This window comes from Hemiscyllium ocellatum, chromosome 47, assembly GCF_020745735.1.
Source record: "Hemiscyllium ocellatum isolate sHemOce1 chromosome 47, sHemOce1.pat.X.cur, whole genome shotgun sequence".
NCBI classification, from domain to species: domain Eukaryota; kingdom Metazoa; phylum Chordata; class Chondrichthyes; order Orectolobiformes; family Hemiscylliidae; genus Hemiscyllium; species Hemiscyllium ocellatum.
The window spans coordinates 2,280,393-2,341,923 of NC_083447.1; the positions used below are offsets into that span (position 1 = coordinate 2,280,393).

General features: G+C 45.9%; 1 protein-coding gene and 1 pseudogene across 1 annotated transcript; one reads left to right on the plus strand and one right to left on the minus strand.

Moving 5' to 3' along the window:
* The first annotated feature begins 9,639 nt into the window (after nucleotides 1–9,639).
* Nucleotides 9,640–10,075, plus strand: LOC132836691 (small ribosomal subunit protein eS26-like; annotated as a pseudogene).
* Nucleotides 10,076–39,632: 29,557 nt separating this feature from the next.
* Nucleotides 39,633–59,272, minus strand: LOC132836595 (glia maturation factor gamma-like). The gene is made up of 7 exons (XM_060855979.1): nucleotides 58,898–59,272; nucleotides 53,970–54,066; nucleotides 52,628–52,677; nucleotides 50,583–50,634; nucleotides 48,517–48,597; nucleotides 46,135–46,208; nucleotides 39,633–39,782 (listed from the first exon to the last, which is right to left on the minus strand). Exons 1-7 carry the CDS (start codon nucleotides 58,898–58,900, stop codon nucleotides 39,711–39,713), a joined length of 429 nt encoding a protein of 142 aa, XP_060711962.1. The 5' UTR covers nucleotides 58,901–59,272; the 3' UTR covers nucleotides 39,633–39,710.
* Between the last annotated feature and the right edge of the window lie 2,259 nt (nucleotides 59,273–61,531).

Here is a 61,531-nt window from a genome sequence, read left to right on the forward strand (position 1 = left end):
GGACAGGGTAGGTGCTGGGGGAGTGAGGAGGCTGCAGAAGGAGTTGGGAGAGTGGGCATGTGGAATACATTGTGAAAAAGTGTGAGGTTATACATTTTGGTCAGAAGAATTTGTGGGCGGCACAGTGGCACAGTGGTTAGCACTGCTGCCTCACAGCCCCAGAGACCCAGGTTCAATTCCCGCCTCAGGCGACTGACTGTGTGGAGTTTGCACATTCTCCCCGTGTCTGCGTGGGTTTCCTCCGGGTGCTCCGGTTTCCTCCCACAGTCCAAAAATGTGAAGGTTAGGTGAATTGGCCACGCTAAATTGCCCATAGTGTTAGGTGAAGGGTAAAGGTAGGGGTACGGGTGGGTTGCGCTTCGGCAGGTCGGTGTGGACTTGTTGGGCCGAAGGGCCTGTTTCCACACTGTAAGTAATCTAATTTAATCTAATAGAGGCATAGACTATTTTCTAAATATGGAAAAGCTACAGAAATCTGAAGTACAAAGGGACCTAGGAGTCCTAGTTTAGGAATCTCTTCAGGTTAACGTGCAGGTTCAGTTGGAAGTTAGCATTCATTTCGGGAGGGCTCGTATACAGGAGCAGAGATGTACTGCTGAGGCTGGGTAAGGCTCTGGGTCAGACCACATCTGGAATATTGTGAGCAATTTTGGGCCCTGTATTTATGGAAGGATGTGCTGGCATTGGAGGGGGTCGGGGGGGACGTTTACAAGAATGATCCCAGGGATGAAGGGCTTCTCTTATGAGGAGTGATTGAGGATTCTGAGTCTGTACTCGATCGAGTTCAGAAGGATGGGGATGGGGGTCCTGACTGAAACTTACAGAATACCAAGAGGCCTGGATCGAGTGGAGAAGATATTTCCACTGGTAGGAGAGACTCGGACCCGAGGGTACAGACTCAGAGTGAAGGGACGGCCTTTTAGAACAAAGATGAGGAGGAATTTCTCCAGCCAGAGGGTGGGGACTCTGTGGAACTCATTACCACAGAGGGCTGCAGAGACCAAGTTACTGAGTGTATTTAAGACAGAGATAGCTTGGTTTTTGAACAATAAGGGGATCAAGGGTTACAGGGAGAAGGCAGGAGAATGGGGTTGAGGAACATATCCGCCATAATTGAATGATGGAACAGATAGGATGGGCTGAATGGCCTCAATGTGCTCCTATGTCTTATTGGGCATACTAGATATCGAGAGGATGATTCCACATGAAGGGGACATCCAGGGAAAACAGTCACTAATACCCCATTGGGAATTCAGGGAGAACCCTCTTTGCTCAGAGAGTGGACCGAGGGGTGGAGGGGAGAATGCAGGACTCACTCCCAAGGGATTCGGTTCGGCGGGGGGGGGAATGTGGGACTTGATCCCACAGGGAGTGGGGAGGAGGGGGAGGAATTTGTAACTCCCTCCCCAAGGAGTGGGGGGGGCGGTGGGCAGTGAGTGGTGAAAGTGGGACTCCCTCCCACAGGGAGTGCTCAATGTGAACAGCATTGATACTTCAAAGGGGAAGCCAGATAAGGTCAAAAGGAGGAGAATTAAATTCTGATGGGCAAAGATTTTATATGGAACAGAAACACCAACACAGACCAGATGGAGAGAATGGTCTTTTTCTGTTGTGTTAAAATCCTGGAACTAGCAGCACTGTGGGTATACTTGTAGTGTAATGTGAGTGTATCTATACTGCGCTGTGAGTGTACCTATACTGTACTGTGGGTGTACCTGTCCTGTACTGTGGGGGTATCTGTACTATACTGTGTGTGTATCTATACTGTGCTGTGGGTGTATCTACGAGTAAAAAGTGAGGTCTGCAGATGCTGGAGATCAGAGCTGAAAATGTGTTGCTGGTTAAAGCACAGCAGGCCAGGCAGCTCTGGCCCGAAACGTCGAATTTCCTGTTCCTAGGATGCTGCCTGGCCTGCTGTGCTTTAACCAGCAACACATTTTCAGCTGTGGGTGTATCTACACTGTTCTGTGAGTGTATCTATACTGCGCTGTGAGTGTATCTATACTGTACTGTGGGTGTATCTATACTGTACTGTGGGTATACTGAAACTGTACTGTGAGTGAATCTTTACTGTGCTGTGGATGTACCTAAACTGTACTGTGGGTGTACCTGTACTATGCTGTGAGTGTATCTGTACTGTGCTGTGGGTGTACTGAAACTATACTGTGTGTATACCTATACTGCACTGTGGGTATACTGAAACTGTCCTGTGAGTGTATCTAAACTATGCTATGGGTGTACTGAAACTGTATTGTGAGTATATCTATACTGCACTGTGGGTGTACTGAAACTTTTCTGTGAGTGTATACCTATACTGCACTATGGGTGCACTGAAACTATACTGTGAGTGTATCTGCACTGTGCTGTGGGTGTACTGAAACTGTACTGTGAGTGTACCTATACTGTGCTGTGAGTGTACCTATGCTGTGCTGTGAGTGTAAAAAGTGAGGTCTGCAGATGCTGGAGATCAGAGCTGAAAATGTGTTGCTAGTTAAAGCGCAGCAGGTCAGGCAGCATCCAAGGAGCAGGAGATTCGACGTTTTGGGCTAAAGCCCTTCATCCTGATGAAGGGCTTTAGCCCGAAACGTCGAATCTCCTGCTCCTTGGATGCTGCCTGACCTGCTGCGCTTTAACTAGCAACACATTTTCAGCTCTGTGCTGTGAGTGTACCTATACTGTACTGTGTGTACCTATACTGTGCTGTGAGTGTACCTACACTGTACTGTGGGTGTTCCTATGCTGTGCTGTGAGTGTACCATATTGCATGGACATTCACAGTTTGAGAAGGCAGCTCACCACCACCTTCCCCAAGGGCGACTCGGGACGGGCAGCAAATGCCTACCTTGCCAGCAATGCCCACATCCCATGAATGAAAGCCCAGAAACAGCTTTTTTGGGGTTAGAAATCCAAATGAATGAAGGATGTGAACATCGACTCGGGTGCACTGATGGTGGAAAAGGAATCTGCTGAAAGGATCAAAGGAAGGAAAGTGGAAAAATGCCAAATGAATCAAACTTTGACAGGGTATCATCCCGCCCTGAAGTGAAAACCATGGCAGGCCCTTATTGTGAGCCTTTGTGCTTTATGTTTGTTGATAAGACCCATCAGGGAGGAGTGGGTGGTGTAGGAAGATGAGAGAGTTACACTGAAGAACCTGACATCAAAGAAAATTACTGTCATTATCCCAGAGGGGTCCCAGCATTAGCTGAAGCAGTAATCCACGTCTGGCTTCACCAATTCTCCAACCAAGGATGGTTCAATGAGGAAAATGCAACTCGTGTGTCTCAAGTTCCCGGGAATTCTTCCAAAACGCTATACTTTATCGTCAGTCCATCTCTGATGGTACAAGGTTCCTGAACACTGTGATTTTATTCTCAATCTTTACCTGCCATTTTAATGGCAGCTCTTGCATTCTCTTCAGAGAGTTCCTGCTGAGTTACTTACATTGTTGTGAAATATAGAAACATAGAAAATAGGAGCCGGAGTAGGCCATTCAGCCCTTCGATTCTGTCCACTAATCACTATGATCATGGCTGGCCATTCAACTCAGTCCCCTGATCCTACGTTCTCCTGATGCCCTTTGATCTCTTTAGCCCTCAGAACTATATCTAATTCCTTCTTGGAGACATTTCATGCTTTGGCTTTTCTGTGGTAGTCAATTGCACAGGCTCCCCACTTTCTGGGTGAAGACATTTGGATGGCTCAGTGGTTAGCACTGCTGCCTCCCAGCACCAGGGACTGGGTTCGATTCCGGCCTCGGGCGACTGTCTGTGTGGAGTTTGCACATTCTCCCCGTGTCTGTGTGGGTTTCCTCCGGGTGCTCCGGTTTCCTCCCGCAAATACAAAAATGTGCAGGTCAGGGGAATTGGCCACACTGCAATAGATCATAGAATTCATAAAGGGTGGAATCAGGCCATTTGACCCACTGAGTCCATACTAACCCTCCAAAGAGTATCCCACCCAGATCCTGCCCTATCCCTGTAACCCTACATTTCCCATCGCTAACCCACATTCCCTGGACACTTTGGGCTATTTTCCATGGCCAATCCACCCTAACCTCCCCATCTTTGGACTGTGGGAGGAAACCAGAGTACCCTGAGGAAACCCACACAGACACAGGGGAGAATGTACCAAAGACAGTCACCTGAGGGTGGGATCGAACCCAGGTCCCTGGTGCTGTGACGTAGCAGTGCTACCCACTGAGATACCGTGCTAACCTAAATCTCATCTCTTAGAATTTTCCATTCTTTCTTACTGGAATGTATATTTTCCGACCTTTATAAGATATAACCTTAATGTCCGACATTATATTTCTACTGACCTAACTCTTAACCTATTTTCTTGTTCACTTTAGGCAACTCAGTTCTAAAATGGTTTCTTAGGAGCTTCTTACCAGCTCACACTAAGCTTCCAAATTATTTTTAAACAGTATTTACAAATATTCTGTATGTGGTGATAAAACTATAGAGCAACATATACTGTACAGGTTCCAAGCTCCTGGCAGAGATTAGCACATAAATTCATTTACATATTCATTGAACCCTATTTCTACATTGCCTCTTAGACACTTTCTTGGTTTCCAACATCATTCACTAAAAGTAGAAGGACCTCACTGGTGAAGCCTGGTGAAGCTTGGTGAAGCCTGGTGAAGCCTGGTGAAGCCTGATGAGGCCTGGTGAGGCCTGGTGAAGCTTGGTGAGGCCTGGTGAAACCTGGTGAGGCCTGGTGAAGCCTGGTGAGGCCTGGTGAGGCCTGGTGAGGCCTGGTGAAACCTGGTGAGGCCTGATGAAGCCTGGTGAAGCATGGCGAAACCTGGTGTGGCCTGGTGAAGCCTGGTGAAGCATGGTGAAACCTGGTGAGGCCTGATGAAGCCTGGTGAAGCATGGTGAAACCTGGTGAGGCCTGGTGAAGCTTGGTGAGGCCTGATGAGGCCTAGTGAAACCTGGTGAAGCTTGGTGAAACCTGGTGAGGCCTGGTGAAGCCTGGTGAAGCTTGGTGAGGCCTGGTGAAGCTTGGTGAGGCCTGATGAAGCCTGGTGAGGCCTGGTGAAGCCTGGTGAGGCTTGGTGAGGCCTGGTGAAGCCTGGTGAAACCTGGTGAGGCCTGATGAAGCCTGGTGAAGCATGGTGAAACCTGGTGTGGCCTGGTGAAGCCTGGTGAAGCATGGTGAAACCTGGTGAGGCCTGATGAAGCCTGGTGAAGCATGGTGAAACCTGGTGAGGCCTGGTGAAGCTTGGTGAGGCCTGGTGAGGCCTAGTGAAACCTGGTGAAGCTTGGTGAAGCCTGGTGAAACCTGGTGAGGCCTGGTGAAGCCTGGTGAAGCTTGGTGAGGCCTGATGAAGCCTGGTGAAGCATGGTGAAGCCTGGTGAGGCCTGGTGAAGCTGAGAGTGAAGGAGTACCACAGTGGTGGCAGTGAAAGGAAATCTGGAGGGTCCTCTGTCATATTCTCAAGTCCTGGACATGAATGTAGGGGCTACATTCTCAATGGAACAAACTTGTTTCTTTACCAGTGTGCAGAGCCCTCAGGTCACTCTGAAACTGAATGCCCATGTGCTAACATGCTGACTGATATGAGCAAAAATTCAGAGGAATCTCGGAGCAGTTGAGTGTGTGTAAGGGAGAGTTCTGAAGGGGATTAGAGATTTATTTATTAGTGTTAAACGCTGACACTTTGTAACAGTGTACCTGTAGCTAGAGTTTCATTAAATAGTGATTCTTCTTTAGTTCAGAAACCCAGTTCATGTTTTCTATCAATCTGGGTCTAAATGTCATGTACATTGAGGAACTTGGTGTACTTTTTAAAACCATTCGCTTTGTGTCTACTCTGGAAATGGAGGGGTTGAGTTTCCAGGGCACTATTCAAATGAGTCACAATAGATATGCCCAGAGGCCCCTCCCCACAATCTCCAACTCCATACGCCTCTGTTTACGTTTAAAAACACTAGTCTTAGATTGAATAATTACTGTCAAAAGGAACTAAATGTTTACCCAAAGGAGAGCATTATCGGGCTTTGTGTAAGGATTAGGGAGATGAGTAAGACTGATTGAGTGGCTCTTTCAAATCCCAGCACAGACATGATGGGCTGAATGGACTCTTTCTGTGCTGTATCGCCCTTGCAGTCTCCAATCTGGCCAGAATGCACCGTGCGCTATCACCAGAAGCATGTTCCATGGAGATCTAAAGGACTAGGGGAGTTTGAGTCAAGGTGAAAGCTGACCCCTGACCCCAGGGAGAGGTGATAATGATGGCTCCGACCTCACTGAAATGGAATCTCGGTGTTCCGGGGCTGAGGGAGGAGGGGCAGCGAGAGGGTTAATCAGATCAAGGGGTTGGATTTACATCAAAATGCCAATGTGGAGAAGGCAGCAGAGGGAAATATCGAAATGCTGAAGGAAGCAGAGATTGGGGCGTGTTCACACCTGGCTGGTCATTCATTCTGAAATCAGACAGAAGGGAAACTCTCATTAATTCATTATCCATCACCCAACTGTACCCTGATCACAAGCTGCTTGTTTGTGGTGGGATTTCCTCAGTGCTTTCACAGACCTTCTTCCTCGGGTGTATTGTTTTACCAAACTAATCTGTTGGTTGACAATTTTTAATTATTCTGTTGAAATACGCTATCGTGCTCACCTCGGGCTGAACAGAGGTCATTATCTCAAACTAACATTTACAAATTACAGAGCACGGAGCACAGAAAAATTATCAACATTATTAAGATGTGATGGAAGTTGTGTGTCAGTTGAGATGCTACGTATAGTTTGATTAACCTTCACAAGGTATCACTGCACACATTCTCTCAGAAATGTAACTGGCAATCTGCTCTGTGGCTCTTTACAAATGTACACTGCACCCTCTCACTTCTCCCTGTCTCCGCATTTTCCATTCACCTCATCTCCCTGCCTCCCCCTCTCCCTGCCTCGCTCTGTACCTGCCTCGCTCTGTACCTGCCTCGCTCTGTACCTGCCTCGCTCTGTACCTGCCTCGCTCTGTACCTGCCTCTCCTTGTCCCTTCTCCCTTCTCTCTGCCACTCCTCCTTATCTCGCAAATTCCCTTCTCCTAGTCTCCCTGTCTCCCCCATCTCCCACCCCTAGGTCTCCCTTCTCCTCAACTCCCTCTCTCCCTTCTCCCCATCTCCCCATCTCCCCATCTCCCCATCTCCCCATCTCCCCTTCTCCCTGTCTCTCCTTCTCTCCTTCTCCCCATCTCCCCTTCTCCCTGTCTCCCCATCTCCCTGTCTCCCCATCTCCCTGTCTCCCCATCTCCCTGTCTCCCCTTCTCCCCATCTCTCCTTCTCCCCATCTCCCCTTCTCCCCATCTCCCCATCTCCCCTTCTCCCCATCTCCCCTTCTCCCCATCTCCCCTTCTCCCCATCTCCCCATCTCCCCTTCTCCCCATCTCCCCATCTCCCCATCTCCCCTTCTCCCCATCTCCCCATCTCCCCTTCTCCCCATCTCCCCATCTCCCCTTCTCCCCATCTCCCCATCTCCCCTTCTCCCCATCTCCCCTTCTCCCCATCTCCCCATCTCCCCATCTCTCCTTCTCCCCATCTCCCCTTCTCCCCATCTCTCCATCTCTCCATCTCTCCATCTCCCCTTCTCCCCATCTCCCCTTCTCCCCATCTCCCCTTCTCCCCATCTCCCCATCTCCCCTTCTCCCCATCTCCCCTTCTCCCCATCTCCCCTTCTCCCCATCTCCCCTTCTCCCCTTCTCCCCATCTCCCCATCTCCCCTTCTCCCCATCTCCCCTTCTCCCCTTCTCCCCATCTCCCCATCTCTCCATCTCTCCATCTCTCCATCTCCCCATCTTCCTGTCTCCCCATCTCCCTGTCTCCCCATCTCCCCATCTCCCTGTCTCCCCATCTCCCTGTCTCCCCATCTCCCTGTCTCCCCATCTCCCCATCTCTCCATCTCCCCATCTTCCTGTCTCCCCATCTCCCTGTCTCCCCATCTCCCTGTCTCCCCATCTCCCTGTCTCCCCATCTCCCCATCTCTCCATCTCCCCATCTTCCTGTCTCCCCATCTCCCTGTCTCCCCATCTTCCTGTCTCCCCATCTCCCCTTCTCCCTGATCCCCTGTCTCCCCATCTTCCTGTCTCCCCATCTCCCTGTCTCCCCATCTCCCCATCTCCCTGTCTCCCCATCTCCCTGTCTCCCCATCTCCCTGTCTCCCCATCTCCCCTTCTCCCTGATCCCCTGTCTGCCCGTCTTCCTGGTTCTCTTTGACCTTTGGTACACAATGCTCCCTGACTCTCGCCCTTTCTGTCTCTCTGTGCCTTACCTTACTTCCAGCTTCATCGTCTCACTCTCTCTCTCCTTCTGTCTCAATCCCACCCACCCCCACCCCCATCTCTCTCTTCCTCCATCTTTCTCTTTCTCTCTGTGCCTCCCATCAGTGTTAGGCATCGAGTACTCAAAGGGTGAGTACTGGGAGTAAGGAATAAAGGAAAATCCTGAGCTTTCTGTCCATTTTGGACCTTTCCTACTGGCTGTGGTTTGGAGGTTCCACCCCCCTCTGCCTCACACCAACACTGTGAGCTGTGTCTCTGCCTGGGAGCAGAGCTTTGATGGTATACATTATTTTATCAGCAGCAGGAGAGCAGAATCTTACTTTGAGATGCTGTGTTCATACCAGTCTTGCTGAGATAAGATTATCTGACCTCAGTCTATGTGAAGTATAACTCTGGGAGATGTTCACATCACAGAATATAGTAAACACTAATGCAAACACCATCCTCTATTCGCAGCATCCCAAAATCAGCTCAGTTCATACATTCGATAAATACTTTCCACCTGAAGTCAATTGGGCTTTTAGTGGATGAGAATTTGCCTGTAATGAATCAGCCAATTGTCTCACTATTATCTTATCAAGAGAATATTTAGTGAATACTGTAGGCTTGCCATTGTATCATTGTACTGAACATGCTTAGCACCTTTTTCCCAATGTTTGCTGAACATCAGCAATGAAACACAATCGCTGCTGCACACTCATCGTGAATCAGGGGTTGCATAGCAACCAGAGTGGAGCAACAGGCCTGTTCTGGGCCTGCAGCACTGAGGCTGATGGAGGAAAACCATTCCCAGCTGTTAGCATATTCTCATTGTCATTGGGAGCATGCATGGCCTGATCTTGGGAACATTACTCCATTCTGCACTTGGTGTGGAGGCAGCTGTCACAGCTACCTGGTGAAAAAGCAGCGCTCCGAAAGCTAGTGCTTCAAAATAAACCTGATGGACTATAACCAGGTGTTGTGTGATTTTCAACTTTATTCTGCACGTGGCATCTTTGTTCCATTTCTGTCGTGTAGTGGTTATCGCTTCCATTTTACACATGGACAGGCCCTGGTTCAAAACCAGGCAGAAACATTTATAAGAATTTCTTGTGGTGCACTGGTAGTGTCCCCACCTCTGTGACAGGAGGCCTGGGTTCAAGTCGCACTGCTGCAGAATTGTTTCTCTGAAAAGGTTGATTAAAAACTAAAGCCCTTATCAGTGTGATCTATTTGAATGGTCCTAATTTGTAGTGATTGTAATGAGATCAGCCCCAGGTGGACCTCATGGAATCTGAGTTCCCTGGTTGGGGCTGTTAAACTGGTCCAATCAGGGAGCCCCGGCTAACAGATACAAACAGGAGTGTCGCTCTCTTTGTGACTCGTGCTGAAGATGACTAAAAAGCGAAGGAATAACGGGCGTGCAAAGAAGGGCCGGGGCCACGTCCAGCCCATCAGATGCACGAACTGTGCCCATTGCGTCCCAAAAGACAAAGCCATAAAGAAGTTCGTCATCCGTAACATTGTGGAGGCTGCTGCAGTTCGAGACATTTCGGAGGTCAGTGTCTTTGATGCATATGTGCTGCCCAAGCTGTATGTAAAATTGCACTACTGTGTCAGCTGTGCTATCCACAGCAAAGTGCTGAGCAATCGCTCATGAGAGGCCAGGAAGGACCACACTCCACCTCCACGTTTCAGGCCAGGTGCCAACATCCCACGTGGTCCTCCTCAAAAGCCGATGTGAGCATTGCTGGATCCTATAAATTGATTTGAAAGAATAAAGATGCTGAATAACTGAAATAAAAATAAATAAACAGGAGTGTCGAGGTGGCGTCAGGTGGGGCCTGGTGGAGACAGGTGGCGACAGATTATTTGGATAGCAGAAGATTGGAATTCAGGAAAGAGAAAATTATTAATGAACAGAATTAATCTTCTGTAATAATGCCCTCAATGGCAGTGTACCTACCCAGCATTCCCCATGGTGGTGAATACCCTCTATACTCACTACAGGCAAGGACGGTGCAGCCGCAGTGCCGGGTTTGACTCTGTGGGAAATGGGAAGAGACGCGCTTTTCCAGACGATCCTCATTCAGAATTCCTGGAGCTCTGTAACTGGCCTGGAACAATGTGTGGAAAGTCCTATTGCAGTCCACACGAGGTCCCTTTCCCACTGCCCTGCTCCCACGGCCTGCAATGCTGCAGACTGAGCAGCCAACCCGAAGCACAATGATGAGCTCCTTCTGGCCCACGGCCCTCCTTCTCACTGAATGAAGACAATCACCAGAAGCAGAATCCAGCTCTTGTTTGAGCCTTGAATCCCTGACTCTGTCTCACTGAGTGAAGATTGGACTCAGAAACAGAAATGAAATAAACTTCCTATCTGAAAAAAACAGGAGTGTCAGGTGTTCTGCTCACTCTGAGAGGTGGCTCTGAGGGAGCTGAGTCAGGGTCAAGGACTCTCCGCGTGTAAGTAAAGGGGGACTTGGTGATTGGATACTGGCCTGTATGGGGTCGTTTCACTGGTCCAACATGGTCATCTTTCATTTTAGTAAAATATAGAAGGAGCAAAGACGTTGCTCAACTACTCAGTACTCACCCTGCTACCATTTGACTGGTCGGTGAACTCTGGTGACACCAGCTTAGTAAGGAGAAAAGACAACCTTGCATTTCTGTAGTGCCTATCACAGCCTCAGGAGTTCCACAGCTCTTTGCAGCCAATGAAGTCAATTCTTTGAAGGGTAACTATTCCAGTAGGCAAGTTGCAATCTGCAACCTCCCAAAAACAGCACTGAAACACTGCACGGGGCCTCCCAGTCCAGAGTACATCTCAGATCTTCTCTCTTGAGCCATGCCCCACCCATGCAACCTAACACTCTCTATCCATCCCTTAGGCCCCGATACACCAATGCTAATAGGCATGCTCACCCTCTTCATCCATCCACACAAACTCTGCGAATATTGACAAATACCCATGTACATAGGAAATCTTTATAAAAACTAGGAGCAGGAGGAGGCCATTCAGCCCTTTGAGCCTGCTCCACCATTCACTAGAATCGTGATCGATCATCCAGCTCAGTCTCCCATTCTCCTTTCTCCCCACACACTTCCCTTCAGCCGAAGAACGAGATCTATGTCCGTCTTGGAAACATTCAATGTCTTGGCCTCAACCCCTTTCTGTGGTGAAGAATTCCCCAGGCTCCCCGCTCTCTGGGGACAGACATTTCTCTTTGTTTCGCATAATTCTGCTCGGTTTGTTTCTATGTTAACAATGACACTGTATCAAGGAAAACACCCTCATTCACAAACATCCATTCCAATGTGTGTGACAGGTTTTCACTAGTTGGACAGCGTTTTGTTCTTCATTTACGGATGAGGGTGTCTCTGTCTAGACCAGCATTTACTGTCCATCCCTAATTACCCAGAGGGCAGTTAAGAGTCAACCCCATTGCTGTGGGTCTGGAGTCACATGTAGGCCAGACCAGGTAAGGATGGCAGTTTCCTTCCCTGAAGGACATTAGTGACCCAGATGAGATCTTCCAGACAATTGACAATGGATTTGTGGTCTCAGTTTCAAATTGAATTCAATTTCTGCCACGGTGGGATTTGAACCTGGGTCCCTAGAACATTAGGAGAAAGTGAGGACTGCAGATGCTGGAGATCAGAGCTGAAAATGTGTTGCTGGAAAAGCGGAGCAGGTCAGGCAGCATCCAAGAAACAGGAGAATCGACGTTTCGGGCATGAGCCCTTCTTCAGGCTCATGCCCGAAACGTCGATTCTCCTTGTCCTTGGATGTTGCCTGACCTGCTGCGCTTTTCCAGCAACACACTTTCAGCTCTCTAGAACATTACCTGGGTCTCTGAATTAACAGTCTAGTGATAATACCTCTCGGCCATTGTCTCTGCCAGATTCCAAGTGTTTGTGCACCTTTTTTCCACACAATCTCCTCCACAATTACCAGTGGAAGGCAATGGTCCTCTTGGTATTACCCTGAATTGTTAATCCAGGTAATGACCAGGCACCCAGGTTCAAATTTCAATCCAATAAAGATATGGAATTAAGAATCTAATGATGACCATGAATCTGTCATTGATTGAAACCTATTGGGTCACGAAATTCCTTTTGATTAAGAAACTGCCAACCTTTTCTACACTATGGTATGAAGGAGAAAGGAAGAGACAGAGAGAGATGGTGATGGAGACTCATGTGGGGCAGAGCCACCAACATGGAGCAGATGGGCAGAATGATCTCTTGATTCTACATAGCGCGCAACATCCATGGATCCCAGTGATGAGATTGATCAGAACTGCGTTTGAGTGTTAGGAGAGGTGAACATGAGAGAAAAAGGTAGAGGGAAAAAGCACATGAGATTTGGGAGTAAACTTTGCGCTTCCCAGGACGAGAATTCTGCTAAATCTGCATTTCGTCTCCCACACAGAGAACGATCCGGAGAGAGGGTCTGGAGAATTCCAGTCAAGGCCACCCTGGGATAGACCACCATTTTCAAATAAGCAAGCACGGATGAAGAAATTACAAAGAAAATCAATTTGCACTTCTTTAAAAATAAAATTTATCTTCATTGCCAATAAGCTGCTAATGAACTGAGAGAGACAGGTAATCAGAGCCCAGCAGGGTTTGTCATCCCACTGCACAGTTTAATCCTGCCCTTGCTGTTTCTCGGCTTGTCTAGCTTATTGCTTATTACAGCATGGCTGCGAGACTCTGTACAATCACAGAGAAACCGGACTGACTGGCTTCCAACTGATCCCCTGCGTCAAAATCACTCAAATAAAGGGATAACCCATTCTGAGCTTTCTCATGATCCCTGATCACATTCCTCATCAGTAGAGATAGAATTGAAGAGTCAAACTTGTTATGACACACAGAGAGACAGCTGAACCAAATCAGCCTTTCTACTTTGGTATTCACAACACAGTAATATTTAAACACCCAAAGACCCCCACCCCCCACCCCCCCCCAACCCCCAATAATGGCACAAATGGATCCTAACCAGACTTTAGAACATAGAATATAGAACATTACAGCGCAGTACAAGCCCTTCAGCCCTCGATGTTCTGCCGACCTGTGGGACCAATCTGAAGCCCATCCAACCTACACTATTTCATCCTCGTCCATATGTTTATCCAATGACCATTTAAATGCCCTTAAAGTTGGCGAGTCTACTCCTGTTGCAAGCAGGATGTTCCACACCCCTACTACTCTCTCAGTAAAGAAACTACCTCTGACATCTGTCCTATATCTATCACCCCTCAGTTTAAAGCTATGTCCCCTCGTGCTAGGCATCACCATCCAAGGAAAAAGGCTCTCATTGTCCACCCTATCTAACCCTGTGATTATCTTGTATGTCTCTATTAAGTCACCTCTCAACCTCCTTCTCTCTAACAAAAACAGACTCAAGTTCCTCAGCCTTTTTTTATAAGACCTTCCCTCCACACCAGGCAACATCTGAGTAAATCTCTTCTGAACCCTTTCCAAAGCTTCCACATCCTTCCTATAATGCGGTGGCCAGAACCATACGCAATACTCAAAGTGCAGCCACACCAGAGTTTTGTACAGCTGCAGCATGACCTCATGCTTCCAAGACTCAATCCCTCTACCAATAAAAGCTAACACACCGTATGCCTTCTTAACAACCCTATCAATCTGGCTAGCAACTTTGAGGGATCTATGTACCTGGACACCAAGATCTCTCTGATCAAATACACTACCAAGAATCGTACCACGCACCCAGTACTCTGCATTCCTGTTAATCCTTCCAAAGAGAATCACCTTACACTTTTCTGCATTAAACTCCATTTGCCACCCCTCAGCCCAGTTTTGCAGCTTATCTAAGTCCCTCTATAACCTGCAACATCCTTCAGCACTATCCACAATTCCATCGATCTTAGTGTCATCTGCAAATTTACTAACCCATCCTTCTACGTCCTCATCCAGGTCACTTGTAAAAAAAATGACAAACAGCAGTGGCCCCAAAATACTTCTTTGTGGTGCACCACCAGTAACTGAACTCCAGATGAATACTTCCCATCAACCACCACTCTCTGTCTCCTTTCAGCTAGCCAATTTCTGATCCAAACCTCTAAATCACCTTCAATCCCATTCCTCTGTATTTTGTGCAATAGCCTACTGTGAGGAACCTTGTTAAACACCTTACTGAGATCCATATACACCACATCAACCACTTTACCCTCATCCACCTGTTTGGTCACCATCTCAAAGAATTCACTAAGGTTTAAAAGGCATGATCTAACCTTCACAAAACCGTTTTGACTATCCCTAATCAACCTATTCCTGTTGAGATAATTATAAATCCTATCTCTTATAACCTTTTCCAAGACTTTACTTACAACCAAAGTAAAGCTCACTGGTCTATAATTACCAGGGTTCTCTCTACTCCCTTTCTTGAACAAGGGGACATTTGCTGTCCTCCAGTCTTCTGCCACTATTCCTTTACACAAACTTTTCGAATAACAAATCCCAATTTTTGTGAGTAATTAATTCCAGAGACTGTTTTTCTATCTTGAATAAAATACTTCACAATTTATTAAATAAACATTAACATTATCAGAACAAAATTGAACATGATGGTGAGCTGACTAATGTCCATGCCTTAAATCCAAAAAATGTTTTCAATCCTCATTCATGCAAAAGACAGACAGACAAATAGACAGACAGATACAGTTAAGGGATAAATAGAAGAAAATAACAAAATTGGCCTGATTAGTTTCATTTCACAATGGCTCAATCCCACGGAATCTCCTTTTTTCTCATATTTCTCAATCCCTCTTAATTACCTTTCTCTATATCCCAGGCAGGGATGTGGACTCCTCCGTTGCTTTTCTGGAAATGTCTATCAGGGTCACTTTCTCATTTCACTCAGGTACATGGAGTAATATTGCTAACTCAGCTTTCTACTCACTGGGCTTTCTGAAGCTGGCGTGGAAGGTGTGGCAGGAAGCTTTCAAATCTTCACACTTCAAATCTTCAAATCGCCAGCAACCAAACTTATTCCCTCCAGAAAACACAGTTGGCAAAAAAACTAACTTCAACTCTGATTCCATCCTCAGAGACTGACAATGACTTCCCAGTGCCTCAACTACCATTCAACATCTGCCATCTGCTTGAATATGACATCTCTTCCAGACTTGCTGGAACCAATTCCCAGGTAATGACCTTGCTAATGGCCAACCTCTGCTATTGGTTTATCATCAATAATCAGCCTTCAATTAATCTCCAGACAGGCCCCAAAAACAAACAGAACCTTTTTTGGTCTGTTCTTTCTCTTTACCACAAAGTTTCACAAAGTTCCCATCATCTTAAGCTCCAACCTAATAAAACAATTGCAATTAACACAATGAAAAGTCAACAAATGAGGTGGAGATGGGAGAATGTGGTGAGACAGTGAGGAGTAAGGAACAAACTGAGGATGTGGTGGAATGGAGAGAAGATAAATAAGGAGAATTATAAGAGATCGTAAGAAGGTCCCTACAATATTTGGTAAGAAAATCTGTGGGTGGGATTGATGGATAGTTTTACATTCGAGCTAAATCCCTATCTGTGCCACTGTAATTAATCCAGCAGAGGGTTAACAACAACTTTGGAAAGCTACATCCTTCTCTCAAAAGTAAGCACATTAACTGAAAATAGAACACGGAGCAGATTTAAATCATGTTGTGTCAATGAGGGGCTGAATCTCCAATAAATCAGATTCTACTCAAGGACTGTGAAAGCTGGATGGATTTTATAAATAGTTGTGCGAGAGCAAGTCGGATTTCCTTTTGCCCATGGTATATCCTCAATCTTGACAGACACTGAGTACAACAATCTGCCCTGGCTAATTAAGCAATGTTGAACAAACTGCCCAATGACTTCATTTCAAATCTCTATAGTCTCGATGTTGGCTCATCAACTCCTGATGGGGATCAATGTGGATTTTCAAACCACCCAAAGGGAATGGTTTACTCCCCAGCTGTGACCTACAATCAACTCCTTCGTCCCAATGTGGTGATAAATCTCTTTTCTGTCAGCGTTGGCCCCTGTTCAAATGGCCAGCTTTGACGTCCTCAATAACTGAGCTGCACAATGAAAGCCAGGAAAGTCTATCTCTCCCACTCAGACAGCAGGGACCAGTGCAGTGAGACGGGACAAAGAGGTTTCTAGACATTTTCTAACTGACTTATTATGGAGTAGGTGGGGGTTGAACTCAGGCCTCCTGTCTCAGAGGTGCTGACATTACCACTGCACACAGCCCTGCGGAATAATCTATACAGCACACTGTGTAATGGACAGCAACACATGCCACATTTAGTCACACGAGCGAAACATGTAAATGCTTGCAAGGCCACACCCCACGCTGGTGGCCGGGTCTGTAATGTTGATTGTCATTACTCTCAGGTCCTGAATTAAACATTTTAATTCCGTGACCGATATTTTAAAATGGTGTCAAGGATTTCCATGTGGGTGCACAGTACCACCAAGTGGCAGTGCCTGGGATTTGTACCAATGATCTCTCACTCGAACAACTGACCCAGAGTATGGGAGGCCTGTGGGGGAGACAGGAATGCAGGGGTCAGTGGTTGTGAGAGAGGGTGGAATCCACTTAGGGCAAGTGGGCAGCACTGTAGCAACAACAACCTCCATTTATACAGCTACCTTAATATCACCAAAAGTTAGAAATGACACAACAGCAGGTTATAGTCCAACAGCTTTACTTGGAAGTACAAGCTTTTTAAGTGCTGCTCCTTTGTCAGATAGCTAGTCAAAAGCCCGAAGGCCACTACACCAGAACCTCTCCAGACAAAGTTTGACTCTGAACCACGTGAGATTCTTTATTGGGAGTTGGAGAGAAATAACCCAAATTGTCAAATTTGGCTGGTTTCAAGCAGGAGGGGAGTGTGGGAGGGGGGAGGCAGTTGGGTGGCAGAGGTTAAGCGGCTGGGAGATGGATTTCTGAAGCTGTAGTGACTGAAGGCACGGCCCCCAGTGTCGGAATGATTACAGTTGGGGAAGGACAAGAAAGCAGAATTGGGTGAGTATAGGTCAGAGTCTGTGAATCCTGCAGCGAGTAACTCCCCTCCTGACTCCCCAAAGCCTGTCCACTATCTGCAAGGCACAAGTCAGGAGAGTAAGGGAATACTCCCCACTTGCCCTGGATGGGGGCAGCTCCAAGAAACACGCAGGAAGCTCAACACCATCCAGGACAAAGCAGCTGCTGATTGATTGGTGCCACATGCACTACCTTCAGCACCATTCTCTTCGAAGCTGATGCATCGTAGCTATCATGTGAAGGGCACTTTTTAACAGCGCTGTGAGGGTTCCTATTCTCTGCAAAGGTCAATGGCAGTTCAAAAAGGCAGCTCACCACTACCACCTTCTCAAGGGATAGGAGAAATGGGCCACATATATGCTGACCCAGTGGACACGTCCCCTGAACAAATAAGATCAAAACTTCAGAGCCAAAAGTTCCACTGGAAAAGTTCTGCAGGTCTGGCAGCATCTGTGGACAGATATCAGCGTTAACGTTTCAGGTTCAGTGACCCCTCTCAGAACTGGGTATTGTGGGACTGAAGGAGTTAAGAGAGACAGGGTGAGTGAGGTAACGTACAGGTCAGAAAACAAGATGAGAATTGTAATGCCAAGTTTTAGCTTATTCTTTGATATAATGTGGGTGTTGCTGGCCTCCCCAACCAGCCCTGAACTGAGTGGCTTCCCCAGGGCAGTTGAGAGTCAACCACATTGCTGGAGTCATAGTTAGATCAGGCCAGGTAAAGACAGCAAATCTCCTTCCCTGAAGTGAACCAGATGAGATTTTACAACAATTAATCACATTCACTGTCACTGAGACTTACTTTCAGATTTTAAAATCTCCTTATTAACCTGGCCAGGGATGTAACTACACATCTTCAGCTCAGGTGGGACATGAATCCAGGTCCGCCTGATCTAGCAGTAGGAACACTATCACTGTGCCACAGAGCACAGTTTTCAGTCTTTTTTTTATTTAAGCCTATCTTTCCTAACCAACCTGTTCAGCAATGTGATTACATACCTGTGGAGCAGGTGCCTCCTGGCCTGGAGATAGGGACATTGTCACTGTGCCTGAAGAGCCCAACTTGCAGTTTTTAACTTATTGAATTTAAACTCAGGATCTCTGGATTGCTTGCCCAGTGACAATTCCATTATGTGCTGGAGACAGAGCTACCCTGGGTCAAGAGCCAACGCAGGGTCAGTAAATACAGGGTGATGGAAAAACAGGACTCAATGTGAATTGTTGAGGATTGGTTAACCTCTTGTTGACCAATGGCCAGTTTCCCACAACTGGAAAAGTGGGCGGAGCAGAGGACGTTGGTGCTGGGCCGTCTTCTGTAGAGCTGGACTGTAGACGGTCGGGCATTCCCAGTGGAGAGCCTCATGTGTTCGGGAGAACAGTGAGGAAGACAAGCAGGAGGGGCAGGTCTGGGCAGAGTGATCAATAGGTAGAGCAGAGGCTCCAACTTTAACTGTACTGAACCTTCAGCAATCTTCACATCCTGAAGGAGACTTATTTGGAGCTGTACCTGTGACACCACATGAGAAAGTGAACATGTTTGCGACTGTCGGTGTTGCATTACGGCCTATCCCTCACTTCGGACCACGTGCCTGCACAGAAAGTCTTTTGTGTGAGCGAGCATAGAGACACTGGGCTAATTACACGGCCGAGTGTTCACAGTCTTCACAAGATTATCGGAACTTTTAAAAATATACCTGATGCATTTTACACTTTGAGTTTATTCTGAATTGCGCTGAAGATGAGAAATGTTCTGAGGTGTTAGAAGCTGCCAGCACTTTCACACAGCAACAGTTACTTTAAATAAATCTTCCACTTTGTAAATTTGCTCTGAGCTTCAGTCTGCCTGATCGGCATTATCCTCCTCAGTAGCAGCCAGCGAGATGCCCCTGAGGCAGCTGGCTTTGGGAGAGGGTGAGGTTAACTAGATTGGTCCCTCTTAGTGATTTTCCCTCCACCTGCTGCAGCTCCTTGAGATCCTGGTCAAGTTGCTCCTGATACCAATGCAGTCCTGGTGATGGTAATGGCCATAGCAGGTCAGTACCTAGAGTGCATTCACTGACCTGACCACCCTTCATGTATTTTATAATGGAACACTGATTTATCAGCCTGAGGGAAGACTGCACATGATAAACAGCGGGAAATATCCTTGCCCATATTTGACCTGTTGCTGTAAGATGTCATAGGGTCCAGATCCAATACTATATGAATAGTTGGGTTTAGAGGGATATGGGCCAAGTGCTGGCAAATGGGACTAGATTAGGTTAGGATACCTGGTCATCATGGATGAGTTGGACCGAAGGGTCTATGTCTCTATAAGTACTCCTGCAGGATCATGCGTCGCTGATAACATGTGGGGGCCAGTGCATTCAGGAATGGTGATGATGGAGTCAGGGACATTCACTGTCAGCCCTCAATGAGGAAGCGTTTAGTGAATTGTACACAGGGTGAGATAGACTAATTCATTTCTCAAATAAGAAAAAACAAAAGAATTGGGGTGGCACAATGGCTCATTGGTCAGCACTGCTGCCTCACAGCGCCAGGGACCCAGGTTCAACTCCTGCCTCGGGCAACTGTCTGTGTGGAGTTTGCACATTCTCCCTGTGTCTGTGTGGGTTTCCTCCGGGCGCTCCGGTTTCCTCCCACAGTCCAAAGATGTGCAGGTCAGGTGAATTGACCATGATATATTGCCCGTAGTGTTAGGTGCATTAGTCAGGGATGAATGTAGGGGAATGGGTCTGGGTGGGTTGCTCTTTGGAGGGTCGGTGTGGACTTGTTGGGCCGAAGGGCTTGTTTCCATACTGTAGGGAATCTAAACTTCCTAAAAATCTCAGAACTGCAGATGCTGGAAATCGGAAACTGTTGGAAAAACTCAGCAGATCTGGCAGCATCTGTGGAGAGAAATCAGAGTTAACGTTTTGATTAGATTACTTACAGTGTGGAAACAGGCCCTTCGGCCCAACAAGTCCACACTGACCCGCCGAAGCACAATCCACCCATTCCCCTACATTTACCCCACACTATGGGAAATTTAGCATGGCCAATTCACCTGATTCTGCACATCTTTGGACTGTGGGAGGAAACCGGAGCACCCGGAGGAAACCCACACAGACACGGGGAGAATGTGCAAACTCCACACGGTCAGTCACCTGAGGTGGGAATTGAACCTGGGTCTCTGGCGCTGTGAGGCAACAGTGCTAACCACTGTACCACCGTGCCAGGTTTTGGGTCTGGTGAGTAAAGGGTCACTTGACCTGAAACATTAACTCTGACTTCTCTCCACAGATGCTGACAGACCTGCTGAGCTTTTCCAGCAAGTTGTGTTTTTGTTTCTGAGTAATTTCCTGGTGTTTAATTCTCATGACTTTCAGCCACTGCATTCCCAGGGGCCAAATTCCAAACCAGGTCTTTACCTGGGCTTCAGGAGTCAGACCTGTTCGATCGATGGCAATCGATTTGCCAATCCCTTGGGGAGATACTCTGTACCAATTATTCCTCCCTGCCCCGCTCCCCCTTTCTTGGGGTAGAGTTTACTTTTAATCAAATCTTGGCCTTTATCTGGTTCCAGCTGACCAGTTCCCAGCCCCAGTGTATCACAGCGTCTGGCATAGTTCACCAACAATCACAACCCTTCTCATTCTGCATTCTCAATATCCTAATGCGTCAATTCAAATTCGATGTAACTTTCACCTTTCATCAGTGGAGTTTTACGAGGCATTGCTGAGACCACATCTCAGGGGACTGTCTGTGTGGAGTTTGCACATTCTCCCCGAGTCTGTGTGGATTTTCTCCAGGTGCTCCAATTTCCTGCCACAGTCCAAAGATGTACATGATTTGGAGGAGTGTTGGACTGGGGTGTACAAAGTTAAAAATCACGCACCCCGAGTTATAGGCCAACAGGTTTATTTGGAAGCACTAGCTTTCGGAGCGACGCTCCTTCATCAGGGGGTTATGGAGCAGGAGCACAGCTACCTGTCAAAGGAGTAGTGCTCCAATCCTGTTGGACTACAACCTGGCGATGTGTGACTTTTAACAAAGATGTGCCAGTTAGGGTGGGTTAGCCATGCTAGATTACCCATAGTGTCCATGGGTGTGTAGGTTAGGTGGGTTAGCCATGCTAGATTACCCATAGTGTCCATGGGTGTGTAGGTTAGGTGGGTTAGCCATGCTAGATTGCCCATAGTGTCCATGGGTGTGTAGGTTAGGTCGGTTAGCAATGGGAGTTGCAGGGTTATTGGGACAGGGGCAACGGAGGGGGTACATAAGACCATAAGACATAGGAGTGGAAGTAAGGCCATTTGGCCCATCGAGTCCACTCCGCCATTCAATCATGGCTGATGGGCATTTCAACTCCACTTACCCGCATTCTCCCCGTAGCCCTTAATTCCTCGAGACAACAAGAATCTATCAATCTCTGCCTTGAAGACATTTAGCGTCCCGGCCCCCACTGCACTCCGTGGCAATGAATTCCACAGGCCAACCACCCTCTGGCTGAAGAAATGTCTCCGCATTTCTGTTCTGAATTGACCCCCTCTAATTCTAAGGCTGTGTCCACGGGTCCTAGTCTCCTCGCCTAACAGAAACAATTTCCTAGCGTCCACCCTTTCCAAGCCATGTATTATCTTGTACGTCTCTATTAAGTCTCCCCTTAATCTTCTAAACTCCAATGAATACAATCCCAGGATCCTCAGCCGTTCCTCATATGTTAGACCTACCATTCCAGGGATCATCCGTGTGAATCTCCGCTGGACACGTTCCAGTGCCAGTATGTCCTTCCTGAGGTGTGGGGACCAAAACTGGACACAGTACTCCAAATGGGGCCTAACCAGGGCTTTATAAAGTCTCAGTAGCACAATGGTGCTTTTATATTCCAACCCTCTTGAGATAAGTGACAACATTGCATTCGCTTTCTTATCCCATCTTGGTGGGATACCCTTCGGAGGGTCAGTGTGGACTCAATGACCTGCTCCCACACTGTTGGAACTCTATGAAGACAGTGTGCTGTTTTGGTCTCCTTATATAAATGCACTGGGGGTGCTCACAGAGGGGGTTTACTGGATTGATCTCTGGGAGGAGGGGGTTGTTTGATGGGGAAAGATTAGACAGACTGGGCTTGTCCCCACTGGGGGTTAGAGAGTGAGGGGGTGATCTGATTGGAGTGTATCAGATCCTGAATGGTCTGGACATGGTGGCTGGGGAAAGGATGGCCCCTCTGGTGGGTCAGTCTGGAACTAGGGGGCACTGATTAAAAAGGAGGGGGTACCTTTCAGGGTAGAGAGGGAAGGGAATGTTATTCTCTCAGACGGTTGTGTGACTGCCCCAGATGTGAGTGGAGGCAAGTCATTGAATATGTTTAAGGCAGAGGTAAACAGAGTCATGTTAGAAACCAAGGGCGATTGGCGGAGGAGGGAATGTGAAACAAACAGATCAAGCAATGAGCTTATTGAATAGCAGGATAGGCTCAAGGGGCTGAATGGCCTGCTCCTATTTTGTATGTTCATATCACACGACTGTGACTCTCCACTCACCCCAACCTCTTTCTCAACCTCCAGCATTTATAAAGAAATCAAAATTTGCATTAACATAGCGCTCTTCACTACTTCCCAGTCACTGCAGGACTTCCGTAAGTGTGGCCATTGTTGTAATGCAGGAAATGCAGCAGCTAATTTCCACAAAGCAAGTTCCCCCACAAACTGTAAGGTGGCAATGCCCTCAATCCACTGACTGAGAGACTGAGGGTTAAATATCAGGCCCAGGACACAAGGAGGGAGTGAACTCCCTTGCGCTAGTGTCCCAGGATCCTTTATATCCACCAGAAATGACGCAACCCAAAAGACAGGATCTGTTGACAATGCCACGAATCCTCCGTGTCACACTGGGAGCACCGGCTAAATACCAACTGAACTGAGGGAAACAAATAAATGAAAGTGTTCCAACAACAACCTGCATTTAGGTAGCTTGCTAACAAAGTAAAACATCTTTACTTTGCCACCGTGGGCGGCACGGTGGCAGTGGGCGGCACGGTGGCACAGTGGTTAGCACTGCTGCCTCACAGCGCCTGAGACCCGGGTTCAATTCCCGACTCAGGCGACTGACTGTGTGGAGTTTGCACGTTCTCCCCGTGTCAGCGTGGGTTTCCTCCGGGTGCTCCGGTTTCCTCCCACAGTCCAAAGATGTGCGGGTCAGGTGAATTGGCCATGCTAAATTGCCCGTAGTGTTAGGTAAGGGGTAAATGTAGGGGTGGGTTTCGCTTTGGCGGGTCGGTGTGGACTTGTTGGGCCGAAGGGCCTGTTTCCACACTGTAAGTCTAAGTCTAATCTAATCCCAAGGTGCTTCATAGGAGCACACATTACACAAAACATCACAGCCAGGCACATCAAACACACAGACATTGGGGGGCTCGGTTTTCAGGAGTGTCCAAGGAAGGAGAGAGAGGGGTGGAGCTTCTCAAGGAGGGAGGTCCAGAGCCTGGGGTAGAGAGATTAAAATAAGGAATACCAGATACACTTGCTGATGTGCATTTTTGCCTCCAGTGTGACAGTGCTCATGTCATCTTTCCTAAATTTAGAACTAGACATAGGTGATGTGGGAGGCGAAAGTGAGGACTGCAGATGCTGGAGATTAGAGTCAAGAGTGTGGTGCTGGAAAAGCACAGCAGGTTAGGCAGCATCCGAGGAGCAGGAAAATCGACACTTCAGGCAAAAGTCCTTCATCAGGAATGGTGTGGTATTGAGGAATCCAACAGAATATTTAACATAACTCACTGCTCTCCATAAAAGGAGCCATTCACAACCTACTGCCTTGAATATATCAGACATCAAGCAGCCCAAGGTAAGCTGGAGTCTGAGATCTTTATACACTCAGGTCATAAACCAGTGATGATGTCACCAGCACATCTCTTAAAGGTACACTGACCATGAGTCACAACACAGCATCCAATGGGTCTAGTAGAATCTGTGGTGAGAGAAACAGAGTTAAGGTTCCAGTTTAATCCAAAATATTACTCCAGCTGACTATATTGGATTTTCTGTTCCTATCTTCCAGAGTATTTTGCTTTTGGTTTAAAATTAAAGATGTTCAAGAGTCTAGAATTCGAGCAATGCAGAGATATTAGAAGGGTTATGGATAGGTGAGGTCATAGAAGGATTTGGAAACAAGGGTGAGAGTTTGAAAATGGAGATGTTACTCAGCTGGGAGACAGTGTAGGTGGGGAACCATTTGACTTCTTCCTTTTCTGAAACTGTTTTCTCACAGAGTCATAGAGTTATCCAGGACATAAACAGACCCTTCGGTCCAACTCGTCCATGCCAAACAGATATCCTAAATTAATCAAGTTCCACTTTCCCACCACCCGGCCCATATCCCTCCTAACCCTTCCTATTCATATACCCATCCAGATGCCTTTTAACTATCGTAATGGTACCAGCCTCCACCACTTCCTCTGGCAACTCATTCCATACACGTACCACCCTCTGTGTGAAAAAGTTGCCCCATAGGTCTCTTTTATATCTTTCCCCTCTCGCCCTAAACCTATGCCCTCTAGTTCTGGACTCCCTGACCCTGAGGAAATGACCTTTTTCTATTTATCCTATCCATGCCCCTCATGATTTTATAAACCTTTATAAGGTCACCCCTCAGCCTCCGACGCTCCAGGGAAAACAGCCCCAACCTGTTCAGCCTCCCCCAGTAGCTCAAACCCTCCAACCCTGGCAACATCCTTGTAAATCTTTTCTGAACCCTTTCAATCCTTTCTATAGCAGGGAGACCAGAATTGAATGCAGCATTTCAAAAATGGTCTAAACAATGTCCTGTACAGCTGCAACATGACCTCCCAACTCCTTAATTCAATGCACTGACCAATAAAGGCAAGTGTACCAAACACCTTGTTCACTACCTGTCTACCTGCAACAACATCATCCAATTCTGATGGGGATACAAGACAGAGAGCGTTAATATAGGCTGCATATAGTGTCAGACACTTAAGGTTAGAGGGGAAAGTGAGGACTGCAGATGCTGGAGATCAGAATCAAGAGTGTGGTGCTGGAAAAGCACAGCAGGTCAGGCAGCATCCGAGGAGCAGGAGAATTGACATTTCGGGCATAAGTCCTTCATCAGGAATGAAGCTTATGGGCCGGGGGGACTTAGAAATAAATGGGAGGGGGATGAGGCTGGGGGAGGGGGGAGGTGGCTGGAATGCAATAGGCCATTAAAGGTGGGGGAAGGTGATAGGTTGGAGAGATGTGGAGTGGATAGATGGGAAAGACAATGGATGGGTCAAGAGGGCAGTGCCACCTTAGAGGCTTGGGACTGGGATAACGTGGGGGGAAGGGAAATGAGGAAACTAGTGCAGGGATGCTTACAGCTATAGGGCCAGTGTAAAAGGACCAGGCTAATTGTAAATGATGGTTAACATTATCAGAGCTGGTATTACAGACAGAGGTTGTTCTGCCAGGGAGAAAGAACATGGCACAATTATTGGGTTGAATTCGTACTGAGCTCAGCGTATTGCCAGATGATGTGATATAAACTTGTTCTGTGTTCTCAGGGTAACAGGCTCCACACTTATTAAGGGTCTGTGACAGTGATGGATTCTTTCGATAGTGAGTGTATTCTCACAGTCGCTATGTTATATTGTCTCTCACTGAGGAAGGAACTGGATTCCAGCCAAAAGCTGGCAGTCTTGTTAGAGATGCAGAAACAGCTCTAGTCTTCCTCACCGCAGTTTTCCCTCCCTTATATTGAAGGAACACTCTCCAGCATTTAAATCAAAAATTTAATTGAATCCTTCAATTATTGAGTGGCACCCACACAATCCAAAGATGATAAGGTACTGCCACCTGATGGGCTATTGAAGTCATTACAGCTCATCTACTATCACTAAAAATCACAGAAATCCTCCATCAATACTCACTGTCTCTCACTGGGATACAATTCCCGAAGGAGCTGACTCTCACTGGGATACAGTTCCTGAAGGGGCTGTCTCTCACTGGGATACAGTTCCTGAAGGTGCTGACTCTCACTGGGATACAGTTCCTGAAGGTGCTGTCTCTCGCTGGGATACAGTTCCTGAAGGGGCTGACCCTCACTGGGATACAGTTCCTGAAGGTGCTAACCCTCACTGGGATACAGTTCCTGAGGGGGCTGACTCTCACTGGGATACAGTTCCTGAAGGAGCTGACTCTCACTGGGATACAGTTCCTGAAGGTGCTGACTCTCACTGGGATATAGTTCCTGAAGGGGCTGACTCTCACTGGGATAAAGATCCTGAAGGAGCTGACTCTCACTGGGATACAGTTCCTGAAGTGGCTGTCTCTCACTGGGATACAGTTCCTGAAGGGGCTGTCTCTCACTGGGATACAGTTCCTGAAGGGGCTGACTCTCACTGGGATACAGTTCCTGAAGGTGCTGTCTCTCACTGGGATACAGTTCCTGAAGGGGCTGACTCTCACTGGGATAAAAATCCTGAAGGAGCTGACTCTCACTGGGATACAGTTCCTGAAGTGGCTGTCTCTCACTGGGATACAGTTCCTGAAGGAGCTGTCTCTCACTGGGATAGAGTTCCTGAAGGTGTTGACTCTCACTGGGATAAAGATCCTGAAGTGGCTGACTCTCACTGGGATACAGTTCCTGAAGAGGCTGACTCTCACTGGGATACAGTTCCCGAAGGAGCTGACTCTCACTAGGATACAGTTCCTGAAGGGCAGACTCTCACTGGGATACAGATCCTGAAGGGGCAGACTCTCACTGGGATACAGTTCCTGAAGGGGCAGACTCTCGCAGAGATATAGTTCCTGAAGGTGCTGACTCTCACTGGGATACAGTTCCTGAAGGGGCTGACTCTCACTGGGATACAGTTCCTGAAGGAGCCGACTCTCACTGGGATACAGTTCCTGAGGGGGGTGACTCTCATTGGGATACAGATCCTGAAGGTGCTGACTCTCACTGGAAGGGGCTGACTCTCACTGGGATACAGTTCCTGAAGGGGCTGACTCACTGGGATACAATTCCTGAAGGCAATACAGTTCCTTAAGGAACTGGCATTCACTGGAATATAGTTCCTGAAGGGGCTGACTCTCTCTCAGTTGAAATCCTCACCACAGCTTTGAAAGAATTAGCTTCAACAATGACTTCTACTGAGAAAGAGCTGGAATCCATTTCTCTTCCTGTTTGGCCATGAGCACATTTGTACAATTCTTAGTTTGACTCTGTGTTTGGTCATGAATCAGTGGCTGTTATATTTTCTGATTTCTTATCATTACAATCCCAGGTTGACCTCGTACCCAGTTTAAGGGCATAGTTTACTGGGCAGCCTTGCTGCCTACACTACTGTGGGATTCAGGAATTTGGGTACCCTACCGCGGAAACCTCAGAACGCTGGAGAGATTGCAGCATGGCAGCTTTAAAACACCCTGCAATCTGCTGACAAGGAGGACAATCCAATCACAGTGTCCTCTCCCAAGCCAGTTTGCTGTCAAAATGTTAATCCCTCGTTACCAGTTCATCAGGATGGGGCGTATTGGCCGAATGCCGACTGCAAACAATAGTTCATCTGGGAACTCAGTCACAGCAGGAGATCCTAAGCCTAGAGAGATGTCAGGAATACTTTAAAGGCATTGTCCGAACCTGACTGATGGGGATATCACATGGGACAACAACCCAGGAGCCACCAGTTCCACTTGCCCCTTTTGGGAGCAGAGTCTGTAGTTTGTGAATTGAGCCATCTTCAAATCTCTACAAATGGAGTTGAAGTGAGTCATTCTCGATCCTGAGGGACTCCCTACAAACACAAGAGTGTGCACGGATGAGCGGGATTGTGTCAATGTGTGAGTCCATCTAAATTGAGGATAAACCTTAGATCAGGAAGCCCCCTGTGAGCTGCTGGCTTCCCAGTAAAGCATAACACTGGAGCTAATGAGGGGACTGTTTCTGTCAAATCACCTTCTCGATCAATTCTAGCCTTCAGCCAGAGCAGCCCTGTGTCCCCATTAGACTGACTGTCACTCAGGTACGTCCCTGAAACTCAGAGAAACTGATTATTAAAGTTAGCAGGAGAGAAGATTCCAGGATGTGTAAGCAGTCACCATGGCAACCAGTTTCCTTCTGCAGGGTGCAGCATGTTAACCTGTATAAGCACGGTGATAATGACTTGCGGTTCTGTTACATCTGATGCATTGAGTTCTGTCAACCTTCCTAAAAATACCGGAAAGTCAACCCAAATTTCACAAGTTCCATGATTTCAGTAAACGTGATTACTGAACGGGTATATACACATGCAGGTATGGAATGGGTGGGTGTGTAACGGGCAACAAGTAGAGTGTAACATGTTGATTTGTAATAGGTGAATCAGGAGCAAGCGATTATATTGGTCATGTAATGAGTGCGTGTGTCTGTGTGTGTGTGTGTAATGGAATATGTGTAGCAGATGGGTGTATAATGTGTCAATGGCTATGAAGCCGGATAAACAGAGCAGATCAGACAGCATCAAAAGAGTAGGAAAGTCAATGTTTCAGGCTGAAACCTTTCACCAGGCCTCATAGAGTCATAGAGTCATAGAGATGTACAGCACGGAAACAGACCCTTCGGTCCAACCCGTCCATGCTGACCAAATATCCCAACCCAATCCATTCGCACCTGCCAGCACCCGGCCCATACCCCTCTAAACCTTCCTGTTCATATACCCATCCAAATGCCTCTCAACTATTGCAATTGTACCAGTCTCCACCACTTCCTCTGGCAGCTCATTCCATACACGTACCACCCTCTGTGTGAAAAGTTGCCCCTTAGGTCTCTTTTATAGCTTTCCCCTCTCACCCTAAACCTATGCCCTCTAGTTCTGGACTCCCCCACCCCAGGGAAAAGACTTTGTCTATTTATCCTATCCATGCTCCTCATAATTTTGTAAACCTCTATAAGGTCACCCCCTCAGCCTCCAAAGCTCCAGGAAAAACAGCCCCAGCCTGTTCAGCCTCTCCCTATAGCTCAGATCCTCCAAACCTGGCAACATCCTTGTAAATCCTTTCTGAACCCTTTCAAGTTTCACAACATCTTTCCAATTGGAAGAAGACCAGAATTGCACATAATATTCCAACAGTGGCCTAACCAATGTCCTGTACAGCCGTAACATGACCTCCCAACTCCTGTACTCAATACTCTGACCAATAAAGGAAAGCATACCAAACGCCTTCTTCACTATCCTATCTACCTGCGACTCCACTTTCAAGGAGCTATGAACCTGCACTCCAAGATCTCTTTGTTCAGCAACACTCCCTACGATCTTACCATTAAGTGTATAAGTCCTGCTAAGGTTTGCTTTCCCAAAATGCAGCACCTCGCATTTATCTGAATTAAACTCCATCTGCCACTTCTCAGCCCATTGGCCCATCTGGTCCAGATCCTGTCGTAACCTGAGGGAACCCTCTTCGCTGTCCACTACACTCCAATTTTGGTGTCTTCTGCAATCTAACTAACTGTACCTCTTATGCTTGAACCCAAATCATTTATATAAATGACAAAAAGTAGAGGACCCAGCACCGATCCTTGTGGCACTCCACTGGACATCGGAGTGCATTTGGGAAAGTTAACAAACAGTGAAATTCACAACTGATCTTGGAGGAACTGTTGGGCAAAGTTCACAGCACAGGATCAGGTAAGTTAATTGTTGTTTTCAGTGCGGCCTACAGAAAGACACTTTGATCGTTTATTATAAATTCTTTGTCCTATGATCTTGCACCACTAGCTACGTGACAAAGGAGCAGCACTCTGAAAACGTGTACATTCAAATAAACCTGTTGGACTATCACCTGGTGTTGTGTGATTTTTAACCTCATTAAGTCAGTCATATCACCCATGTCACGTCAGCAGACCACCTGCAGGTAAGAGCTGTGTTTTTGCCAACTTTCTGTTGCAGTCAGGTGCACAGTGAATTTAAAGAAAGTTTGAGTTTTGGAAGTGATAAGTTTCCAGCTTCCTCCTTTAAACACTGGTCACAGATAAAAAAATAAGTTGTTTAACAGTGATTCAGTAAGTCCTGTCTATGAAGTAACTACCTCGCTGCCTTTCATAGAAATAATGTGTGGTGGACAGACTTGTACTGGGTGGTACGGGTGTGTATCAGTCAGATGTGTAATGTGTAGGTTTATAACAGATGAGTGTATAATAGGGGCTATGTAATGGGTGGGTGTGTGATGTATAAGTGCAATAGGCTTATGCAGTAATGGGCTGCTGCAGGGTAAATACTGAAACGATATTTCGTCCAACCAGGAGAGTCTAGGACCAGACAGCATCGCCTCAAAATAAAGGCTGAGATGAGGAGGACTTTCTTCTCTCAGGGGACTGTGAGTCTTTGGAATTCCTTTGTTTTTACTTTCTAATCAAACTATTCCACAATGTTACTAAACATCACTGGAGCAGGTGGGACTTGAACCCAGGTCCTCTAGTTCAGAGATAGGGACATTACCACTGTACCACAAAAGCCTTGTTTAGAACTCCTTACCACAGAGACCTGTGGGGGGAGAGTCCCTGTGTACGTTTAAGGATGAGATGGAGAGATTATTGATCAATCGGGGAACCAAAGTTACAGGAAAACACAGGAAAGTGGACACAAGGAATGTTAGATCAGCCATAATCCTACTGAAAGGTGAATCAGGTTCAAAGGGCTGAATGGCCTACTCCTGTTCCTATTTCTAATGGGCTTATTACTTTACGGTCTTATGGTGTTGTACCTTTGTGAATTTTGGAGGTGAAGTGTAGACTCAGATTCTCTCACACCTTAGTCTGGGGTTGGTGGCATTATTGTGCATCTGGCCAGGAAGCGATTTCACTCGGCCTGTATTCTACCCACTCGGAAACTCCACAGGGATGCAGGAAGGTCAATGTTGCTGATTCCTGACTGCACAAATGACACCTGTAAGGCAGACAACTGGAAGAAGGATAGGTTGAGATGAAGAAGGGTGTGAGAAGACTGGTGTGGAGCAGAAACTCCAGCATGATAGATATGGGCCGAATGGCCTGTTTCTGTGCTCTGAATACTACACAGTGACTCTATTGTAGGGAGTGTGAGAAGCAGCAAGCAAAATAGCATGTACGAGAGGAAATAAAACAAAGATTATTTGAAAGCTCATTAAATTCATCAATAAAGTCTCATCTGCCTTTTTACCCCATCTGCACACATCCTTTAAGGTTTCCCCAGTCACCTAGTAATTGTTTGAGTGTTCTCCGTCTCTTAGTTTTGCTACAAGAGGGACTGAGTGTGACAGAGGGAAAAAGAAAAATAACTTCTTACTTTATCCTTCCCTGGGATGTGGATGACACTGGCAAGACCAGCATTTTGTTTCCTGTCTCTAACTGCCCCTTGAACTGAATCCCTTGCTCGGCCATTTCAAAGATTCATAGAGTCAGAGAGATGTACAGCACAGAAACAGGCCCTTCGGTCCAACTCGTCCATGCTGACCAGATATCCTAACCTAATCTAGTCCTATTTGCCAGCACTTCGCCCATATCACTCTAAATCCTTTTCCATTCATGTCCCCATCCAGATGCCTTTTAAATGCTGTAATTGTACCAGCCTCCACCACTTCCTCTGGCAGCTCATTCCATACACACACCACCCTCTGGGTGAAAAAGTTGCCCCTTCGATCCCTTTTAAATCTTTCCTCTCTCAACTTAACCTATGCTCCTCTAGTTCCAGATCCCCCACCCCAAGGAAAAGACCCTGGCTACTTACCCTATCCATGCCCCCCCCCATGATTTTATAAACCTCTACAAGGTCACCCCTCAGCCTCTGACCCTCCAGGGAAAACAGTTCTAGCCTATTCAGCCTGTAGTACTGGAGTCACATGTAGGCCAGAGCACGTAAGAAATTCAAACCATATTTCATCAATGAATAAGAAACAAAAACCTTTTATTCCAATTAGCCTTTAATATGAGTCAAAGGCAGATGATTAGTTACTAATGAAAACTTAAACCTTACTCTCTTTAAATCCAAATACACATGCGTTCATGGCAGCATTCGAGGAGTAGGAGAATCGACGTTTCGGGCATAAGACCACATTCCTGACAAAGGGCTTATGCCTGAAATGTCAATTTTCCTGCTCCTCGGATGCTGCCTGACCTGCTGTGCTTTTCCAGCACCACACTGTCGACTCTAGTCTCCAGCATCTGCAGTCCTCACTGTCTCCTAGCACATGCATTCATTCACACTTGGGAAAGCCAGATGGACTAGAGCAACAGTCCTTTTAAGAATATCTGGCAGGGAATGAACAGGAAATATAGCACCAAGTTTTGGACTAAAGTACAAATGCTGAGAGGATGGTTCCCGTTGTGGAAGAGTCGAGGACCAGAGGGCCCAGTCTCAGTGTAAAGGGACCAATTTCAGACTGAGATGGGTTGTGAGTCTTTGGAACTCCTTACCCCAGAGAGCGGTGGGGCCAGAGCCTGTGTGTATATTTAAGGCTGAGACAGATTCTTGACCAGCTGGGGGAAAGGACAGGAAAACGGACATGAGGAATGTCAGATCAGCCATGATCCTATGGAAGAGCAGGGGAGCCTCAAGGGGCCAAACAACTCAACTCTTATCAGAAGCAAAAACTGAAATTGCTGGAAAAGCTCAGCAGGTCTAGCAGCATCTGTGGAGAGAAATCAGAGTTAATGTTTCGGATCCAGTGAAATAGCCAAATTCTGTTTTATCTGATGCAATGAGCTGTCAACCTTCCTAATAATACTGGAAAATCAATCCAAATTTGACAAGTTTCACAATTTCAATAAATGCAATTAGCAAACGGGTACATAACATGCAGGTGTGTAATGGGTGTAATAGGTCACAAGTGGGGTTTAACATGTTGATTTGTAATAGGTGAATAAGGAACAAGTGATTATATAACATTTAGCCATTTTTATGGGTGAGTGTGTCAAGGAGTATGTGTGGCGGATGCGTATATAATGTGTGATTGGTAGACTTGTACTGGGTGATACAGGTGTGTAAGTTATAGGTTTACAACAGATAAGCGCATAGCAGTGGCTGTAGATTGGGCAGGTCTATAATGTATGAGTGTTACAGGCAAGAGTGTAATGGGCTGCTAGAGGCTTTTCAGGGTAAATTTTAAATTCACTAAATCCAAATCGTTAATGTTGATTTCTCTCCACAGATGCTGCCAGACCTGCTGAGCTTTTTGCTTCTGATTTACAGTATCTGCAGTTCTTTCAGTTTTTATTTAGCTTACATCTTACGATATTATGGCAAAACCAAAATGACTTTCCCACAGTCCTGTTGGAAGTTTGGTGCTGGCACCTTGCTGGTGATTTCAGAAACCCTGAGTTCAGCTGCTATTCAGTTGGACTTGAGTCTTGGCGAATTTAAATGTTTTCTTTCTTTTTGCAAAGTCTGAGTGTCACTTCTTTCCCAAAAAAAAAGTTAAGAGAGCACGACCTCACTTACTACAGGCTCTTTGTAAGTCTGTGTCCCAAATGAACTCTCTCAGCTCACTGACTGCCACGTGCAACTAATCCAAACGGCAAGTTTATTTTTACTCTGAGAAGCTTGGTATAGGCAAGTAAATAAAGTTATCAAAATCCAGTTTCTTAAAAAATACATGTCTTTGTATAACCAATAATGGATAGAGTTTCACTTTTCTTTGAGGTCTTAGAAAGAACTCAGCCATTCTCCGCAGCTAAGGGTAACTGGGGACAGGCAATAAATACTGGCCAACCAGCTACACCCATATCCCAAAAGTGTATATAAAAGAGGTTAAGGACTCCAAACTACCATTTTTATTTATTTAACGTAAAATATCAGATGTCTTTAAAGAGAAATATGGTAACTAATGGAATGCAACAGAAAGAGACAGGCAGAAGCATAGAGGAATCTCTTCCCTTCTCATAAAGATATCTTGGCTCATGCATTTTGACTTTTCCCAACAGCTTGACACTAACAGAAGCTTATTGTCTGAAGGAGAGAGGCAAAGTCTGCACTATGCCAGATGTAGAGGTCAGAAACTGTTCTCATAGCTGTGCCAGATTTCCAGAATATTAAATCATGAGAAGAGCAAGGAAACCTTATAAAGATAAGTTCCGTGAAGCTTTGGGAATTTTTCAGCACCCTGCTTGCAAAGGGTAGGGATGAGTTGGATAGCTGTTTCACAGGGCCAGCACTGATACAATGGTACGAGTGGTCTCCTTCTCTGCTGTATCATTCGATGTGTTTTTGCAGCTGGATTCTATCTGTGCAAAAAACATTCTCAATCTGTGTTTCGTGGAGAATGACAGCTATCTCACTGCAGCCGAATTGAAAGACTCAGTGGTGAGTAACAACACAACTGCGTGGGCTCATGTTGTCTAATTGAAAATCATTGGACTTTGACGTCTGTTTTCCACCATATTAATTAGATGTGGGAGAAAGACATGAACTCGTCACTGATCCTTGTTCCCACCACAAGCAAAGGGCCAAATAATGCATAAATGGAGAGACACAGTCTGCCAGTATATTCCTTTATGAAACAATTGCCCTTTTGAGGATGAGCAGCAGTAATGGGATACAGAGAGGCAGAGAGTGTGGAGCTAATGACTGTGTCATTCACCCAAGTTTTACTGGCTTCTGACTGTTCTTCACTCTACACTCAAACCAATTAATGGCTAAATCTACAGGTACCATGAGCTCACCATGAAAATCAGCTGATTCAGCCAGTTATAGAGTCATACAGCACAGAAAGAGACCCTTCGGTCCAAACAGTCCATGCCGACCATAATCCCAAACTAAACTAGTTCCACCTGCCTGCTCCTGGCCCATATCCCTCCAAACCTTTCCTATTCGTGTATTTATCCAAATGTCTTTTAAATGTTGTAACTGTACCTGCATCCACTATTTCCTCTGGAAGTTCATCCCACACACGAACTGCTCCCTGAGTGGAAAGAAATTGCCTCGCAAGTCTTTTTTAAGTCTTTCCCCTCTCATCTTACAACTATGCCCCCCAAGTTTTGAAATCTCCCACCTTAGGGAAAAGACACCTTCCATTCACCTTATGATTTTATAAACCTCTATAAGACCATAAGACATAGAAGTGGAAGCAAGGCCATTCGGCCCATCGAGTCCACTCTGCCATTTAATCATGGCTGATGGGCATTTCAATTTCACTTACCTGCATTCTCCCCGTAGCCCTTAATTTCTTGCGAGATCAAGAATTTATCGATCTCTTCTTTGAAGACACCCAACGTCCTGGCCTCCACTGCACCCCGCGGCAATGAATTCCACAAACCCACCACTCACTGGCTGAAGAAATATCCCCTCATTTCCGTTCTAAATTGAGCCCCTCTAATTTTAAGGCTGTGCCCACAGGCCCTAGTCTCCAGGCCTAACGGAAACAACTTCCCAGCGTCCACCCTTTCTAAGTCATGCATCATCTTGTAAGTTTCTATTAGATCTCCCCTCAACCTTCCAACCTCTAAATGAATATAATCCCAGGATCCTCAGCCAATCATCATAAGGTCACCCTTCAGCCTCCTACACTCCACTGACTAAAGTCCCAGCCTATTCAGCCTCTCTTTATAACTTAAACCCTTCATTCCCAGCAATATCCTGGTAAATCTCTTCTGAACCCTCTGCAGCTTAATCTTCCCATAACAAGGCAACCAGAACAGGACATAGCACTCCAGGAGAAGCTTCACTAACATCTTGTACAATCTCAACATGCTGCCCCAATTCCTCTACTCAAATGTCTGAGCAATGAAGGCAAGAGTGCTAAACACCTTCTTAAATTCCATCTGTAAATGTTATCATTGTGACAATTCTCAGCAAGACCGCACATGCTATATTGCGTTTACTTGGCTAATTCAGCATGAGAATAGGTAAAGACAATACCCTTCCCATCCAAAGCTACATTCGCAGTAATGTATGTCAATCCTGCTGAGGCTTCAGCCTTCTCTATTCCTACACCCTGCTCCAGCCCTGAAATCCTCCACCATTTCTGTGAATTCTAGCCTTGTGAGGTTCCCCAATTTCAGTTGCTCCACCATTCAGCTGGGCCCGAATCCTGGCTGTGAAATTCTCTCCTAAAACCTTGGTGATGGTGAGCTGCCTTCTTGAATCACTGCAGTCCACATGCTATAGGTAAATCCACAATGCCCTTAGGGAGGGAATTGCAGGATTCTGACCCAGCGACACTGAAGGAATGGCGATATATTTCCCAGTCAGGATGGTGAGTGGCTTGGAGGGGAACTTGCAGGGTGTGGTGTTCCCATGTATCTGCTGCCCTTGTTCTTCTAGATGGAAGTGGTCATGGGTTTGGAAGGTGATGCCTGAGGATCTTTGGTGAGTTTCTGCAGTACATCTTGTAGATGGTACATACTGCTGGTACTGCTCGGAGGTGGAGGGAGTGATGTGTGAGGATGTGGTGTCAGTCAAGCAGGTTCCATTGTCCTGGATAGTGTTGAGTTTCTTGTTTAATTGTGAAGGTATAGAGGGAGCTTTATTTTAATTTTGTATTTAAGCTGTTTAGGAAAATTGCACAGACAGAAGTTATGTTTTTGTTATTGGAGTTGCACTCATCCAGGCAAGTTGGGATTATTGCATCGTATTCCGGACTTGTGTCTTGTAGATGGTGAGTAGGCATTAGGAAGTCAGGAGGTGAGTTACACGCTGCAGTGTTCCTAGCCGCTGACCTGTTCTTGTAGCCACTATGTGGTGAGTCCCGTTGAGTCCCATTGAGTTCCTATTCAATGGTAGCCAAGGAGGTTGATAGTGGAGGATTTAGTGATGGGAACACCATTGAATATCAAGGGATGAGGATTAGATTGTCTCTTATTGACGATGGTCATAGCCTGGTATTTGTGCGGCACGAACATTACTTGCCATTTGTCAGCCCAAGCCTGGATATTATCCAGATCTTGCTGCATTTGAACATGGACTGCTTCAGTATCTGAGGAGTCACTAACGGTGCTGAACACTGTGCAATCATTGGTGAACATCCCCATTTCTGACCTTATGGTGGAGGGAAGGTCATTGATGAAGCAGCAGAAGGTGGTCGGGCTGAGGACACTACCCAAGGAACCCCTACAGAGATCTCCTCGAGCTCAGTTGACCGATCTCCAACAATGTGTCAGGTATGATTCCAGCTAGCAGAGAGTTTGTCCCCAATACCCATTGATTCCAGTTTTGCCGGGGGTCCTTGATGCCACACTCAGTTGAATGCAGCCTTGACGTCAAGGGCTGTCTCTCTCCCCTCCCCTCTGGAATTCAGCTCTTTTGTCCATGTTTGAACCAAGGCTGTAATGAGGTCAGGGGCTGAGGAACCCAAACTGGGCATCACTGAGCAGGTTATTGCTGAGCAGTTGCTGTTGATAGCCCTGATGGTGACACCTTCCATCACTTTACTGATGATCAAGAATAGACTGATGGGACAGAAGTTGGCTGGGTTAGCTTTGTGCAGGATATATCTGGACAATTTTCCACATTGTTTGGTAGATGCCAGTGTTGTTGGTGCACTAGAACAGGTGGGCTCAAGGTGCGGCAAGGTTTAGAACACAAGTCTCCAATACTATTGCCAAATGTTGTCAGGGCCCATATCCTTTGCAGCATCCAGTGTCTACAATCATTTCTTGATTATCAAATGGAGTGAATCAAATTGGCTGAAGACTGGAAACTGTGATAATGGGATCCACTGGAGGAGGCAAAGATGGATCATCCATTCAGCACTTGCTGTGATAGCTTCAGCCTTATCTTTTGCACTGATGTGCTGGGCTCTTCCATCATTGAGGACCTGGATATTTGTGGAACCTACTCCTCCAGTCAGTTGCTTAATTGTCCACCAGCATTCATGACTGGATGTGGAAGGATTACAAAGCTGAGATCTGATCCATTGGTTGTACCATCACTTAGTCCTGTCTATCACTTGCTGTTTGTGCTGTTTGGCAATGCAAGTAGGCCTATTTGGTAACGTCATCAGATTGACACCTCATTTTCAGATATGTCTGGTGCTGCTCCTAGCATGCCCTCCTGCACTCTCCATTGAGTCAGGGTTGATCCCCTAGCTTGATGGTAATGGTTGAGTGGGGGATATGCTGGGCCATCAGGTAACAGGAGTGCAGTTCTGCTGCTGATGATGGCCCACAGACTTCAAATACCCAGTCTTTAGTTGCTAGATCTGTTCAAGGTCTGTTCCATTTAGCACGGTGATAGTGCCACACAACACAATGGAAGGTATTCTCAATGTGAAGGTAGGACTTTGTCTACACAAGGACTGTGCGGTGGTCACTCTACCAATACTATCATGGACAGATGTTTCTGCAGCCAGCAGGTTGGTAAGGATGAGGTCAAGTATGCTTTTCCCACTTGTGGGTTCCCTCACCACCTGCTGCAAACACATTCTAGCAGCCATGTCCTTTAGGACCCGACCAGCTCAATCAGTATTACCGCCACCAAGCCACTCTTGATGGTGGACACTGAAATCCTCTACCTACAATACATCTTGTGCCCTTATCATCCTCAGTGCACCCTCCAAATGTGGTTGTGATTTATCAGCCAAGGGAGGGCAGTACATGGTAATCAGCAGGAGGTTTCCTTGCCCGTGTTCAACCTGAAGACATGAGACTTCAAGGGGTCGAGAGTTAATGTTGAGGACTCTCAGGGCAAATCCCTCCTGTTTATCACAATGTGCTGCCATCTCTCTTGGGTCTGTCCTGCTTGTGGGACGGGACATATCCAGGAGTGGTGATTGGTGGTGCCTGGGGCATTGTCTGTAAGGTATGATTCCGTGAGTATGACTGTGTCAGGCTGTTGTTTGACTAGTCTGTGAGACAGCTCTCCCAATGTTGGCACCAGCCCCCAGATGTTAGTGAGGAGGACTCAGCAGAGCTGTTTCTGCCATTGTCTTTTCCTATGCCTAGGTCAATGCCAGGTCCCTTTGGTTTCAATTCTTTGTTGCTATTTTGCAGCGATTGATATAACTGAATGTTTCTGAGGGCAGTTAAGAGTCAACCGCATTGCTGTGGGTATGGAGTCACACATAGGCCAGATCAGATAAGGATGGCAGATTTCCTTCCCTAAAGGTCATTAGTGAACCAGACAGGTCTTCCTGATAGTCAACAATGGTTTCATGGTCTTCAGTTGTTTCTTAATAGCAGATATTTTGATTGAATTCAAAGTTCACCAATTGCTGTGGTGAGATTTGAACTCAGCACATCAGCTGAGTTTTCTGAATGAATAGTCTAGCGATAATACCATTAGGCCATCACCTCCATTTCAACTGAAACACAGTTGGAAAATCACATGAGTGATTATTGTGTGGTTTTACGTTTATAGTACAAAAATGCAAAAAAAATGTAAAATGTATTTAATATGTCTTAAACACATTAAATTTTCAGAAATGAACACTTTTTAAAGATTGTGTCAATAATCAACGAAAGAATGCGAGTTTCTCACGCAACCAATCCTCAGTGAGTTCATCAATGTTCCGAATCTCAAAGACCTGTTTTCAGTCAATAAGAGAGAAATGAGGGTGTGTAAGCACAATTCATACACGGAGCTTCTCAATAAACCTTCACCAATCATTAATGCCTGTCTCTAATTTTGCAAAGCTAATATCAATTCTCAATTAGAAAGAGCTAAAGGTTTGAAAGCTTTATCAGGAACATCACTTGTTCATGGCACTCTTTGTAACCCGGAACCGCAACACAATTATTTTGCCCTGAGATATGGTGCAGTGATATGGTCACTGGGCCAGTAATCCTGAGCCGCAGCCTAATGCTCCAAGGGCAATGTGTGAACACCATATCTCTTTTTTTTTCTGTATTTTTGATTGTGGACTGAAATGGGAAAAGAACAGCCTAACAGAGAAGGACCGAGGAAGGAAATTTAAAAAGCAAGTCACTGAAAATCATTGTGTGTTGTCTTTACTCTGCTACTTTGTTCAAGCAATGGGAAAACTGCTTGCAGATGAGCGAACACAGTGAGATTGGGCCGTCAACAGGTTGCTGATTGGGGAGTGGAGTTGTGACCAGTTGTAGATGGCAAAGGTCATTATCCTAACAACAACTATCCGATTGGCTATAGGGTAATTGAATCGCTTGTGGATGTATACAATACTGGCAGAAGCCTTTGGACTGCTGTAAGACGGTTAGTATATCTTTCTCTCCAACAAAATACCTAAAGCCTGAAAAGAAAGTTTATTTTCCCGAAATAAAAAAAAGCAAAGAACTGTGGATGCTGGAAGTCAGACAATGCTGGAAAATTGCAGCATATTTGGCTGCATCTGTAGAGAGAAGGCGGAGTTAATGTACCGGGTACAATGATCCTTCTTCAGAACAGCCTGCTGAGGTTTTCAAATAATTTCCGAGTTTATTTTCCCCACCAGTTGCTGTAAGCTGTGCCCTTTATTTCCCACCAGTTGCTGTAAGCTGTGCCCTTTATTTCCTCACCAGTTACTGTAAGCTGTGCCCTTTATTTCCCATCAGTTACTGTAAGCTGTGCCCTTTATTTCCCACCAGTTGCTGTAAGCTGTGCCCTTTAACCAATAACTAAGAGATGTTGCAGTTGGTATGCCAACCAACCTTGCCTCATGTGAAGTAAAAAGAACTTAGTGGAGAAGTTGAAGATTAAAAATATTCTGGCAAGTAAAAATATCATTTTAGCAAACCCCGTAAACTTTGAAGACCGTGGACCATGGATCATGATCCCTGTGGGCCGAGAACCCTGTGAATTAGGAACCCTATGAATTGGGCACCTTATGGACCATTAACCCGGTGGATTGGGAAACCTTTGGACTATGAACCCAGTGGAGCAGGAACCCTATGCTTCCCCAATTTATTTTTAGTCCACCCAAAATACCATTGTGTGTGTGTGTGTGTGTGTGTGTGTGTGTGTAGATTTTTTTATACAGGGTCCAAACTTAACTGGTAGAATTAATGGTCAATAGTTCAAAACCTGTGATTAGAATCTTTTACTTCCAATAAAAGAAGAGGGTTCTTGTTCAGAACAGACATGTAGTGTGTCTTTTCTGTTAACCTGGGTCGATGTGACAGATAAATTGAAGAGTTTGCACATGCTGGTAACATTTCTAACTGTTGTAACAACTCCAGGAAAGCTGGGCTTGACTTTGAGAGTATTCCCCCGGTGAGATGTAACTATGATACTCATGGAATTCAATTTGTTGAACAAATGTGAAATTAAAAGCTAGTGTTAGCTAATAATGAGGATGAAACTACCATCAAATATTGTACAAACCTACCTGGTTCACTAATGTGCCGTGATGGAAGGAAATTTGCCCAGCAAGCCACTCTATCCACGGTCAGTTGGGGATAGAGCAACAAATGAGGAAGTGAGGTCTGCAGATGTTGGAGATCAGAGCTGAAAATGTGTTGCTGGAAAAGCGCAGCAGGTCAGGCAGCATCCAAGGAGCAGGAGAGTTGACGTTTCGGGCATGAGCCCTTCTTCAGGAATGAGGAGAGTGTGCCAGGCAGGATAAGCTAAAAGGTAGGGAGGAGGGACTTGGGGTAGGGGCATTGCAAATGCGATAGGTGGAAGGAGGTCAAGGTGAGGGTGATAGGCCGGACTGGCGGTGGGGGCGGAGAGGTCAGGAAGAAGTTTGCAGGTTAGGAAGGCGGTGCTGAGTTCAAGGGATTTGACTGAGACAAGGTGGGGGGAGGGGAAATGAGGAAACTGGAGAAATCTGAGTTCATCCCTTGCGGTTGGAGGGTTCCTAGGCGGAAGATGAGGCGCTCTTCCTCCAGCCGTCGTGTTGTTATGGTCTGGCGATGGAGGAGTCCAAGGACCTGCATGTCCTTGGTGGAGTGGGAGGGGGAGTTGAAGCGTTGAGCCTTGGGGTGGTTGGGTTGGTTAGTCCGGGTGTCCCAGAGGTGTTCTCTGAAACGTTAGGCAAGTAGGCAGCCTGTCTCCCCAATGTAGAGGAGGCCACATCGGGTGCAGCAGATGCAGTAAATGATGTGTGTGGAGGTGCAGGTGAATTTGTGGCAGATATGGAAGGATCCCTTGGGGCCTTGGAGGGAAGGGGGGAGGTGTAGGTGCAAGTTTTGCATTTCCTGCGGCTGCAGTGGAAGGTGCCGGGAGTGGAGGTTGGGTTGGTGGGGGCTGTGGACCTGATGAGGGAGTCACGGAGGGAGTGGTCTTTTCGGAATGCTGATAGGGGAGGGGAGGGAAATATATCCCTGGTGGTGGGGTCCGTTTGGAGGTGGCGGAAATGACGACGGATGATACAATGTATCTGGAGCTTGGTGAGGTGGTAGGTGAGGACCAGTGGGGTTCTGTCCTGATGGCGATTGGAGGGGTGGGGCTCAAAGGCGGAGGAGTGGGAAGTGGAGGAGATGCGGTGGAGGGTACTGGTTGGTACGGGGGGAAAGGAAGAAGCGGAGGGCTTTGAGTCTTTCGTGATGGGGGATGGAGGTGTACAGGGACTGGATGTCCATGGTGAAGATAAGGTGTTGGGGAATCGGGGAAGCGAAAATCATGGAGCAGGTGGAGAGCGTGGGTGGTGTCCCAAACGTAGGTGGGGAGTTCTTGGACTAAGGGGGATAGGACCATGTCGAGGTATGCAGAGATGAGTTCGGTGGGGCAGGAGGAGGCTGAGACAATGGGTCGGCCGGGGCAGTCAGGTTTGTGGATTTTGGGCAGGAGGTAGAAACGGGTGGTGCGGGGTTGTGGGACTATGAGGTTCCAACGCCCCTCCCCCAAGTCCCTCCTCCCTACCTTTTATCTGAGCCTGCTGGACACACTTTCCTCATTCCTGAAGAAGGGCTCATGCCCGAAATGTCGACTATCCTGCTCCTTGGATGCTGCCTGACTTGCTGCACTTTTCCAGCAACACATTTTCAGATAGAGCAACAAATGCCAGTACTGTCAGTGATACCCACATCCCACTTATAAAAATCGTACAGATAACCCCCGAGGTTTGGAGAGTGTTCCTAATATTCATCTGGAGTAGCACCAAGAGGTATAGGCTTGGGGGGACAGGTGGTGAGAAAAGATGCAATACAGATGGTCATCCATACAGTGAGTGTGCACCAATACCACTCAAAGTGAGTAATCTGTCAATACAACCACCTCAGGAACAGTCATCAGAGTGAGGTCTGAGATAGAGAAAGAATATGGAAAATGTGAAGCATACCGAGAACCATTTGAAAGTCAATGGAACTGAAGCTTGTTTTCAGTTCCTTTTAATGACAGGGACAGGGTCCTCACATTACTGAAGCAGATGTGTATATTTTTCATTTGTTTCTCCTATATAGAAATGTCACCAGCTAGGCCAGAAATTCATAGATCTATAGAATCCCTATGGTGTGGAAATAGGCCATTCGGCCCAACAAGTCCACATTGACCCTCCCCCTACCCTAACCCTGTAACCTTGCATTTCCCATGGCAAGTTCTCAGAAAGGATCACTCGACCTGAAACATTAACTCTGATTTCTCTCCACAGATGCTGCCAGACCACCTGAGGTTTCCCAGCAATTTCTATTTTTGTCACTGGGCGAAGTTGTTTGCCATGTTCAGCTCCTAATGATGCACGTTTCTGGCATTTAGAGGGATTGTTGTGATTGAGACATAACCACATGTGGTATTTCCAACAAGACACATGATCTCTGGACACATTAAAATGGAAAGCAATCTGTTAACTGAAGTTCTGGTGTACACTCCCACACCAACGAAAGAAACCACTGGGAACTTCAGGGAGTCTCTTATAATCACAGAAAAATCCAAAAACAATTCCAACAAAGGAAATCGCCTTAATGTGTGTTGACTGCTGGATTTTGCACAAGATCTCTCAAAACATCATGCTTGACGGGCTTAATGCGCAGGTGAGTTATTCAGGGGAATCCTTCCTTGGCGTTCAAGGTGATGCCATTTCTCCCTGAACCAAAAGAGCAGGGGCCTCTATCACATTGTATCTGAAAGATTCCGTCTCTGACAGCATGGCACTCCCTCAGTCTGGCACTGGAGATACCAAGTAGGGTTTACTCCCAGGCTTCAGCACTCAGTCATTCAGGCCAATTGTTTCTTCTCTGCCCACAATGCCCAGGAAAGTTCCTGTTTTGATTGCCTGCTTTGAGTTGATCTGAACTGGGTCAGTCGTGGTAGTAAAGATATACACTGGGTTACAGTTGGGATGCTATTTCCTCTAACTGATATCCAACGGCCAGCAATAGACAGAAGCATTGAGCAAGAATGAAGATCTTTGGATAATCTTGACAACCCTTTGACATCCCTCAGTTGAGGATGTGATTAAAAGTTGGTAGTGGGATAGTTCAGTAGATATTTGGAAAAACATAGTTTGATTAAAGATAGTCAGCATGGCTTTGTGAGGGGCAGGTCATGCCTCACAAGCCATATTGAGTTCTTTGAGGACGTGAGGAGACAAGTTGATGAAGGTCGAGCAGTGGATGTGGTGTACAGTATATGGAATTCAGTAATGCATTTGATAAAGTTCCCCATGGCAGGCTCATTCAGAAAGTTAGGAGGTATGGGATACAGGGAAATGTGGCTGTCTGGATACAAACTTGGCTGGCTGGAAGAAGACAGCGAGTGGTAGTGGATGGAAAGCATTCTGCCTGGAGGTCAGTGACCAGTTATGGCCCGCAGGGATCTGTTCTTGGGCCTCTGCCCTTTGTAGTTTTAATAAATGACTTGGATAAAGAAATGGAAGGGTGGGGTTAGTAAGTTTGCCGATGACACAAAAGTCGGTGGTGTTGTAGATAGTGTTGAGGGCTGTTGCAAGATATAACAAGACACTAAAAGGATGCAGAACTGGGCTGAGAAGTGACAAATGGAGATCAACCTGGATAAATGCAAAGTGATTCAGTTTGGAAGATCGAATTTGAACTAATACAGGATTTGTGGCATTGTGGAGGAACACTGGGATCTTGGAGGTCCATGTACATAGATCCCTCAAAGTTGCCACCCAAGTTGACAGGGTTGTTAAGAAGGCATACAGTGTTTTGGCCTTCTTTAACAGGGGGAATTGAGTTTAAGAGCCATGAGATTTTGCTGCAGCTCTATAAAACCCTGGTTAGAATGGAATGTTGTGTCCAATTCTGGTCACCTCATTCTAGGAAGGATGTAGATGCTTTAGAGAAGGTGCAAGGGATGCTGCCTGGATTGGGGACATATATTATGAAGAGAGGTTGAGTGATCAAGGGCTTTTCTCACTGGAGGAACAAGAAAGAGAGGTGACTTGGTATAGAGTACAAGGTAAAGAGAGGAATAGATAGAGTAGATAACCAAAGATTTTATCCCCAGAGCAGAAATGGCTGTCACCAGGGGGCATAATTTTAAGGTGATTGGAGGAAGGTATAGGGGAGATGTCAGAGGGAGGTTCTTTATGTAGAGAGTGGTGAGTGAGTGGTAGGCATTGCCAGCGGTGGTAGTGGAGTCAGAGACATGAGGGACATTTAAGCAACTGCTGGACAGGGACATGGATGACAGTAAATTAAGGCATGTGTAGGTTAGGTTGATTTTAAATTAAGATAACTGCTCTGCATGACATTGTGGGCTGAAGGACCTGTACTGTGCTGCACTGTTCTCTGTTCTATGTTCTGCGCTCTAATGGGAATGATCTGTGGTGATGGAGCTTGTTGAAATCTACCAGACTTCCTCCCCAGTCATTCTCAGGATGGGCTCAGTTTGTCCATTCAATGACTCCTCAAAGTCACTCTCTTGCCTCGGACCCAAAGAATGGGTGAGGTTGTACACAGAATCCCTTGAAACTGCATCCGACACAAATCACAACCTCCCCGATCAGAAATAAACCAATGGGAGCCTTTAATAGTCTTGGTCAGTGTAATGAAAGGCCCCTGTAACGGAGGTGTACCCACCTTGGTGAGGTCTCCAAGTTGCACCAGTCTGTTTTTACTGCCGGCATACATCATCTGTTGCTGAGGGTTACATCCTGCAACCAATGGTGAGAGGAGTTAGCTATGTGTTTCCAGTGACATCATTGGTTGCTAGGTGATGAATCTAATCAGACACACTGAGAGAAGGAAGGGTGGCTCCAGGGGTCAAACAATGACCATAGAGGAGTACACACAGCACATACATATGATCCAACATGGGCCTTCTGGGAGTAACTCCAGATTATTTTGTCAACCACCAATATCAATATCGTACAACCCACTGCTGACTCATGAGTGATTACTGACATGCTTGCATCTCATTTACCAGACAGCCGATAGCTCCATTCTTGGTTTTGTTATCTCCACGTTCAGCTGTTCCAATGCTCTTCTGGCCAGGCTTGATGCTCCCACCCTTCATCACAATCGGATCATCCAAAAGCCCACACTGTCTGGATCCTGGTTAGCATCATGTCTCATTCACCAATCACCCAACTGTTCACTGCTCTTCAAATGTCCCTCACTCTCCAATGTCTCATGTTTAAAATTTACACCTTTATGTTCAAATTCCTTAGTCCTCCATATCTCTGTAATCTCTTCCATCCCTTACACCTATCCCAATCTCTGTCAATTCTTCCATCCCCTACACCTCTCCCTATCTCTGTCACCTCCCCCAGTCACAAAGTCCATCCTTAAATCTATAATATCCTCCAGCACTTACATGCCTCCCTGCCTAAGTCATCTCCTCCATCCCCTACCTCTCTCCCTATTTCTGTCATCTCTTCCAGTCCCAAAATCCCTCCCTATCTCTGTCACATCCTCTAGCCAGGGAAACCCTTTAGTGTCTCTTTAACCTCCCTGTCTCTGTCACTGCATCCAAACCCTGGACCCCCTCCTATCTCCATAACCTCCTTCCATCCCTACGCTCCTCCCTATTTTGGCAACCTCCTCCAACCCTTACTCCCCTCCCTACCTCTGTAACCCCCTGCAACCCCTAGACCCCTCCCTATCTCTGTATCTCCTCCAGCCCCTGTACCCCTTCTTATCTCCACAACCTCCCAGGACATGTGCACTTGGGTTAATTATGTGGTAAAGGTCCTTTCTGACTGAACCAGGTGATATATTCTCCAGAAGAGCAGCTCTATAGCCTCTCTGAGTCTGATTAAACATTTGTTCCTAATTTGGGGCTGGTCTGTTTAGCCGCCCCACACCTGGTGTGAATCCCCAAACACATCACCTTTATAGTCAGCAGAGCAAAGGTTTCCCAGGTCCAACCTGTGTGATGAAGCTGCTCCATTAACAAGGTTATGGTGTCCTTGATTTTTTTTTTCAGAGAGGTCATAAACAACACACACTCTGAAAAGTCTGAAGGGGAAGGGTGTTAGAGCCAGTTTGATAATAGCTAACAGATACTGCCTCAGGCAGAAGGCTTTCAAGCTTAAAAGCAAACACTTGTACAATGAAAGGGGAGTGGCCAGTTCTCCCAGCTCATCTTTTCTCTGGTTTGGTTTCATTTTAGCAGGTAGTGTGAAGAGAAGCTGCTGAACCCAAAGCAGCAGATCCAAGCTGGTCCTCTCTTTCTCTGACTTCTCTCCTGGAAGACCCTGTGTTCGATTTTCCCTTTTGTGCCATGGGGTGTTTATGGGGATTGTTGCAAGTATTTGGATCAGCATCATTAAGTTGGGATGGTCTATTGGATTTTCGGATAGAGTAAGCTGTTCTGTATTCTGTTGTCTGTTATTTGTGTTTCATTCAGTAATCTTACAAATAAGTTCTGTTTCATTTAAAACAAAGTAGTTTGGCCAGCTGACTCGCTCCTGGAATATCCACAGTACACCTGCTTAAATCAACTAGCAAATTTGGGGTCTGGGCTACCTTCTTCAAATGTTTTAAGAGGGTCTGGCCTGGTCCATAACACTAGATGCAACAATTAGCCATAGAGTCATAAGGATGTACATCATGGAAACAGACCCTTTGGTTCAACTCGTCTATGCCAACCAGACATCCTAAACAAATCTGCTCATTCCATACACACACCACCCTCTGTGCGAAAACGCTACCTCTTAGGTCTTTTTTAGATCTTTCCCCTCTCACCTTAAACCCATGTCCTCTAGTTTTTAGACTCTCCTACCCTTGGGAAAATACCTTGGCTATTCATGCTATCCCATGCCCCTCATGATTTTATAAATCTCTTTAAGGTCCAACAGCCTCCAACTCTCCAGGGAAAACAGCCCCAGCCTATTCAGCCTCTCCCTGTAGTTCAAACCATCTAACCCCGGCAACATCCTTGTAAATCTTTGCTGAACCCTTTCAAGTTTCACAACATCCTTTCTATAGCAGGTCGAGGAGATGTAGCTCTAATCTTACCTTGGGGGCTGCTGAAGATCAAGCACATTGGATAGGACACCCTGTTATCGTGGTGAATATACTTATAGCTATAAACTATAAATCTGAACCATTGTCAAGGAAACAATGTAAACCTGGTCTCATTATATAGAGAAAGGGTAAAAATAAGCAATGCTCACTGGGTAATCAATAATTATAATTAGTAATAACATAGGTAATTAATAATATGGGAGCCCTACCAATAATTGGAAGCAAGAAATTGCTTGTGTTTAAACATTCATATTCTCCACTCATTTCAAGCCATCCAGTCAAAGTGCTCCTCAGTCAACTATCCAGAAATTCTGGTCATAGTTATACAGACAAATTTGACAGTGAGTTTGAAAACAGCAATGAGAAACATGAGCAGTTCATCTGCTTTGATGCCATAGTTAGAACAGACAGGCATTAAACACTCCCAGGACCGGTTTAAGACGGGAGTAAATACAGAGTAAAGTTATCTCTATGCTCTCCCATCAAACACTTACAGCACAGGTGTAACACGGGAGTAAATACAGAGTAAAGTTATCTCTATGCTCTCCCATCAAACACTTACAGCACAGGTGTAACACGGGAGTAAATACAGAGTAAAGCTCTTTCTACTGTCCCATCAAACACTCCCAGGACAGGAATAGCATGGGGTTAGATACAGAGTAGAGCTCCCTCTACTCTTTTAAACAGAATGTAAATGTCGCTCTATTCTTTTTGACAGTGGGGCAGGAGTTGTTGGAAGAGAGGTGTAAATGGGATGCCCAGGTTATGAAGATGGGAGCAGGATGAGGCCACTCAGCCCATTGAGTCTGCTCTGCCATTCGATGAGATCATGGCTGGCCCATTAGCATTTTGAATTACACATTCCTGTCCACCCTTTAAAATATTTAAATCCCTTTTCCAATAGGAATCTACCCACCTCAGTCTTATAAAAATATTGAATGACATCATCTCCACCCTTTATTGAGTTGGAAACGTCCAAAGTCACACAACCCTTTGAGAGAGAAACATTACCTTGGCTCTGTCCTGATAAGGGGACCCTAATTTTAAAACAGAGTCCCCTCGTTCCGAACTGACCCACAAGAGGACGTCACTCTCATCTCACCTCTTTCTTCCAAGGTTGTGATGAGCTCAGGAGCTAAGTAACTTTTGGTGAAATCTAAATTGAGCATCAGAAAGCAGCTTTTGCTAAGTAAGTGGTACTTGATAGCACTGTTGAAGATTGCTTCCAATACTGTCCTGTATTAGCTAGGAACCATCGTTTTCCCCATCCACCTTGTCTAGACCATTCAAGATCTGATACATTTCAATCAAATTACCCCCTCACTCTTCTAGACTCCAGTGGGAACAAGCTCAGTCTGTCCAAACTTTCCTCATCAAAGAACTCACTCATTCCAGAAATCAATCTAGTAAACCTCCTCTGAACCACCTCTGATACATATACAACCTTGCTGAAATAAGGAGACCAAAAGTGCAACAGTATTTGAAATGTGGTCTCACCAAAGCATAATCTCCTTACTTTTATGTTCAATTTTTCACACAATAAAGGATAGAATCCCATTTGTCCTTGTGATTATGGGCTATACCTGCACACTAACATTTTGTTGAAAATGTGTTGCTGGTTAAAGCGCAGCAGGTCAGACAGCATCCAAGGAACAGGAAATTCAACGTTTCGGGCCAAAGCCCTTTATCAGGAAGGGCCTGATGAAGGGCTTTGGCCCGAAACGTCGAATTTCCTGTTCCTTGGATGCTGTTCCTTGGATGCTGCCTGACCTGCTGCGCTTTAACCAGCAACACATTTTCAGCTCTGATCTCCAGCATCTGCAGACCTCACTTTTTACACTAACATCTTGTGACTTCTGTACTAAAACACATAAATCCCTCCGCGCCTCTGAATTCTACAGTCAGTCTCTGTTTAAATCATACTCAGTTTCTTAAATTCTTGCTGCTGTAGTGAACCACTTCACATTTTCCCATATTATGATCCGTCTGCCAGAGTTTGCCCACTCGCTCAACTCATGTATTTCACAATGAATTAGTTTTTCTTGCGTTAAAAGGATATCGAGGTTGTCTCTCTGGAATTTCATTCCTCAGTTCATCTGGAGAAATATCCTGAAAGGAAAAGACTTGGATATAGAAAAGGATTGCCACCCTTGCAGTCTTATAACATGCACGATAAATACCTGCCTGCATACTGGTGCAAACACTCACCCTCACATTGCAGTTTTTTTCTTTATTCATTCATGAGATGAGGGTGTCACTGGCTGGACCAGCATTTATTGCCATCCCTAAGTTACCCAGAGGGCAGTGAAGGGTCAATCACATTGCTGTGGGTCTGGAGTCACATGTAGTCCAGGCCAGGTAAAGATGGCATTTTTCTTTCTCTAAAGGACCTTAGTGAACCAGGTGGGTTTTTTCCAATAATCGACAATTGTTTTATCGTCATCATTTAACTCTTAATGCCAGATATTTTTTATTGAATTCAAATTCCACCATCTGCTGTGGCCAGATTCAAACCCAGGTCCACAGAACATTCACGCACAATTCACCTTTACAACGTCTGCTTTGGACACACACACACACTCAAGGATCAGGAAGATCCCAGATTTGTTCTAATGTGGCTCATCTCAACCAAGATGGAGCATTGTGTCACAAAGCTGGTCCTTTTTTAGCTGAAAGTTGTTATTTTTCTCAAGGATACTGTGTCCTTGGTTTTTTTCAGAGAGGTCATAAACCACTCAGGCTCTGAATCGCCCGGTTTGGTTACAGAGATGAAAGGCCCTTTTGTTTATACAGAAATAGATGAGACTTTAGACCAAAGCTTTTCTGTTGTTAGAAGTTACCTGTATCAGTCAAGGGGGTGTGGCTCTAGCTGAGCAGCTCAGTTCAGAACTTTAGTTAGGAGTTCAGCAGTGGAGCCGTATGGAAACAGACTGCTAAACTCTCTCTCCTTCTGCACTTCTAACTTCAACCTGTAAGCCTTTGTTTCATTTTTACTGTGTTTAAGGGGTTTGTTCATTGGAACTGTTGTGTACATTTGGAACTGCATAATTAAGTCCAGTTTTGAGTTCTGCAGGTGTTCTTTATTCTGTTCTTTGTGTTTCATTCCATAATTTTATGAATAAAATTTTTGTCTGTTTTAAAAACTGGTAGTCAACCTCGCTAACTTACTCCGGGTAATTTTTCGCTGCACATTTACCGAAGCAAATTGCAAATTTACAGCCTGGGCTGCCTGCTTAAGAATGTTTTGAGTAGTCTGGCCTCGTCCATAACAATAGCAACATCAGACTGGGCAGTGGGAAAATCAGCAGGGATTCCTGCCATGTGGTTAAAGGCTTGTGGTGATCAACAGAGGAAATCCTATCAAGATCTCATCCATTGTCTGGACTCACATGTGAATAATTTACCATTAAGTGGGAGAATCAGTGAGATCGAGAGGGGGAGCAGAAGGGATCATTTTGTATCTCCAGATTCTCCATTTGCCAGAGTTGAAATGGGAGATTCTGTCAGTATAATAATTTGAGACTGAGGAACAAGAATTAACAAATCTAAAGGATAAAAGCTCCTGGATACAATCCGCATGTTGGGTAGCTGACAGCTTACTGCATCTTCCAGGTGCTTTATACTTTGGTTGGTATGTAACTCTAGCATAAGCCCATTTGCATCAAGAACTTGTATTTATATCTATCAATGGAGTTAAAAATCTGAGGTACCTTACAGAAGCATCAGCAAAGACCATTTTACACAGTGACCAAAAGGTTGGTTAAAGTGGTAGATTTTAAGGAGATCTTGAAGGAAGACAGTGAGAGGTTGGGAGAGATTTAGGCAGGAAATTCCAGAGTGCAGGGTGCACAGACCACTGAAGGTATTGCTGCCGATGGTGTAGAGCTTAAAATTGGAAACACTCTAGGTCAAAACTGGAGGAGTACAGAGCTTTCAGGGTTTGGCGGGTTGGAGGTGGTTTCTGAGACTGGGAGGAATGGTGTCATAGATGGGTTTGAAACAAAGGTGAGAATTTTAAAGTCACTATCACCAGTGTAGCACACACTCTCTAACATCCCAAACATTGTACAAATTCTTTGTAATATTGCTTCAAAACACTTACCTCGTGCTCTTCCTCCAGTACCATCTGTTGGTTTTCTTTGTCAACTTTGACTAGAAGACAGGAGATAAATGAAATGTTGATACTTGTAGAAAGGGGGAGTGTTCTTTGAGGGGCTCAGTGGGCAACTGCATTGCAAAAATAAAGTGACGTACCATGATTTTAAAATATAACATAATCCTTGGAATGTGGGCATTGTTGACAAAGTGAGCAGTTACTGCCCACACCTGTCACCCCTGAGAAGATAGGACTGGGTAGCTGGAGTCCGTATGCTTAGAGCTGTTAAGACAACTGAGTGACTACTTCAGAAGAGCAGTAGAGAGTCACCCTGGGTTGTGTGGGACTGGAGTCACACAGAGGCCCAGAGTGGGTAAGGACCTTATTGAGATTTTTACAAAAGGCCCTTCTTCACTGCAACTTCAATGTCTGCGAATTTGAATGTGACATCTGAGTGGCTCAAGTGAGATGATGAGAGTTTGGGCCTCTGGCCTCAGAGTATCCACCAGCTCGCACAAAGGGTTCAAAGATTCACTGTCTCGGGTGAAGAGGGTGATTTAAAGGTTGAGTTACCTCCCCTCTCTATTCTGCCTGGATGCAACTTTTCCGGAAGCTGAACACAGGAAGTATTTGAGAGTCGGGTAATGACCTAGCCTTGGGGCTTCTCTTGCCCTCCCTGCAAATATTATTTGTGTCTTTTGGGAGGAACAGTGCCCCCTAACATCCCCTCCTGCCACATCAATGGGCAGCAGTGGAGCGGTAGTAGCACCAGGTTAGTATTCCAGAACCCTAGGCTAATGTTCCGAGGACATGGATTCAAATCCTGCCGTGGCAGATGGTGAAATTTGAATTCAATGTAAAATATCTGGAATTAAAGCTAGTCTAATGGCGATTGTCGAAAACGCCTGATCCAGTCTGGCCTACATGTGACCAGAACCACAAAGATGTGGTGGGCTCTTAACTGCCCTCTGGGCAATCAGGGATAGGCAAAAAATGCTGGCCAAGCCAGTGATGCCCACATCCCATGAGTGAATAAAAGAAAAATTTACAAAGAATGAAAGTGCATGCGCTCATTTGACACAGGCATTTGACAACCCCTTCACCCTCACCTACCTCACCCCCTACAAGAAATCAACTAGCAGTCTGGTGGGGATAAGTGGTTTGAGGGCAGTGGGGCAACACACATACTGGATCCTCAAACCTGCATCTTGACACAGATATAAACTAAAGAGGAAGAGTTGCCGTTGACACCATTGGAAGGGGAGGAGATGCACGGTGTTGAGGAGGAGGGTTGTGGCGATAATCGCACGTAGGCCTGGTTGCCATGGCATCGGGCGCTCTTACTTACTGATGATGGCGGCGTTGGTTGTCTCTTTGCGGAAGCGAAACTTCTTCAGCTTTTCCAAAAGCTTGGGATCTACTTCACACACAACCAGCGAGTCCGACTAATAAGGAAGAAAGCAAGAGGACTTAAAAAAAACATGGCATCACTCACAGGTTATGTGGGTGTAAATGACATCTGTTCTGACTTCTTATGGTCTTTTAGATTAGATTAGACTTACAGTGTGGAAACAGGCCCTTCGGCCCAACAAGTCCACACCGACCCGCCAAAGCGCAACCCACCCATACCCCTACATCTACCTAACACTACGGGCAATTTAGCTTGACCAATTCACCTGACCCGCACATCTTTGTGACTGTGGGAGGAAACCGGAGCACCCGGAGGAAACCCACGCAGACACGGGGAGAACGTGCAAACTCCACACAGTCAGTTGCCTGAGTCGGGAATTGAACCCGGGTCTACAGGCGCTGTGAGGCAGCAGTGCTAACCACTGTGCCACCATGCCGCTTATTAAGTGATTGATTTTCAAATTTCAAAGGACAACAAGAGGATTCTTCCCAGTGTTCTTGTCAACATCAACCCTTCAAACCACATCATTAAAAATAAATTGTCTAGTTCTGGGTGGCTCAGGGGTTAGCGCTGCTGCCTCACAGCAGCAGGGACACCGATTCAATTTCAGTCTCTAGTGACTGTATGGAGTTTGCACATTTTTCCAGTTTCTGCGTTGGTTTCTTTTGGGGTCTCTGGTGTCAAGATGTGCAGGTTAGGTGGATTGGCCATGCTAATTAGCCCTGTAGTGTCCAGGGATGTGCAAGTTGGGTGAATTAGCCAAGGAAAATGCATGGTTACAGGGATTGAGGAGAGGGATGAGCTGAATGACCTGCTTCCACACTGTATGGGTTCTTTGATTATCACATTGCAGTCTGTGAGATCTTTCTGGGCACAAACTGGCTGCTGTGTTCACAATGGAGGCTCAACATTATAAATACCTAATCAATTTGGGGTTTCCTGAGGTTGTGAAATGTGTTATGTTAATGCAAGTTTTTTCTTTACATTCTCTCAGTATAAAAGTAAATATTTGCCCTTGGGTTAGATAGAGGAAAAGAGTCAAGATTAGAGTGGTGCTGGAAAAGCACAGCCAGTCAGGTAGCATCCGAGGAGCGGGAAAATCGATGTTTCGGACAAAAGCCCTTCATCAGGAATGAGGCTGGGAGCCTCGGGGGTGGAGGGATAAATAGGAGGGAGAGTGAGGCTTGGGAGGAAGGTAGCTGAGAGTGCAATAGGTGGATGGAGGTGAGGTTAAAGGTTATAGGTCGGAGAGGAGGTGGTCCGAGGAGCCTGGATAGAGGGAAAGTGAGCCAGGGTGACTTTGACTCAGCCCCCTCCTCAATCCTACCTATCTAACCTTGTTGGAAACTGTCTGTGGTGAAAGTACCTCTTTCAGTCTCATCCAGAAACATTTTTATTCAATTCATTGTCTTATTATCATCCCGTTTGTTCAACTGCAGCAGCATTCCCTTTAATTGTTTAGTCTCTCGTTCCTTACATCCTAGGTCATGCCTTCCCTCTTATTCTTTAACTCAGACCTGCTGAGTGTTTTGATTGTCTTTTTGTGTTTATTGGCGTGATGCCTTGACTAGTGAACTGCAAAACAGTTTGGTGAGATATAGAGAAAGCGAGGACTGCAGATGCTGGAGATCAGGGTTGAGAGTGTGGTGCTGGAAAAGCACAGCAGGTCAGGCAGCATCCGAGGAGCAGGAGAATCGACGTTTCAGGCATTCCTGACAAATGGCTTGTGCCCAAAACGTCAGTTCTCCTGTTCCTCAAATGCTGCCTGACCTGCTGTGCTTTTCCAGCACCACTCTCTCAAGTTTGTTGGGTATCCCTCTCTAAGAAGTGGGGAGTGAGAGTAAAGGCATTCAAGGTGACATGAACAGGAAGTGACTGGTTGAACTGTAGAGGGGAAGTACTTAAACAAAAGCCCCACAGGACGTGAGACTGTTGCTTAACTGGGGAGGCTAGAAATGAACCTGGTTCATTGAAAACAGTAATGACAATGGGCTTTTAATCAGCTGAAATATTCCCTAGTAAGCTCCAAGTTCCATAATTTCAAAGGGTGAAGAGGATTAGTAAAACTCTGTCTCACTTGCCCTTTCAGTTCAGTCAATTCAGCAGATCAATGTATCCAATAAAAGATCAAAACTGAACATGGGAACATCTCTCAGTCCTCAATTCTGCCGGTGGAGCGGAAAGGCTGGGCAAGGGTCTACGCCCATGGTTGATCAGTTGCTGATCATTCTCTGAAAATATAAATGGGGAACGGGCACTAGAAATAGGAAATGTGAAGCTTTTTTTAAGCAAGTGGGCATTTAGTGGCTATTTTAGAAAATTCAGGATAGTTGGGGATCTGAACCTCCCCAAGCCCCCTGCAGTCCTGACCTCTCAAAGAGGCACTCCCCCACCACCCCAATTGCAGTGATTGTAACAAGGTCAGCTAGGTGGATCTCACAGGATGAGTTCCCCGATTGGGGCTGTTAACCTGCTCCAATCAGGGAGTCCCGGCTGACAAGATATAAACAGGAGAGTCAGGAGTTCTGCTGCTCACTCTGAGAGCTGGCTCTGAGCTAGCTGGGTCAACACCTTGTAAATAAAGGGTGACTTGGTGATGGGATGCCGGCATTTGTGGAGCTGTTTCACCAACTCCTGTGCCCATTGTACTGATCACTGTTCAACGGGGAAGGTTCATCACAGATTGATCTGATTCTGTCCCTGTCACTGCACTTCCGGTCCTGGCACCAAACACAACGAACTGCATTAAAATTCAAAAGTCTCTTGCTCCATATTTCCTTGCAGCATTGGAAAAGCTTCCCGTGGTTCAATACAAGTCACGTGACAGTTTGAACTGCACAGGGTGGGTGGGTATTGTGTTAGATTCCAGTCTGTATTGATCTCAGCTAAATGTTCGGATTCACATCCAAATCTTGGAGAATAAAGTTCTCAGAAGCTCTGCATCTGATCCCTCTGTGTGAAAGGTAATGTTGCCATAGTCGAAGAGGGCTTCTTTCTCATTAGAGGCAACTGGTAGTGAGTTTAACCTGAGGATCACCAAACCTGAGACAAGAAAGAAGTTGAGAAGGTAGGACCTTTATAGCAACCTTAGCTGGAGAGGGAAATTGAACCCACACTGTAAGCATCATCCTGCATCACAAACCAGCCATTCTCTCAACTGAGTTAACTGTCATACACAGCTGATGGCATATTCCTAGTACAGGAATAGGAATGTCAGAGTGATAAAGAGCCATAGCACTTCCTGTCCCCTTTTCTGAGCTGGGTGAGGGAGGAAGGGAAAGTAGCAATGGAGCAATGGAACAGGGGAGGCATGGTGGCTCAGTGATTAGCACTGCTGCCTCACAGCACCAGGAACCTGGGTCTGATTCCACCCCTCGGGCAAATCTCTGTGTGGTTTGTGAACGTTCTCCCCGTGTCTGCATGGGTTTCCTCCAGATGCTTTAAAGATACACAGGCTAAAATTACCTATAGTCTACAGGGATGTACAGGTACTAGCCATGGGAGATGTGAGGTTGTCAGGATGGTGTGGGCTTAGGTGGGATGCATTTCAGAGGGCCGGTGTGGACTCAATGGGCCGAATGGCCTGCTTCCACACGATAGGGATCCTATGATTTTATGTGTGCAGGGTGGCAGAGACAGAATCAGATCTGTCTGTGATGAACCTTGGTCATCGGACAGTACCCTATACATACAGTGGGCAGAGAAGTTGGTGAAACAACCCCTTGAAGGTCGGTATCCCGTTACCAAGACACCCTTTATGGTACATAACATGGACCCAACTTGATCAGCAATTCACTGCCTTCAAGACATGCAGCACGAGTTACTTTCAACATACATGGAGTCATTGATGTTGGGGTGGGTCACTGGAAATGAAATTTATCACGAATTATAATATGACAGATCATAAACACATTGAAAGAAATGAAATTGAATATTGTTCAGTAGCTAAGTTGAGAACTTTTCATCTCTGAACAAGGTTCAAGGGTCTGAATGCACCATGACAACTCTCTGCAACTTTTCTGATCAGCAATAATAAAGCTGAAATCTTCAGCACTGCAACAAGTCCACAGTACATTTCTTTTCACTGCCCTCACTATTCATCCCCGCTAGATCTATCCCTTGCTCCTGTGCGTATCATGTACAGAAATAAAAAGAACCGTTCTGAAGCAGTCATGGCCTGAACTTAGTTGTTGCTTTTGAAATATACAAGAAACACACAAATTAGGAGCAGGAACAGGCTACTGAATCCCTTCAAGGCTGTCCCACCATTCAATAAGACCACAGCTGATCCGATCTCTATACATTCCTGTCTACCTCCAATGATCTTTCACACCTTTTGATTATCAAAAATCTATTGATTATCACCTTAAAAATATTCAAAGATATCGCAGCTACTGACTTTGGAGGAAGGGAGTTTCAAAGAGTCACAACCTTCTTATCTCTTGTCTTCAACTGGCATTCCCTTCTTTTTAGACAGTGACACCCCCCTCCCCTCCCCTCCCCCGCCTCACCACCCCACCCCCGCCTCACCACCCCACCCACCCTGCTGGTTCTGGATTCTCCCATAAAAGGAAACATTATTTTCACATACAGCTCGTCAAGGTCTCTCAGGATCAGACATGAAATGGGACGCTGAAGGATGGTGTCTGTAGAAGTAGGAGGAGGATTAAGAAACATCTAACACAACCAACTCTTTATATCAAAGCCAGAAGTCGCACAACACCAGGTTATAATCCAACAGATTTATTGGAAATCACAAGCTTTTGCCCCTTCATCAGACTCTGAAAGTGTGACTTCTGACTTAATATTAAAATTTGTGAAAAGCGGTAGGGTAGCCCAAAGCTTTGAAAATGCAATCTGCTCACCATGTTATCTTCACGGTACGGCCTTGACTGCTCAGTCTCACACTGGTCTTGTGACAGGATGCTCACGCAGCTAGTTCCTCAATAATGTTGACAGCAGATATGTGAATTGCAAATTTGCTTTTTAAAAAATGCCTTCTAAAAACAAAATTATGATAGCAAATTTCCAAAAATATTCCACTCTTTAACAATCTACATTCATAACCTCCCCACACCGCACAATCAAGAAAACTAAGATCAGTTTAAATTTGTCCGTTTAATGATTGTGCCAAGAGTTACTTCTCCCTGGCATGTGTTAGAGAGAGACAAGACTCACTCAACATCCTGTTTGAGCCACCACAAAGTTGCTTCAAAGAAATTCTCCGGAACTCGTATTCGGTCTAAAAGTCAATGATCTCTCTTGGGCTTTTTCAGTTTTCAAATTAAAGTCGCACTTTCGGCAGGTTAGGGGTTAAGAGAAGAAAAACCAGAGAGCAATTTGGAAGGCAAAAAAAAAATATTTTTCATTCCCTCTCTCTCTTTTTGGACAGGTTGCACCGAAACTGGAAGGACATCAATATCCTGACAGGGGGAGCTTGCTAGTGGCACTCAGGAAGGTTTAAAGCAGTGGGGCAGGGGCACGGAAACCAGAGCAGTAGGCCAGTATGTGGAGTGATTATTCTCCAGTTTCCTCATTTCCCCTCCCCCCACCTTGTCTCAGTCGGTTCCCTCAACTCAGCACCGCCCTCCTAACCTGCAATCTTCTTCCTAACCTCTCCGCCCCCACCCCACTCCGGCCTATCACCCTCACCTTGACCTCCTTCCACCTATCACATCTCCATCGCCCCTCCCCCAAGTCCCTCCTCCCTACCTTTTATCTTAGCCTGCCTGGCACCCTCACCTCATTCCTGATGAAGGGCTTATGCCCGAAACGTCGAATTTCCTATTCTTTGGATGCTGCCTGACCTGCTGTGCTTTAACCAGCAACACATTTTCAACTGATTGAGGAGAAGGAACAGATTAACTCAAGTAAGTTTAATATGAAGAACAGGCAGGGCCAGGTTCATAAACACGGTGAGATTTGTGATCTGAACCGTAATTATTTTAAAGCAAGGACAATAAGTAAGGCAGATGAGCTTAGAACCTGAATCAGCACATGGAACTATGATGCTGTAGCCATACACAAACTTGGTTCAGAGTAAGGCAGGAAGGGGCAGCTCAATGTTCCAGAGTTTAGGTGTTTCAGGTGTGATGGAGAGCGATGTGAAAGGACTGGGGGAGTTACGTTATTGACTGAGGAGAACATCAGAACTGCACTGAGAAAATATCTTGGAGGGCTCGTCCAGTGAGGCCTTATGGGTAGAACTCAAGATTAAGGGAGGTGCAGTTACAATGATGGGGTTGTACTACGCGTCTCCCAATAGCCAGCAAAGGTTAGAGGAACAGATATGTAGGCAAATCATGAAAAGATGTGATTGTTTTACTGGATGATTTTAACTTCCCCAATATTGAATTGGACTCTCTTAGTGCCAGGGGCTTAGATGGGGCAGAATGTGTTAACTGCATCCAGGAGGGTTATTGAAACAATATGTGGATTGTGGAGAACTTTGGAAACAGTGATCATAATCCTGTAAGTTTTAAGATAGTTATGGACAAGGATAAAACTGTTCCTCGGGTGAAAGTGTTAGATTGGGGGAAGACTAATTACAACAGAATCAGGCAGGAAGTAGCGATATGAGATTGGGGCCTGCTATTTGAGGGTAAATCCACATCTGATATGTGGGAGTGTTTTAAAAGCCGGTTGATCAGAATTCAGGACCAGCATGTTCCCGTGACAATAAAGATAAGGATAGCAATATTCGGGAACAATGGATAACAAGAAGTATTGAAAACTTTAGTTAAAAGAAAAAGAAAGCATAAGCAAGGTTTGGGAAATAAAATCAAACAAGGCCCTTGAGGAATATAAAAGAAGCAGAAAATAACTTAAACAAGGAATTAGGAAGCTGAAAGGGTCAAGAACTGTGCTTGGCAAGCAGGATTAAAGAAAATCCCATGGCATTTGATGCATACATAGGGAGCAAGAGAGTGGCGAGGGAAAGGGTAGGTCCTGTCAAGGACAAAGGAGGGAATTTATGCATAGAGCCAGATAAAATGGGTGATAAAAGGTCCTTAATGAGTACTTCACATCGGTATTCAACAAGGAGAAGGTTATAGATGATGGTAAGATTTGGGAAGAATATGTTGCTATTCTGGGGCATGTTGACATTAAGAAGAAGGCACAGTGGCACAGTGGTTAGCACTGCTGCCTCACAGCTCCAGAAACCCAGGTTCAAGTCCCGCCTCAGGCGACAGACTGTGTGGAGTTTGCACATTCTCCCCGTGTCTGTGTGGGTTTCCTCCGGGTGCTCCGGTTTCCTCCCACAGTCCAAAGATGTGCGGGCCAGGTGAATTGGCCATGCTAAATTGCCCATAATGTTAGATAAGTATTAGGTAAATGTAGGGGTATGGGTGGGTTGCGGGTCAGTGTGGACTTGTTGGGCCGGAGGGCCTGTTTCCACATTGTAAGTAATCTAATCAAAAAAAAATGTTGGGTATGTTGAAAACCATTATGGTAGGCAAGTCCCCTAGACTGATAGGATTTCTCCCAGGATATTGAGG

What these genes read in the sequence shown, in the direction of transcription:
- LOC132836595 (XM_060855979.1), bottom strand. An exon ending in TACTGGAGGAAGAGCACGAG is followed by an intron (nt 50,635 to 52,627) that starts GTAAGTGTTTTG and finishes TTTTCCTTTCAG; the next exon opens with GATATTTCTCCAGATGAACT. An exon ending in TCCAGAGAGACAACCTCGAT is followed by an intron (nt 48,598 to 50,582) that starts ATCCTTTTAACG and finishes AATGGTTCAGAT; the next exon opens with TTATAGTTTATAGCTATAAG.